This window comes from Phacochoerus africanus, chromosome 7 (assembly GCF_016906955.1).
Source record: "Phacochoerus africanus isolate WHEZ1 chromosome 7, ROS_Pafr_v1, whole genome shotgun sequence".
NCBI classification, from domain to species: domain Eukaryota; kingdom Metazoa; phylum Chordata; class Mammalia; order Artiodactyla; family Suidae; genus Phacochoerus; species Phacochoerus africanus.
The window spans coordinates 42,242,319-42,314,407 of NC_062550.1; the positions used below are offsets into that span (position 1 = coordinate 42,242,319).

The 72,089-nt window shown below is 35.5% G+C and overlaps 2 protein-coding genes across 6 annotated transcripts in view; one reads left to right on the forward strand and one right to left on the reverse strand.

The window, feature by feature from the left end:
- Positions 1–2,227: 2,227 nt before the first annotated feature.
- CAPS2 (calcyphosine 2) lies at positions 2,228–48,803 on the reverse strand. Of its 5 annotated transcripts, none has more exons than XM_047787215.1 (18): positions 48,711–48,803; positions 47,948–48,080; positions 44,441–44,561; positions 41,915–41,960; positions 40,302–40,347; positions 38,460–38,636; positions 34,392–34,514; positions 32,198–32,265; positions 28,735–28,854; positions 22,289–22,363; positions 20,539–20,634; positions 20,357–20,450; positions 17,078–17,196; positions 16,000–16,088; positions 14,274–14,431; positions 7,620–7,739; positions 5,307–5,403; positions 2,228–2,491 (listed from the first exon to the last, which is right to left on the reverse strand). In XM_047787215.1, exons 3-18 carry the CDS (start codon positions 44,466–44,468, stop codon positions 2,316–2,318), a joined length of 1,632 nt encoding a protein of 543 aa, XP_047643171.1. In that variant the 5' UTR covers positions 44,469–44,561; positions 47,948–48,080; positions 48,711–48,803; the 3' UTR covers positions 2,228–2,315. The 5 variants fall into 5 exon arrangements, with proteins under 5 accessions (XP_047643171.1, XP_047643170.1, XP_047643168.1 ...); XM_047787214.1 differs by having other exon boundaries at positions 41,915–41,964; XM_047787212.1 differs by lacking the exon at positions 47,948–48,080 and having other exon boundaries at positions 41,915–41,964.
- A 6,541-nt stretch (positions 48,804–55,344) lies between these two features.
- GLIPR1L1 (GLIPR1 like 1) overlaps positions 55,345–72,089 on the forward strand; it is a 23,889-nt gene continuing 7,144 nt past the window's right edge. Inside the window, exons 1-3 of the mRNA XM_047786197.1 lie at positions 55,345–55,521; positions 66,177–66,422; positions 70,826–70,926. Of these exons, the coding sequence (XP_047642153.1) occupies positions 55,345–55,521; positions 66,177–66,422; positions 70,826–70,926 (524 nt within the window). The remainder of the gene's footprint in view (positions 55,522–66,176; positions 66,423–70,825; positions 70,927–72,089) is intronic.

Here is a 72,089-nt window from a genome sequence, read left to right on the forward strand (position 1 = left end):
TATTAAGAGTAGAATTTCAGAAGTCAATTATTATATTGTGGATATTTGAAAATGTAACTTCTATTAAATACTCTTCTATTATATTGAATACTAAATAATAGATTTTACTATAACCAAGTCAAAGAAGAATGCAGTGAGGTGTGCAGTGAGGTGTACCATGAGACAAAAGCAGAATGATTTATTGTGCCACCATTTATAATTTAACAAAATATGTCAAATAACATTGAATATTTTAGCTTCTAGCTTTACATGGAAACAGAGTTGGAGAGAGAGTAAAATAATAAATTAACTACAAAAAAGTTATATTGCCCAAATAGAGAAAATTCCTACAAATAATCACATATAAATATTTATATTGAGAGTGGAGCTTTATTTAAGAATATGCTATCATATTAAAATGTTAAATCCCAGAAGAATCTCCCCCTCTTTTTTCTACAATGTGATAGCCTATACATTTTCTGATTATATTCACAGGAAAATATGTCATAACAGTACTTAGAATAGATTTGTTAAGAACTAAATAAAGGGAGTTCCCATCGTGGCTCAGCTGAAATGAATCCGACTAGTATCCATGAGGATACAGGTTCTATCCCTGGCCTTGCTCAGTGGGTTAAAGATCCAGCATTGCCCTGAGCTGTGGTGTGGGTTGTAGATGTGGTTTAGATCCCACATTGCTGCGGCTGTGGTGTAGGCCGGCAGCTGTAACTATGATTTGACCCCTAGCCTGGGAACTTCCATATGCCATGGGTGTGGCCCTAAAAAGCAGAAAAGAAAAAAGGAAATATAAAATTATCAATGAAAAATATCACATGCATGTTGAACAACCACAGAATTAGTCATTTCAACATAAAAACAATTTCTAGGGTTTAAGATGATTATAGTTGGATAAATTTTTCCAAAAAATTAATGGACTCAGAAATAGTGTTATAAACCTCTTTCTGTCAAAACATCTTCCAGCATATTGTTTTAATTACAATAACCTAATTGAAAAAAATTTTCTAAAGAATTCAGCTAGTGAAAATAGCACTAAACTGTTTGTACATGCTTTGTTTCTGATATTTCAGTAGAAAGTTTTAGTACCTCCTTGAATCTTGAAAAAATACCACTTTGAATTTATGGGGTTCATTCACATCACATTTCTGACAATGTTGCCAAGGGTATGGGTGGATGAAGTTATAAGCCAAACTTCATATTCTACGGAGTACGTATTTTCATTTTTGAACCACTTCTTATTTTGCTTAATACCATTTTTTCTAATTTATGTTATCTTAATATATAAAATTTAAAATTATGAACTTGAAAAGCAATTCTATAAAGTTTCTTTCTTCTCTTTGTTATTTCTAAGGAGAAGTGAGGAATATTGGAAAATTTAGAAAGAATGATTACGACACATCTAACTGTTCAATAATATCTTTTTAGAAGAAAATGTTTCAGTTGTTTAGTATAAGGAAAAAAGTTATTTAGAATAGCATACATTAATTTTAGAACACTAATTAATTTTTACATTTTGGTTAAGATTTACTAAATTATCAATTAATCCATATAAGTGATAACATACTTTTTGAGACTTTAATATTTTAAGAAAACATTTCCCTTCCCATTCTATATTGTTTCTAGTTAAATAATAATTCTGTGCAGATAATAAGAGTTGTGGTTAAAAACAGAATAAAAGAACAAGTAGACATTGTGCTCTATTGAAAAAACAATAGCATATAATTTAGAAGACAAGAATTCACAAGCCAAGTCAGTGTTTAAATAAGCATTTTAAGGATAAGCTTCCATCATTCTAAATATTTATGTTACAGAAAACATCTATAATCATGCTGCATGGAAGTTTTCTTTTGCATATTCTTTAATTGCTTTGATACTTTCAGATGTTTGAAAAAGTTGAACTATTTCAGTCTCATAGGCTTTGAGCCCACATCTAATTCATCAAGTTGAGAATGGTGGCAATTATTTTGCGGGGAATGGGTAGCAAAAAAAATCAAAGGACAGGAAACTTGGTTACTGTATAGCTGCTCTCATCGTTTGATACAGATATTACTTTTTTTTGAAAGCTGATAAAAAGACTGACCTCTAAATGTATTCAAATAAGCAATATATCAAAAAGACAGATCTTTATAAATAGGCAAGCACTCATACATGTGTATAAATATATGTCCCCTTACATCTATCCTTCTGAATATTTCTCTTTCCAAGCTCAACAAGAATAACAACGAACAACAAGAACTCTAGAATAGTATATTCTAGACTTTACATTCAATTCATCTCTCCTTTACAATGCTTAGTTCTGATGATATACTCATTTTAAAAAACTAAATCCCCCATGGGGTACGTAAGATGTTAACAAAATCTTCATCATCTATTATCCCTATACTTAGACCTTCATAGTAATCTTCAAATTCACCATATGACACTTCATCGGACTTGATGCAGGCATCTTTTAATGTTTCTAGAAAAGATGATTTGATTTCTTCCTCTGTGGAATGTCCTGTAAAACAGTACTGACTATGAAACAATGTACTTAAAAGTCCAATAAAATGGCTGATGATGATAAAGAAATACTTAATTCATCTTATGAAACTTTTTCAGCAATTTGAAATCTTATGTCAAGCTATCCCCCAATTTATTTCAACATTTTCATGCATAAACTAGAATTTACTTGTGAGGATTTTAATAGACATTTGAGGAATCTTTTAAGCCTCTGATAGGGTGTATCTGTATGTATAGGCAAAATAATAGTTACTACCATACATATTCATGCATTTGTTAATGTTTTAGAGACCTTGTTTTCATTCCCATTAGAAATGAGGAAAGAAGAAAACAGGTAAATAATCTCAGTGATTTATAGGCTGTTAACACAGTAGCGCAATGTGTGAAAGGCAGCAGTTACTTTATGAAGCAGTTACTCATTACTGCAGCAAGAAAATATTACTGCAAACACAGGATTCAGAGGCCTATGAAAATCTTCGCTGAAAGAATTTTCACTTGATTAAATTATTCTATTTGAATCTCTGAAATTAAGTAGGCTATTTCTACTGGTGGGTTATTTTAAATATGATTAATTTTAACCTACGGGAAGATGTTGAGAATTACATATGTAAAAGGATTATAATTCCTTAGCTTGTTATTTAAAGAGAACATAAAATATCTGATTCATCCTTTTTAAAATTTGTTTTAACAGGTAACAGTTTTTCCTCTTTTTAGATTGTTTAGATTGCTAGCTTATCTTCCTTAATGTTAATGCAAAAAGTATAGAATATCTTAAACTAACAAAGGCTTATCTGACAACACAAAAGCAAAATACTTACCAAGGACTCAATGACACATAACAAAACTAAAGCTACTGAAGCAACTTAATTAAGATTTTAGAGGGGAGAAGACAAAGAGGAAAAAAAAATTCAGTGTTGAAATCACCTAATATTGAAATAAGTAAACTATCTTGTTCCTACATTTAATGTGACCAATTAAAGGGGAAAAGGCAGAAAAATCACATGGATTTAAAGGGAAAGACATACTAAATACATTTAAATAATATTACAAATTCCCTTATAGCAACCATAATTCATTTAAAATCATTGATAAGGAAGTTAAACTATTTGACCTGAAATAGATGACTGGAAATTGAGAAGCCAGTGATGAGTAGCTTTAATCATCATAATTCTGTTAATTTTTCACTCCACAATTAAAAGTAATAACCATTTATAAGGATCAATTAAAAACCAAAGTGACTATATGTTCTTTTTTCTAAAAAAAAAAATTCTAGAGTAATAGTATTATATAGTATTTAACAATATAAAATCAAATTATGAATTAGAAACTTCACAAAATATAAATTACAAATGGTCAATAAATATACAAAAATATGCTTAACCTCCCTAGTAACCAAGGAAATGCAAATAAAAAAATTTGGGGCCTATCAGATTGGGAAAAATCTAGGGTTTTGGTGAGGTGGTGGTGGGAATTAATCTCCAATTAACAGCAATAAAATCTGGAATAGCCATCTTATAATGAGATTTGGAAGGAGCAATTAAAACATGAAAGGTAGATATTATAGGTCTTAATATAACCCCAAGGAAACAGCAGAAAATGGGATTAAGGAGTCACAAATAAGCATATTCACTGCTTCAATGCTTGCACATCAATAATTAGAAATTAAAAGTCTACCAACAGGAGACTAACTAGGTAAATTGCAGTAATTTTGTTTTTTAAAAGAATAATAGGCAGCAGATAAAAATAAGATGCCTCAATGTTGATTAAGATGGAAAAAAACAGAGTTCCCAACTAGTAACCATGAGGTTGCGGGTTCGATCCCTGGCCTCGCTTGGTGGGTTAAGGATCTGGCATTGCCCTGAGCTGTGGTATAGGTGGCAGACGCAGTTTGGATCCCCATGTTGCTATGGCTCTGGTGTAGGCTGGACTCCAATTGGAGCCCTAGCCTGGGAACCTCCATATGCCGTGGGTGCGGCCCTAGAAAAGACAAAAAGACAAAAAAAGACGGAAAAAACACCAAAACATGTTGTTAAGGGTAAAAAGCATACTACATAGCAATATGGTTAATGTAATTTTCATGTCAAAAAAAAAATCTTCAAAAGATATTATCTATTTATAGGATATACACAGCTATGAAAATTTATACAGTAAAAACTATATATATATATATATATAAAGTAAAATGATAATAATTGTTGCCTCTATAGAGGGAAATGTAATGGAAAGAGAGGAGTTACTATGGCCAAATGGTTTCTTTATAATAATAAAATTTTATTTATATTTACTCATATTTATTTATATTTATTAATTTAATTATGTAAAAATTAAAGTCAGAAGAAGTATAGTAGGTACTGAATCTCTAGAATTACTTGGAGCTATTTTCTATATCCTCAAATTTTGATAGACATATGATTTTCAATATATGCATAGCTATCCCCAGAAAAAGGATATCCCCTTATTCTGCCATAAATCCTCAAGCATAAGCAGATACAGAAAAACTAACTCAGAGAACGTGCATACGTAATTATCTGTTTTCTAAATCTGCTCTGTTCAAACTCAAATTAGTCATTATCTCCTCAGGAAATAAAAGTTAAATCTCAATTATAAACATCAGAGAAAAAATAAGTATAGATAACAGACCTAAGATTTTTAAAAGAAGGTCAAATAGCTCTCACATTCCTGGTTTAAAAAATAATTGTTTCTTTCCTGTCTTAATGGCCTCAAGCTCATGCTAAACATTAATATAATTAAAGATAATACTTTTATTAACTAGCATCTTAGAAATATAATGAATTTTAACTCATAATGATTACCTGAAATTACTTGAGGATGCTCCTTTGCACAATAACATTTTCTTATGTCTGTAATAGACACAGTACCTGTTTTGTTAAAATCCAATTTCATAAAGGCCTAAATAAAGAGAGAAATGTTATTCTTTTCTATGAAATTATTAGAACTTAATTTTCTATTCTGAAGTAAGTTATTTTTGAGCTCAAACAAGACAGTTTAAAGTACTAAACTGGTATAGGAAGGAAACATCATGAACACAGGGAGAAAGGTATTGGAATAAGATATTAGGTAAACTGCACTTAAGTATCAGTTCTACCACTTTTTAGCACCCTGGCCTTGAGAAACCTCTGTTGCTCTGGCTTTTCTCTTCTGTACACTGAGGACTTGGGTAAAAGACCTCTCAGGTAAATATCACCTTTAGGATTCACGTGAAACTGATAAATGGCTAAGGGAAATTGCTGGGATTATTCTGATTTAGAAAGTGAAACTGTAAATAATCCATCATTGAAATCAATGAGATGGAGAAATAATTTTTAAATGGGTTTTGTTACTCTATTTCCTTAAGTTTAACACTATCTTTTGAAATGCAACTTCTTATACTATTCCTCTAATTCAATGCAATTCTGAGTATCATAAAATATATTTTATTGGAAAGAGGAGTGGGTTCATAGAAGCATCCAGCTAACCCAAAGCAACATCCTACATTTGCAGAAAAGTCAAAACTAAAATCATGTTTGTTTATTCACAGTAATACTGCAGATACATGGTACCTGTTATGGGCTGAATTGTGTCCTCCCCCAAATTCACATGTTGAAGCCCTTACCCTCCCCCTAGTACCCCAGAGTGTGACTGTCTTTGGAGATAGAGCCTTTAAAGGGGAAATTAAGTTACGATGAAATCATTAGCATGGGCCCTAATGCAATATGACTAGAGTCCTCATAAGAAGGGATAAGAACACAGACAACAGAGACCGAGATACGACCATGCAAGCACACAGGACCAATTACAAGCCAAGGAGAATAGCCTCAGGAGAAACCAAACCTTCTGACACCTTGATCTTGGACTTTTAGTCTCCAGAATTGTGAGACAATACATTTCTGTTGTGTAAGTCATCCAGTCTGTAGTATTTGTTATGGTAGCCCTAGCAAACTAGGGCAGTACTTTAGAAGTCTGCCTTTGTCCTCTAGTCCCAGTTCCAAGACTTATGAAAGAGACAACCACCCAGTTTCTACTCCTGATACATCTATCAGCAGGACATGTAAAGTACAAATAAGTGCAAATTTATACACATTATGAGGTAAATTGTTTACCACAAGGTTTTTATTTTGTATTTTGGCCAGTGAAAATAAAGATTCTGATATTTTCTATTTTGAGATTTTTACCTGATGTAGTTGTTGATACTAAATACACAATAGCTTCATTTCAATATTAGGTAAATATACATCTCATATGAGATCTATATACAAGAGGGGAAAAAAAACACATTGCTTAAAAGTATGTGCTAAAGATGGCAACCAGAACCTAAATAACATGTTCTTGCTTCTTACAAAAGCAGGGCTCCTGTTTTCAATTACAATTTAACATGATCGTTTTAATCTTCATTTAAACATTTAGCACTCATATTTAAAAGCAGAGAAGCATATTTTAGTTATCCTCCTAATTGAGCCTTGACCTACAACAGCTATAATGCTATTAATTTCACATGTATTACACCATTCAATCCTTAGAGCAGCTCTGTGAGGTAAGAAACTGAGGCTTGGAAATACTTAATAACAGATATAGATGTACAGCTAAATGGAGCCACCAATTTATGGAATTAGTAATTTGTGAACTGACTTTTAATTTGAGATTTTATTTTCCTTTTATAATATTTTCCTAAAATATATGCATAACTTATTGTGCTTTATCTTGGGCTGATCTGTGTTTATGTTTTACTAAACCCAAAACACCTTAGAAGTAAAGGAATTTAAAACATTTTCTTTTTTTTTTTTTGTCTTTTTGCTATTTCTTTGGGCCACCCCCACGGCATATGGAGGTTCCCAAGCTAGGGGTCGAATCGGAGCTGTAGCTGCCGGCCTAACGCCACAGCCACAGCAACGCAGGATCCGAGCCGCGTCTGCAACCTACACCACAGCTCACAGCAACGCCGGATCATTAACCCATTGAGCAAGGGCAGGGACCGAACCAGCAACCTCATGGTTCCTAGTTGGATTCGCTAACCACTGCGCCACGACGGGAACTCCTCCTAAAACATTTTCAATGATAATTCTTTTAGTTCAAAAGAATAAACCCAACAATCTATTAAAAGTAACTATTTAAAAGACTAACAAATTTACCTTTCGAACAAATGATTTCCTGTATTCATTCATTTCACCAACAACAGCACGTTTGAATTCTCCATAATCAACCTTGCCATCACCATTACCATTTAGAATTAGCCACAAACACTCAAAATCCTAGAAAAAATCACACAGAGACCATTGCTACACCTTTAAGTTATGTATGGTCACAAAGATAATCATCATAACAACATTTTGTTACATCTTTTGTAACCCTAGACTAGGTAGTGGACTTAATAAGAAAACTGAAAAAGTTACATAGAAATCCAATCAAAGTCACTAAGAAAGCATATTTAGGGGAACTCTGTGTTGGACAGTTCCATAAAGTTAAGAACCACTTAAGGGTGGCAATAAATCACAAATTTAGCTTTGTTTTTTTAATTTCTTTTATTGTTATTTCCCCAATACAATTTTTTCCTACTGTACAGCATGATGACCCAGTTACACATACATGTACACATTCTTTTTTCTCATATTACATGTTCCATCATAATTGACTAGACAGAGTTCCCAGTGCTACACAGCAGGATCCCATTGCTCATCCATCCCAAAGGCATCAGTCAACATCTATTAACCCCAAGCTCCCGATCCCTCCCACTCCCTCCCCTTCCCCTTGGCAACCACAAGTCTGTTCTCCAAGTCCATGAGTTTCTTTTCTATGGAAAGGTTCCTTTGTGCCATACATTAGATTCCAGATATAAGTGATATTATATGATATTTGTCTTTCTCTTTCTAACTTAACCTCTCTCAGCATGAGAGTCTTTAGTTCCATCCAGGTTTCTGCAAATGGCATTATTTTGTTCTTTTTTATGGCTGAGTAGTATTCCATTGTGTATATATACCACATCTTCCTAATCCAATCATCTGTCAGTGGACATTTGGGTTGTTTCCATGTCTTGGCTATTGTGAAGAGTGCTGCAATAAACATGCAGGTCCTTGAGTCTTTTTAAGGAAAGTTCTGTCTGGATATATGCCCAAGAGTGGGAATGCTGGGCCATATGGTAGTTCTATGTATAGTTTTCTAAGGTATCTCCAAACTGTTCTCCATAGTGGGTGTACCAGCTTACATTCCCACCAACAGTGCAGGAGGGTTCCCTTCTCTCCACACCCCCTCCAGCATTTGTTATTTGTGGACTTCTTAATGATGGCCATTCCGACTGGCGTGAGGTTGTAGTTTTGATTTGCATTTCTCTAATAATCAGAGATGTTGAACATTTTTTTTTCACGTGCTTGTTGGCCATCTGTATATCTTCTTTGGAGAAATGTCTATTCAGGCTTTTTGCCCATTTTTCCATCGGGTTGTTGGCTTTTTTGTTGTTGAGCTGTATAAGTTGTTTATATATTCTAGAGATTAAGCCCTTGTCAGTTGCATCATTTGAAACTATTTTCTCCCATTCTGTAAGGTGTCTTTTTGTTTTCTTTTTGGTTTCCTTTGCTATTCAAAAGCTTGTCAGTTTGATTAGGTCCCACTGGTTTATGTTTGCTTTTATTTCTGTTGCTTTGGGAGACTGACCTCAGAGCACATCTGTAAGGTTGATGTCAGAAAATGTTTTGCCTGTATTCTCTTCTAGGAGTTTGATGGTGTCTTGTCTTATGTTTAAGTCTTTCAGCCATTTTGAGTTTATTTTCATGCATGGTGTGAGGGTGTGTTCTAGTTTCATTGATTTGCATGCAGCTGTCCAGGTTTCCCAGCAATACTTGCTGAAAAGACTGTCTTTTTCCCATTTTCTGTTCTTACCTCCTTTGTCAAAGATTAATTGACCGTAGGTGTCTGGGTTTATTTCTGGGTTCTCTATTTTGTTCCATTGGTCTGTCTGTCTGTTTTGGTACCAGAATCACACTGTCTTGATGACTGTGGCTTTGTAATATCGCCTGAAGTCTGGGAGAGAGATGCCTCCTGCTTGGTTTTTGTTCCTCAGAATTACTTTGGCAGTTCTGGGTCTTTTGTGGTTTCATATAAATTTTTGGATTGTGTGTTCTAGTTCTGTGAAAAATGTCATGGGTAATTTGATAGGGATTGCACTGAATCTGTAGAATGCTTCGGGTAGTATGGCCATTTTTCCAATATTAATTTTTCCAAACCAGGAGCATGGAATAGCTTTCCATTTCTTTACATCTTCTTTAATTTCCTTGATTAATGTTTTATAGTTCTTGGCATCTAAGTATTTTACCTCTTTGGTCAGGTGTATTCCCAGGTATTTGATTTTTGGGGGTGCAATTTTAAAAGGTTTTGTATTTTTGTATTCCTTTTCTAATATTTCATTGTTAGTACAGAGAAATGCAACTGATTTCTGAATGTTAATCTTACATCCTGCTAGTTTTCTGAATTTGTTATGAAATTTAGCTTTTTAAGTTTAATTCTTTTCTATTAAAAACACCTACCATTTACTTGAATTTGACCAGTTAATTATTATTGATGTATTATATCTGTGACAAGTAAGAAGTCATTTAACATACTGGAATGCCTCCAACAGCATTAAGACTACTAACTTTATTTCTGCTTCACATTTGAAATGAGATTTTAATGACTGTAACAAATATTCCATAATTTACACTGAAAACGGTTGTTCCTTATACCAATTTATTATACCAATTTATTCATTTTACCATTGCCATCTTTTTTTGGGGGGGTAAGTACACTACCAAATAGAAATAGAAAAATAGTACAGAATTGAATATTAGAATAGAATAGAATAGAATAGAATAGAATAGAATAGAATATTCACAGCAAGAGCTTTTCTTAAACTCATATAAATGGGAGTTCCCATCATGACACAGTGAAAATGAATCCAACTAGGAACCATGAGGTTGCAGGTTTGATTCCTGCCCTCGCTCAGTTGGTTAAGAATCTGGCATTGCCATGAACTGCAGTGTAGGATGCAGATGCAGCTTGGATATGGCATGGCTGTGGCATAGGCTAGCAGCTGTAGCTCCGATTAGAGCCCTAGCCTGGGAACCTCCATATGCTGTAGGTGTGTCCCTAAAAAAAAAAAAAAAAAAAAAAAAACTCAGATAAATGTATTTTCAATGTTTCAGTCAAGTTGTTACCCTTAAATGAGAATGTAAATTAAAAAAACAGGGAGTTCCCGTCGTGGCGCAGTGGTTAACGAATGCGACTAGGAACCATGAGGTTGTGGGTTCAGTCCCTGCCCTTGCTCAGTGGGTTAAGGATCCGGCGTTGCCGTGAGCTGTGGTGTAGGTTGCAGACACGGCTCGGATCCCGAGTTGCTGTGGCTCTGGCGTGGGCCAGTGGCTACAGCTCCAATTCGACCCCTAGCTTGGGAACTTCCATATGCCGCGGGAGCGGCCCAAAGAAATATCAAAAAAAAAAAAAAAAAACAGCAAATTGACTGACAAATAATGGATACCCCCAAAATATTCTACCCCATTTCCTCCTAATTTTTTCAATTAAATTGTTAATAATTAAAACTTAAGATGTCTTGTCTCCTCGCAGTTTTCAATAACCCATAAATGTTTTTTTTGTCTGTTGTAATGCCCTGTAGATAAACAGATTTTAAGGTTTATTAAATAAACTTTTAAGAGTGCAAATGAGCTTAGCCTTTACAATCATAAGTAACATGGATAGAAGATGAATTTGCTCACCCAACTCATGGAATACTAGAATTAAAAGATACTGCTTGAAGCTTAAAAGAAACTATTTTTAAGAATGAATGATTTACCAAAAGGAGTAACAAATTTAGATAACTCTTTCTAAAATATGGTGCACAATGGAAAATGATAATTCAGTTGAAAAAACATAAGGTAAATTTATTTGATAGTCTCTCTATATAAATTAGGTTATTTAGAGGGCATATCATTTTGTTTAAATTTCAAATCAGTGCAAATACTTTGCCTTCCCCTAAACTAGTACTAGAATTAGACCCAGGTTGGTGACTTTTATGTTCTTATGTTTCTGCTTCTCATTGCCTGGGCAGTCTCAGGTGATATTACAGAGAAGAAAGAAAGAAAGAGAGAGAGAGAGAGAGAGAGAGAGGGAAAGGGAGAAAGGGAGAGAGGGAGAGAAAGTGAGAGAGAGAGAAAGAGAGAAAGAGAAAGAGAGAGAAAGAAAGAAAGACAGACAGAAGAAAGAAAGGAAGAAAGGAAAGAAAGGAAAGAAAGAAAGAAAGAAAGAAAGAAAGAAAGAAGAAAGAAGAAAGAAAGATATAGAGAGAAAGAGAAGAGTAATCAGAGAAATAGAGAGATCAGGAAGAAAGAAACCTACAGAATATGCATAATAAATACAAATCGATCATCGAAGATGCAGAGAGAGAGATAGAAACGGGATAAATGGAAAGCTTTTAGAGAACTTTTACTACCGATGAGAATTAGGGGGCTATGTTCCGTGCATCCTGCAACAATAAGAACAGGAAGTTACACATATCGTTGGTTTGAGAACGGTGGCACATACTGACGAAGCAATATTGCATAAGAATTCAGTATAGTCATTCTGTTATTTTGAAAATGGGAAAATGGGAAAACTTACTCATATTTTCATAATATAGGTTCTCCCTTATGCTAGAAGTCATATAATTACTTTAGTTCTATATTCCTGAATCCAATCATAAAAATTTAGCCAATCAACCAAAAAGAGAAGTATTGTGGCAGCTCAGAAAAAGTACTAGATTGTTCCAGAATATCTGGGTTCTAGTTCTATCTCAGTTATTAATTACCTGTGTTATTGTGGGTAAAGAACCACACCTTTCTAATTTTCTACTGCTTTTATTATTATTATTAATAATATTTATGAAAGGAAGAGATGAAGTTAGATAATCTCCAGAGTGTGTCACTAGGTGGGCCATGGGATTAAATTTTGTAAAAGACACAAAAGACAGGTATGATACAATAATGATAAACAACATCACTTAATAAGGCATATTCCCATGTAATTTTCTCATTTGTGCTTTGAAGCAACTCTGACTATAAGTATTATCTCTGGATTGCCCAGGCAGAGCCTGTTGATCAGAAAGTGAAAAGATCTACTCAAGATCACATAGTTTAAGTGCTAAGGCTAGAACCTGAACCTGCACCTCATAAATTCAATTTCCAGTACTCCTATCACAAAATATATCGTATCTTGTGACAATACCATTAGAAGCCAGAGAGAATAATGCAAGATAATTCCTTATCTGAAACATTTGATATAGGTATATTCCAAATAAATATATGCTTAGAATAAAATCCAAACTTGTTAGCATAGCATGCAAGACTTTAATGTAATAGATCCTGCTAGGCTTATTTCTCTCCATTCTTCTCTTTTCCTTCTTTTCCTTCTTTCCCTCTAGCTATCCATTTCAACTTATATATCATATTTATTCAGTAACTGCCAAATGCCAGGTTCTATTAGAGGTTTTAGAAATAGAGCAGGAAACCAGAAGCACCTTGGCCCCTGCCCTGGTGTGACTTAGGTTCTATGAGCAGGGAGAGCCAGAAAATATACACAGAGTAGCATAAAGAAAACAAACTGAGTAAATGGTATAGAGGAACAGGGATCAGATGGGGTGACAGAGGCATCAGTGAAGTGCTCTCAGTACAGAAAGCCTGAATGACGAAGAAATCAGCCTTGCAAAGGTCTGGTGGAAGATTACTCACAGCAGAGGGAACCTTAGGTGTGAAGGCTCTGGGGCAATTCCTGGAATGGGCTGCACTCTCTGTCCCTGGAAGCTTCCACAGGTGCTCTTCCTTTCCTGAAGTAGCCACCCTCTGATCCATGCTCCTCCTCCCCTCTCATCTGCTGAATTCCTCCTCATCCTTCCAAACTCAGCTCCAATACGTCCCCCTCCAGGAATCCTCTGAACTCCCTTCTCCTTCGCCCATACTGGCTTGGAATTTATCTCACATGTTCTGAAAGTACCCTCTATTTAACACCTGTCCTGTTGTTCTGTAATCACTTATATCTTTCTTTCCTTTGATTATGAAGACTTTAAGACTACAGCGTATGTCTTCTCAGAGTTTAGAACAATGCCTGCTTATTAGGCTTGTAGTCAGCATATGAGGGAGGGGTGAATACTGACATTTAAGAAATCACGAGACTCTGGGTAAAGCATCTTGGGAACTTTGGAAACCAGCAGTTTTAGAATCCATGAATCATTCTACCAATCCTGGACTTGAGCTGCAACAGCTAACCTAGCTCATTTCAGACTGGTCCCCACAATCTTGAATACGTTCTTTCTAATCCTGCTACTGTTGGTCCTGAGCTAGTGGTTTTTGTAAATGGACAAAACTGCTTGGTGTGTCTTGTCTGAGGTCAAAGGGGAATTATGTCAGCAACCAAGGACCTCTGTTCAATCCTGAGCTTTTAGCCTTGCCGGGCTTGTTCTCATAGTTGTGTACAGGGGTACAGTTATACACCCCTTAAATTTCATTAACATGTAATGCTGTTTCACATTACACCCTTAAAACTCTAGAATTTAGCACTGTCAGTGAAAGTTTAAGTGTTAAATTTTAAGTTAAAAGTTTAAGTGTTTAAGTTAAAATAGTATTATACCAAAAAAAAGAAAAAAAAAATCACTAGGACTGGCCTGAGGGCTGAATACTAAATACTGAGACACAGAGAAGGAAATAAATGAACTCCTAAAATTTCAGTAGAAAAGTGAGTAAGACCACTTAAGAGTACTGTGTCATTCACTGCAGAGAATTATCTGTGGTACATACGTTTTCAGACACTTCTAAGTGAAATACTTCCAGAGCTTGCTTAAAATCTGCCTTCTCTAAAAGCCCATTTCTTTTCTTGTCCAATTGTTGAAGGTATTTTCCCAAACCGGTCAAAATACGAACACCTCTTTTCCGTAGCTGTTCTTTTAGCACATCTGCTTAGAAAGAAAGGAAGTGGAAATGAATTGCTCCTATGCACACATGTATCAAATTGCAATTGTCTTTCTGGTAAGAAAATTAAGGTTGATATAACTGATTTAAGGGATGTGAATATGCAACCAGATCATATATACGACTGATAATAGGCTTTGAAAAACAGAGTTTTTAGTAAAAGAGGTTATATATAAAATCACATGTAAATATACCAGAACTATAGCACCACTGTGTGGTGAAAATGTTACTATTTGAAATGTAAGAAAATAATGGTTCATTTTCTCTGTAGCATGAAAATAACCTACATGCTACAAATAAAATCTTCATTTGTATTTTCCAGGCTTTCTCTTCATCTAAAGATCCTACGTCTTTAATATCTTTTCTCTTTCTTTACAATTAACAACTGAAAATTGATGCCAGGCAAGTCACACAAAAATTATCAGCTCAGAATTTCTACAATTTTTTGAAATGTTCAAATTGTAACCTATGTATTAAAAAGTATTAAGACTTTGGTGTGCTATTCAATATTACACATTTAAAGTAGCCCTTTCTTCTAGGAATTAATGAGACGTTATATTCTCAGGTCCCAGCATTCTCTTTGTGGACAGATTTCATTTAATGCAGTTTGTGCCATCTTTACTTAAGAGAATATAGGCAACTTTACTAAAGCAGTTATTAAATATAATACATGAGAAGAAAGGGCAAATGTCCCTAGATACACTAGTGACAAGTGTATTGATCATGACAGAACAGAGAAAATGATTTGCTGAAAATGGCATCAGGAATATTTGAGAGCTCAAATATCAATCCCAGAAAAGTTTTAAGCCTGTTTTTAGTCCTCTTACTCCCTATCATCAGGATTTATCAAAATTCATAAATTATATGTCAATGTCTGAGATTACGTGTTTAATGCCTTCCTCCCTTCTTGACTATGAGATTCAACAAAGGAACTGTCTACATGAGCCTTGTAGACTGTAGTGATTGCAAAAGTGGACTCTAGAAACAAATCTGTAAAACGTTCTGGTGTTCAAAGCCAACATGTATTTCACTTATTACCTAAAACAACTCTGAAAGTAATAAAAGAGGTCGTTAGCCGCATTTTAGACAAAGAGGTGCAGGAGATTTACATAAAGTCATATGTCTACTGAATGGCAGGATCCAAACATGAAATCTGGCTTCCAGTCTAGCATTTTTTTTTTACATTAGGCTGTCAGAAATCTCTTTAAAAGATCATCTAATGCCTAAGATAAGTACTACATGGCAAAAAACCACTTCTATTCATTTCATGAATAAAACCAATACTATCTGGTACTTTCTAAAATTCTTAAATTCATAAATGATAGAATACTAGTTATTCAGTTAGATGGGATCATTAAAATAGGGGAAATCCTAAAAATATTTTTAAACATGTATATATGTATGTGAGTATAAACTTATAAAAAGATGGGAAAGCAAATAAGAAATATAAATCATGTCATAAAATGAAGAAATATCTGCAAAATACTGCTGTACTACTTAACAAAGAAATTGGTTGAAAATTAAAACTACCTGAGAGTATAGTAATGATATATACCTTGAATGGCCTTGAAAACCAGCCTATCATTGGCTTCTTGATTGTTTATATCATCATGTTCCACAGAATCAGTTCTGCAATTGACATGTCTGCAGTGATAAATATACATTGTTTTGCAATCTTGAGTACAGAAACTCTAAGCTCTTCCCTACTCTAGACTGAAAGAAACTCTCAAAGTTGGAAGGGTGCTTAATCAAGTCCACCTTTGCTTGCTGCTTTAATCCCTGGGAGAATTAAATATGCTAAATCAAGAACTGAAATCCTTAAAACCTTCCAAGAATTACCTTTAAACATTACATTGCTTTGTAGTTACTTCAATGTTCTTTTAAAATACTTAATTAAAACCACTGAACTTAAAAGCAGTTTTACCTTTAAACGTATAAGATGTAAAAATGTTATTTTAAAAAGTAAAAAAATACATTAATATTGGCAATACGGTAAATGACAAAGAAATACGGACTTCCTATAAATTATAGCCAATTTATGGGAAATGGTCTCTAAGGCACAGTTAGTATATCAATTGTTATCATCTTGATTATATTTAGCACCAAAAAAACACTTGCAAAAATAGCATATATATTTTTTCTGCGATTGAAAAAAAAAACTCAAATTCATTTAAAAGCTTTCCATTAACAGCATTAATTTTTTCATTTTATATATACATTATCAATCAGTAAATATTATAAGCATGTGAGACCCAAGACTCTTTTTAGTGCTTAAAAAAAGCACCACACCAAAAATGTGGAAAAAGATGTTTCAATATTTTATTGTATCTCTTTTAAAACCTATTGGTTTGGTAGCATTCGATAAAATAAAAGTGTTACAGCACAGGCAAATTAATAAAGTACTTCAACGAACTTAAAATGGTACTTTTTAAATCTTTACTTGATTGCAACTGTTCCCACATATGGCATATATTTGAGTATAAGATGTAACACATAAAATACACATATATAGCTATGCTCTGTTTTTTATAAATACAAATATTCAAAATGCTTCAACATAGAATATCATTTTAGGATAGTAAAAAATAATGTTTTCGCTTACCTCCAAAATGACAAATGGATGTTTGACTTACTTGAGAGAATCTGAAGCTCCCCGATCAATATTCGTGATTCGAAGTGTAAGCACTGTGTTTTCTTTTATGCTTTCTGGAAGCCTGGGATGTTCAGAACTCAAAAATGTCAAGTTAGCACCCTAAAGAAATTAACGAATGGATTATTTAAAGCTAGAAATATGTAAGAAGTAAAATACAACTAATATTCAATTTTGATTATATCTGATGTGGTATACTTTTATGCCAATAAAAAGTATATTAAGAGAATATTTAGAAACTACCCAGGCTTCAGCTAATAATATAGGAAAATAACAGAACTAATTTCCCAATCGATCTCTCAATTAGAACAATCTTAGAATTAACAGGTCATGTGAAAAATACAAGAACTCCAGTTTTTATAAGAATCAGAAGGAGAAAGGACAGGTTATTTCAATAGAAATTATGACACCCTAAATACAGAAATAGAGTTATTGATCCACAGAAAGATGTGCTGCAAATTGATGAACTATGATAGATTTATCACCTTCTTTCACCTGCTCTTTTGATGGCAAATATCACATAAATGTAAAACTAATTTTAACCTAATTAGAACATCAAAGATTTGATGAAAAAAATCCCATAAAAAATTTTTAATCCAAACTTAGAAAATTATTATTTTAATTTCTGAGTTGCTCAAATAAATATGGTCGAATATGGATGAACACAAATTTAAAATAAGTTTAATTCTCTCTCTTGAAAATAAGAGATTTCTCTCTTCTCTTTTTTCCAAGAGCATTTACTTTAGAAAACTTGTAACTATAAGTATTTGCTCCATTCTTTGAAATGTATATAAATTCTCTCAAAATCATGTAGGCAATTAAAGAGACTATGTGTTATGTGTAGCAGGGTTATGCATATAAGCATATGTGCATAACTGTGCATCTATGAGGTCTGTGTCAGTGCATCCGAAGAATATGTATGTGTACAAGTGAAGTGGGTGAAGTTTTATGTGTGTGTGTCTACGGACACAAGGGCATGCTTATATGACTATTATCTTAACAGTTGGAACTAAAATTTATTTTAGTGAGTATTTAGGAAAAGACTTATGGGGCACATAGAAAGGAAAAGATAAGTTCCAGAGCAACATCAGGAAGGCAGAAGAGACCATACTCCCCCCAAAAAAGAGGCATAAGGTTGAATATTTCAGCACAAAGAAACAGAAATTGTGGGTAGGCACAAGAGGTGGCAGGAGTCAGAAAATCAAGAGGTGGGCCTTTATCATGGGATTTATTGAAAGGATGCATTTTTAAGAATGAGAATGTCCAATACAGAGTTCCCGTCGAGCTTAGCAGAAACAAATCTGACTAGCATCCATGAGGATGCAGGTTCAATCCCTGGCCTCACTCAGTGGGTTAAGGATCCTGCATTGCACTGAGCTGTGGTGTAGGCTGCAGACGTGGCTTGGAACTGGCATTGCTGTGGCTGTGGCCTAGGCCAGCAGCTATATCTCCAATTCCACCCTTAGCCTGGGAACCTCTAAATGCCACAGGGGCGGCCCTAAAAAGAAAAAAAAAATGTCTAATAATAATTGTAAGTTGCTTATGCTGCACCTATATAAACTTCCCTCTATATCCCCTTCAAAATGTCTGCCACACACTAAAGGTGTCATATATAAGGTCTGTGTGTAGCTTTCTCTTTTTTTTCTTTCTATTTCTTCATTCTTTCCTTCCTTCCCTCTCTCCTTTCTCTTTCTCTTTCTTAGAAATCATAATAAAACAAGAGTTTCACATCTGGCTCAAATAATAGGGAAGAGGGATATTGAGAATAAATCATAAATTATTGGAGACAGCAGCTCAGACCTAGAGATAACTTTCATCTATCTGAGATAGGCATTCAAATTCTGCAGGTTGTAAAATGTGAGATGAAGCTGATTTTCTCTAGAAGCAGACTTGAGGGATACACACACACACACACACACACACACACACACAAATACATACATAGTATGTATAGTGTACTATGTCCAAGTTTAAGGGGTAAAGTTTTTCTTCACCCCTCAACTCCTCACCCATCTAGTCACTACATCTTAGTGACTCTACTGCCTGAAGAATTTTTTCCTAATTAGCTTCACAGCAATCACTTGCCTAATTCACACTGCTGCAACCCCCCACCTAGATTAAGGTCATTCAATCCAATCTGGTCCTTTGTGCTAATCTTCAGTCCATTCCCCACACTGCAACCAGAGAAATCTTTCTAAATCACAAATCTGATAATGCCACCACCCTTCATTCCACCCATGAATGACTCCCCAAAATATGAGATAACTCTTTAACAAAAGGCTGTTCTTAATAAGCTCTGATTTGTCTCTTGCCAACTCTCACCTTGAAGTAGAATTCAACAAGCCTAAACTACTTTCAGTTCTCAAAAAAAAAGCCATGCTCTTTCATGCTTTGATTCTTTGTACGAACTGTCTCCTCCATTTAGAAGCCTTTCCCTATATCCTCTGCTCTCTACCTCTCCCAGCCTACCTAGGTCAAGGTCAGATGGTACTTTCCTAGGTCAAGGCAATGACACTTTCACCATGAAGCCTCACAAAACTAGGTTGTTGCTCCTCCTATTTGACTCTTTCCCATTAGACTGCAATTCCCACAAAAGCAGGGAATATTTTTAAGTTACGGTTCCATTTCCAATGCCTAGCCTATGAGTATCTACTTGTTACATGAATGACCCCAGTGGATAGCGCTACAATTTGATCATGAGATAACATGAATGTAATAATTTAAAATTTAAGAGCACTATTCAAACTCTAATATTACCTATGATCCACCCACACTAGGGAATCCTTGTAATAATGCCATATGCCAGGAGTGTGCAAGGTAGGGAAATCACAGGGAAGACAAGGTAACTAAGAGCTATTTGACAGCTCCAGAAGCCAAGGCCTTCTCGCTCTGTGTGGAGAAAAATGTGCATCTTCAGGAAATAGGCCTACATTAGGTGGAGAATTATTCATGGTACTAATAAAGTAGCCACTTACCCAGAGGTACAGCCTCACAGGGCCTTTAAAAGTACCAAGACACAAGCTTTCCAGGGCTTATATTGCAGAATTGAGCATTGGCGGAAGGCTACAGGAATAAGTGCTATGCTTAGATTCAGAACCTCATGCGGAAACATCAACCATGAGCCAGTCACACAAAGGTCCCTACTCAGGAAGGAGGAGAGAAAATAAAGTGGAAACTAGAAACTCTGCCCCTCCAGTCCCACAGGAGCCCTCAAAATCCAATACCAGTTAGTATAACATACACACATATACACTCAACTTACAATATAAAAATCACCAAGTTGGTATTGTTTTCCTTTTCTTCGTCCATGCTGATGACAATAAATGCTCTTCTGAATAAAAGGAAGCACATTTGTTCTAGGAGTTAAATAACAAAAATGTGAAGTTATTCAGCTTCTCTGGGAAGTAATCATTTTGAGAATTTTAACAATGTTTGATGGCATACCTATTTTTCCCAAATTGCCGATACTCATAAATTGTAAGGGACTGGTCATGAGTGAAAAAGAACCCAACCAGCTCTCTGCAGGCATCATGTCCATTTCTAGTAAGACAGAAAAATATCAAAGATTTTCAAATAGAACACTTTTAATATTTAATAATAAACAGATTGTTTATGTCAGAGAGGGATTGCATAGAGTTCCCATTGTGGCTCACTGGGTTAAGGACCTGACATTGTCTCTGTGAGGATGTGGTTCAATCCCCGGCTTTGCTCAGTGGGTTAATGACCTGGCACTGCTGCTAGTTGCGGCATAGGTCGCAGGTGAGGCTCAGATCTGGCTTGCCATGCCTGTGGTGTAGGCCTGCAGCTCTGATTCAACCCCTACCTCAGAACTACCATATGCTGTAAGTGCAGCTGTAAAAAGAAAAAAAAGGAATTGTGTGACTCGCTCAAATGTGTGGCATTGGGCAAGAGTTATGGGAAACCACAGGGAAAACATGACAGAGCTTGCTTAAGTGTCAACTTAAGTCATATTTGGATGGAGAAAAGAGCTTTATCTTATACAGATAGGAATATAGAAAAATTACAATGTGGATTACTAATTTGGCATAGATTTTTAAGATAAAGTGAAAGACATTTACAAAAATGTTGAGTCTGCATAAAGCCACCCCAGGATAGATATACATTTATTATCTTGGACATGGAAAATTTGAAATCACTGAACAATATGATAATTTACCTTCAATATGCATAAGGAGCATCAAGTAGCATTATGTATTACTAGAAGTTTTTGTAAGACTGAGATAACAGTTTTAAGAATCATCTTCCTTGTCACTTTACTACATCTACCAATAATATACTATTAATTTAAATTATTAAAATAAAACTAACAAAAGTAGCTTACATAAAGGTTAATTTTTAAATAGTTTAGAATACCTCTAGCAGTAATATATATCCTTAAAAAAATCACTTTTAAATTTCTTTTTGAAAGATATTTTTTTTTCTTTTCGTCTTTTTGCCATTTCTTGGGCTGCTCTCATGGCACATGGAGGTTCCCAGGCTAAAGGTCTAATCGGAGCTGTAGCTGCCGTCCTAAGCCAGAGCCACAGCACCGCGGGATCCGAGCTGCATCTGCAACCTACACCACAGCTCACGGCAAAGCTGGATCCTTAACCCACTGAGCAAGGCCAGGGATCAAACCTGCAACTTCATGATTCCTAGTCGGATTCATTAACCACTGTGCCATGACGGGAATTCCTGAAAGACATTTTAAAATCACATTTTAAATAACTTTTTTTTTTTAAGGCTTTTTAGGGCCATACCCATAGCATATGGAAGTTCCCAGGCTAGGGGTCAAATTTTCAAAAGCTGCTGGCCTATGCCACAGCCACAGCAATGTGGGATCCAAGCCATGTCTGAAACCTACACCAGAGCTCATAGCAATGCCGGATCCCCATCCTGCTGAGAGAGGCCAGGGATAGAACCTACATCTTCATAGATACTAGTCAGATTCATCTCTGCTGCACCACAATGGGAACTCCAATAACTTCTAATTTAAATGCTTTTCTTTTAGATTCACATGTCCCATAATTTTTGTCACAGATTAATATATATTACCTAAAGATGTTTGTGCTAAATTCATATTTTTCACTTAAATGTGACAAATTTAACTAATTCCATTATTGCTATTTCTATTTGAAAGGAAAATACCTTTTAATAATCACAGGATTAAAAAGCTTAATAAAATCACAATTACCTTGATATGATTCTACCATCAAATTGTACTTTATGAGAAAGCATATTTTCAGTTAAGGTAGACTGGGTTCTTATTCTGTGGAGAAATACAAACAGTCAATAATTATTTCTAATTTATCTCTATTGGATGTAAATGATAAAAGCACCTCCAAAAGTTATGTTAATATCTTGAAGTGCACATATTAGATAAGATGAAGATATAAACCTCTTTTTTCCCAGATTGCTAGTTGTAGCACAGAAGAAAAATAATCCTGAGCTATGGGACATAACACATGAATGGCTTTTATGTTAGAACGTATAGTACCAGACTGCTACAAAAGCCAGTACAGAACAGAGACAGCACATTTGTGCCTAGAACTATTGCAGGACTACCCATTTCTAACCCATTTCTCCTTTGCCTCTCCCCCACCACAGAATTTGCTTTCTTTTGTCCTGATGAGACAGTGGCTTGGGAAGAGTTCCTGGCCCTGGACGTGGCAGGGATGTGAAGGTAGGAGCCACTATAGCCAGCAGGCCACAGTGTTGGAGAGGCCAACAAGATCCCAGAGAAGCTTGCCCAGAGCTGCACCTCCCTGGCCACGGAGCTGACGCCAACCACTGCCTACCTCCAAGCAGCTGGTTGAATAAGGAAAATAAATCCTGACTTGTTTAAGCCCCTATCAGTCAGGTTTTCAGTTATGGGTCTCTGAAAGCATTCTTTGCCAAAACAGACTAGAGAGGGAGAGTCCTGGATGAGACTCCAGTTTTGGCCACAGTTCCCACTGTGAGGCCTCCAATCAGTTATTTAATCTTTATGGCCTTTAGATAGCATTGAACCATCTCACAAAGACTGCCAGTCCTGGAGTTCTCTTTAAGAATATGAAGCAGGAGTTCCCGTCCTGGCGCAGTGGTTAACGAATCCGACTAGGAACCATGAGGTTGCGGGTTCGGTCCCTGCCCTTGCTCAGTGGGTTAACGATCCGGCGTTGCCGTGAGCTGTGGGGTAGGTTGCAGACGCGGCTCGGATCCTGCGTTGCTGTGGCTCTGGCGTAGGCCAGTGGCTACAGCTCCGATTCAACCCCTAGCCTGGGAATCTCCATATGCCGCGGGAGCGGCCCAAAAAATAGCAGCAACAACAACAGACAAAAGACAAAAAAAAAGAATATGAAGCAAAATCCAGTGACACACACTTTGACACCCTACTACCAACAAATCTCCTTTTTACTAAGAGATCTGAAGATTCAGTGATAGCTCTTAATTCCCTTTCTAAGTAATTTTATGATATTCCCATAAAACTGCAGATATAATGAAATAGCAATAATGTAAACAGTAAGTGTGTAGCTTACTGAGATCTTGAAAAGTTATATCTCTATAAAATCTAGTTGTCTATGAAAGGTAAGCAGGATACAGCAAACAAGAACCTGTAAACCAATAGAGAGTTTGCAGACACAGAGTGAAGCCATGAAAGCTTGGTCATCTCAACTCAGTTCAATCCATTGGTAGTAATGTGTTTATTGAATGCCCACTATGAGCCTGAAATAATTCTAAGTGCTAAGAAAATAAAAGCAATAATAATAATAAGTACTATTTATTAAGAACTTTGTAGATACTAGTCTGTGTGAAAATCATTTTAATGTGTATTGGTTCATTTAATGGTTTTAGTAACTCTATGAAGGAAGTACTATTATTCCCATTCTATAATTAAATTTTACATTTACACAGCACATGGCAAAACCAAAAAAAAAAATTGCTCAACCATTACATTATGTTGCTTCTCTAAAGTAAATAGAACTCAGGGAGTTCCCCATTGGTCTAGCAGTTAAGAAACCAGTGTTGTCATTGCTATGGCTCAGGTTTAGTTCCCAGCCTGGGAACTTCCACATGCCATGTGCATGGCAAAAAAAAAAAAAAGTAGACAGAATTCAGAATGAAGTAATAGCTTCAAGCAGTCTACAGTCTTCTTGGAAAGATAAAAGAATTAAAGAGGCATTTATATTATAAAATGGAAAGTTCCATGTTGGGGTTTTGGGTATCCAATGAGTAGCACGAATATTTCTCCAAGTTCTCCAGTAGAGGAATAAGGATCAAGCAGATGAAGATCCACACAGGAATATTACTATTGATAGAGCTGCTGAAAGCCATGGCTTAGAAATGCAGCAACCACAAGCTAAGTCCTTAACACTAGAATTAAACAGACTAACCGTCTCGTTCCCACTGGGGAGGTACCCTCTAAAACTTAATGCACTTCTGCAGACAGCTCCCAAGGCAGAGAGAGGGGGAGGGTTGCACGACACATGCCAATTCCTGCTTCTCACCCCTCCTTCTCTGGCAATAGGGAGGAAGGGAAGTGAAGTCCATAAATTCAATCATTCTAATCAATACCCCCTAGGATTTTTCACAGAACTAGACTAGCTAAATCTAAAATTTGTACTGAAGGCGAAAGGGCCAAGAATGCCAAGATGCTATTAAAGCTAAACAAGCTTCAGGTATTTAATACATAACAAGACTAATTAAGACAGGATAATATTGGTGCAGGGATGTATCTCAAGTAGATGAGACTGAAAAAAGCCTAGAAACAAACCATGCCCCAGAATAGCCAAAGACATCCTGAAAAAGAAAAATGGAGCTGGAGGAATCAGGCTCCCAGACTATACTACAAAGCAACAGTCGTCAAAACTGCATGGTACTGGCACAAAGACAGACATATAGATCAGTGGAACAGGATAGAAAGCCCAGAATTAAACCCATGCACTTACAGCCAACTAATCTATGACAAAGGAAGCAAGACTATACAATGGAGAAAGGACAGCTTGTTCAATAAGTGGTGCTGGGAAAACTGGACAGCCATATGGAAAAGAATGAAATTAGAACACTCCCTAACACCATACACAAAAATAAACTCCAAATGGATTAAAGACCTAGATATAAGACCAGACACTTTCAAACTCCTAGAGGAAAACATAGGCCAAACACTCTCTGACATAAACGACAGCAACATCTTCTCAGATCCACCTATCAGAGTATTGACAATTAAAAGAAAAATAAACAAATGGGACCTACTCAAACTCCAAAGTTTCTGCACAGCTAAGGAAACCCTAAACAACATGAAAAGACAACTCACAGAATGGGAGAAAATCTTTGCAAATGAATCGACTGACAAGGGATTAATCTCCAAAATTTATAAACAACTTCTGCAGCTCCATACCAAAAAAACAAACAACCCCATCAAAAAATGGGCAGAAGATCTAAACAGACAGTTCTCCAAAAAAGACATACAGATGACCAAGAAACACATGAAAAGATGTTCAGCATCACTCATTATTAGAGAAATGCAAATCAAAACCATGATGAGGTACCACCTTACACCAGCCAGAATGGCCATCATCCAAAAGTCTACAAACAATAAGTGCTGGAGAGGGTGTGGAGAAAAAGGAACCCTAGTACACTGTTGGTGGGATTGTAAATTGGTGCAACCTCTGTGGAAAGCGGTATGGAGATTCCTTAGAAAACTCAAAATAGAACTCCCATTTGACCCAGCAGTCCCACTCCTGGGCATCTATCCAGAGAAAACCACGACTCGCAAAGACACATGTACTCCAATGTTCATTGCAGCACTATTTACAATAGCCAAGACATGGAAACAACCTAAATGTGCATCGACAGAGGAGTGGATCAAGAAGATGTGGTACATATACACAATGGAATATTACTCAGCCATCAAAAAGAACGAAATACCAGCATTTTTAGCAACATGAATGGACCTAGAAACTATCATGCTAAGTGAAGTCAGCCATACAATGAGACACTAAAATCAAATGCTTTCACTGACACGTGGAATCTGAAAAAAGGACAGACTGAACTTCTTTGCAGAACAGATGCTGACTCATAGACATTAAAAAACTTATGGTCTCCGGAGGAGACAGTTTGGGAGGTGGGGGGATGTGCTTGGGCTGTGGGATGGAAATCCTGTGAAATCAGATTGTTACGATCATTATACAACTACAGATGTGATAAATTCATTTGAGTAATAAAAAAATGCATGTATAACAACTTTATATATGACATTAGTGGTGTTACAAGTCAGAAAGATAATGACTTGGTGGTAGGGAGAGATTTTGTAAAGAAGACACAAAGGACACTAACAATAAATGGAAAGACAGGTAAACTGATCTACAATAAATTTAGGAACTCTTGTTCATCAAAAAACATGATCAAGGGAATGAAAAGGTGGCCACAGGGTAGAAAAAGATATTTCCAGCAAATAAAGCTGAAAAAGGACTCATAACTGGAATATATAAATAAGTTCCACAAATCAAGATGAAAAAGATAACCCAATAGATTTGAAGGGAAATTTCCTATAGGAGGATTTCCAGATGACTGATACACATGTGCAAAAGTCATCAACGTCATTACTCCCCAGTGAAATGTAAGTGAAAATCACCAATACATACCCATGGGAAGAAGTAAAATGAAAAATATAGACAGTTCCCAGCATTGGCAAAGATATGGTGCCACTAGCACCCTCTTGCTGCTACTGGTGTGTGTTTTAATTGCAGCAGCCACTTTGGAAAACTATTTGGCAGTATTTTTCAAAGCTGAACATATGCAAACTAAATGGGCCAGCGATTCCACTCCTAAGTGAGTACTGAGCAGAAATGAATACATATGTTCACCAAAAGGCATGCACAAAAGTTCATGGCAACACTCTTCATAAATTGCCAAATGTCCACCAACAGGTGTGAATAAATAAACTGTGGTATATTTATACAATGAAATGCTGTACAGCAATGAGTATAAAGGACAACTACAAATAGTAACACGGATAAAACTCAAACATAATATTGAGCAAAAGAGCCAGACACAGAGTCCAAATTCTGTGATTTCATATAAGTTTATAACCAGGCAGTTATGACTATAGGACTTCAGGACAGAGAGGGTAGGGGAAGTGGAGAGTGACTGGGAGGCAACACATGGGGCAGGGGAGGGGATGGTTCTGGGGTAACATTCTATTTCTTGGTCTAGGAACTTGGTACACAAATTATTGTTCAGCTTGTGAAAACTCCTATGCTGTACATTTACATGTACACTTCGTGAATGAATGTTTTATTTCAACAAAAGTTTACTTTAAGAAAGAGAAGTTTAGATATATTGTAGCTGAATGATGGACTTCCAAAGAGATTTATATCCTAATCCTCAGAACCTATAATTAGTGAATTCACATAAGAGGGGCTTTGCAAATATGATTAAGTTAAGGGTCTGGAGATGAGGAGAATAACCAGGATTATCCAGGTAGGTTCTATGCAATTGCAAGTGTCTTTATAAGAGGAAAGCAGAAGGATATAGAACTATAGAAGAGGAGCATTCGAGTGATCTAAGAAAGACTTGACCAGCCACTGATAGCCTTAAAAAACCAAGAAGGAGTTTCCATCATGGCACATCAGAAATGAAGCCAACTAGGAACCATGAAATTGTGGATTCAATTCCTGGCCTCGCTCAATGGGTTAAGGATCCAGTGTTGCCATGAGTCATGGTGTAGGTCAAAGATGAAGCTTGGATCCTGTGTTGCTATGGCTGTGGTATAGGCTAGCGGCTATATCTCCAATTCCACCCCTGGCCTGGGAACCTCCATGTGATGCATGAGTGCATGTGGGCTAAAACAAAACAAAACAAAGCCAAGGAATAAAGGCAAAGAAATGAATTCTTCCCTGAGGCCTCCAGAAGGAATGCAGCCCTGGCAACACCTTGATTTAGGCTTCTGACCTCCCTCTAGAACTGTAAGAGAATAAATTTGCCTTGTTTTAAAATAAAACACCTGTTTGTGATCATTTGCAATAGGAAATTATCAATAGGAAATTAATACATGATACCTTCAAATATTTAAAGGTATGAAAAAAAAGGCTTCCAAAAAATAAGAAACAAAAAAAATAGAGTTATAAGAAAGAACTGTCTAACAATTACAGAAGTCTAAAAATATAAAAAACTGCTACAGCAACTGGTGGGTTTTTATTCTATTAAGTCTGAGGCTAGATGTTAACTGTCAGTGAAGTCGCTGAAAAATTTCATTGGACTGTACTAGTGGACTGTAAAAGTCCATATCGAACCAAAGATTTTAGGAGGTTTAAAAGGCAAAAATAAGAACTTTTAAACTATACTAATTTTGAATATATTATGTCAGTGAAATTCAGCCAGTATATATTGTGCACAAATAAATGTCTCAATTACTATATTAGGTATTTTCACATATATTATCACCTAAGATTCTTGTTTTCATTTTTAAATTATAAGTAGAAGATCTGGAGGGCAAAATTTACTCCAGTATCTTAACTGAACTCCAAATATTCCACCTCCATTTATATAGAAAAAAGCAAAAACATGCAGAAAAACTTTTCAGTTAGACTCAAAAGTACATTTAAAAATACATTTATAACATATTACGTCCTCAGTTTAATATAAGTAAAATCTTCTTACTTTGTTTCATGTAGTGTTCTTTTCCTAAATCGAATAGGTGCCATCTTTGAATCTGGAAGGATATGAGCAATTTCTTGTTTCTCAGTGGTTAAATTTTGCTCTGGATCACTGATTACAGCCCTATTAGGAATATACAAAATCTGACAATTAAATGTTATAATGCATTTCTCTAGCATTCATATATTTATAAGCAATTGGAAAACTCAAAGACAAATGCCAATATATGCTACTGGTAGAATTATATATTTTTCAGATATTGAATTAATAAATTTAATAATTAAAAAACACTGGCCAGGAGTTCCCATCGTAGTGCAGTGGTTAACGAATCTGACTGGGAACCATGAGGTTGCGGGTTCGATTCCTGGCCTTGCTCAGTGGGTTAAGGATCCGGCGTTGTCGTGAGCTGTGGTGTGGGTCACAGACGTGGCTCAGATCCCATGTTGCTGTGGCTCTGGCATAGGCCAGTGGCTACAGCTCCAATTCAACCCCTATCCTGGGAACCTCCATGTGCCACGGGAGCGGCCCAAGAAAAGGCAAAAAGACAAAAAAAAAAGAAAAACACTGGCCATAAAAAATTGAATATTCCTGTCTCTTTTTCTACAAGTGTTACCTAAAAATAAACTGAAATTTTTGAGAGAACTCAGACCTTTAAGTCTTCCTCTTACTATTCTTTAAACAAAAAGATACTGTGCTGGTGACCTGTGAATAAAGACAAGAAGCAAAATAAGTAAGCAGTGGTATGGATTTCCAGGGAAAATGCATTCCAAGCAGAGCCGAAAATAAATGCAAAGCACCTGAGACAGAAGTGAACCTGGTATGTTACAGAACAAAGAGGAAGCCAGATGGTGGAGCCCGGTAAACAAGAGGGGAAAAAGTGGAAGAGGCATTCAGGATCTAACAGTGGGCAGATCACCTAGGGCTTGAAGAGACTGTATTCTTGGCTCCAACTTTTCAGCAATTCTGATCCATATCCTTGCCTTAGCCTCCATATAAATATAGTGTATTTTCCTACCCTTGGCTTTAACCTTAGCTGTTTAACTTCCTTTAGCAAGTTATATATAGTTAGATGGCTCTGCTGATCTCAGCTGAACTCTTGCCAAGTGTGGGCTGGTTGGGGATCTGCTCGTCTAGGTTAACCTTGGCTAAGTGTCCCAGCTGCATTTGTAGAAGTACTTTCTTCTTGAGACCAGTGGGTTGACCAATCTATGTTCTTCTTACAAAGATAGCAGAGGCACAAAAAGGCAAATGGAAACACATGATATTTCTTAAGGCTTAAACTCAGAATTAAGCCCATTGCTTTTGCTCATATATAACAAGCCAAAGTAAGCAAAAAGTTAGAACCATTCAGCCAGGCCTCGCCTGGGCAGCTGACCTAAAGATACATGAACTGTAATTAATGATTGCTGTTTTAAGCTACCAGGTTTGTGGTTATATATAATTAATACATAGGTCTTATAGATTTTAAACTGATTGAGATGGGAAATAACTGGAGGGTTTGATCTGGCTTGCCTTTCAGTGGACTCACTCTGGCTGCTGGGTTGAGAAGAGACCAATTAGGGCGAATGCAGATACAATGAGTCCAGTTAAAAAGTGGTTGAAATAATCCAGAAACAGAAGATGAACAGAGATGGTAGCAGCAGAAGGAATAAATTTATTTTGATGGGAAACCTGAGAGTGTTTGCTGACAAAGTGGGTATAGTATTTGAGTGAAGGAGAGGGATTTAAGGCATCACCAAGATTTTAGGCCCCTGAATTATTCGAAGAATGGGGTTGCCCTGCAAGAAAATTAAAGAGGATTTCGTCATGAGGGAAAGGAAGGAAAACAATTTGCAGGAACCCAGTTTGGAACAATTTTACTTTGGGATCTTCAATTAGAGAAGCATCAGCATGTAGACGGTTATTAAAGATGTGGTACCAGAGCAGATCACTTAGGAAGTTAATGTTTACAAGTCCAATAATTGAGCCCTGATGTTTTTCCACCTATAAAGACTGGAGAGACAAAGAGGAAGCAGGACAAGAGGCCGAAAACAGGGATGTAGGAGGAAAAACAAGCCAAGAGTGGGAAGCCAGAAAGCCAAGTGGGAAAAAGAAAAGCATTTCAAAGAGAACAAAGTCTTCAATCCAGACAGATGTTGCTGATGGGTAATGTAATTGAGAGTTAAGAAATCACCATTAGTCCAGCAATACGGATGTCACTCGCTACCTTTTTTTTTTTTTTTTCCTTTTTCTTTTTAGGGCTGTACCCTTAGCATGTGGAGGTTTCCAGGCTAGGGGTCCAATCAGAGCTACAGCTGCCAGCCTACACCACAGCCACAGCAACGCCAGATCCAAGCCACCTCTGCAACTTACAGCACAGCTCATGGCAATTCCAGATCCTTAACCCAATGAGCGAGGCCAGGCATTTGAACCTGCAACCTCATGGTTGTTTTCGCTGCATCATGGCAGGAATTCCTCATTTGTTATCTTATGAAGAAACACTGTAGTGGCATTTGGCAGGTAGAGGAAAACATAGAGTCCATGAGATAAAAGAAGGAAATACATTGAAGACTATAAGGAAAATTAATTGTTTCAAAGAATTAACCAAAAGACATGCATGCAGACTATCATTCTTTCTCTCTGCCACTTAACTAAACAATTTTTTTTAAGTCTTACTTCTTTCTTGAAGACTTTTGAGACTATTCCAGCTTCCTCTGAAATCCAACAATATATACGTATTCACAAAATTGAGCACAGTAGGTATCAAAACTTCATATAGTTTTCTAAGGGTTGTGAAATTTTAGGTTTTAAAATTCTTAACAGTCCCACAGCTCTCAAACCATGCACTAAGTCAAACTGGGGTGTCACAGGGAACTCAAAGGGACACCAGGGATATTTTTAATTTTTGAGGGAAATGGTGACACTTCATGTTTGTTCGCTATCACAGAAAGTACTAGCTCAAGATAATTCACAGTTTCAACAAAATATGCTACACTCCTTCAATGACATTACGTCTTTGCAAAGCTGTCCTTTCTATAATTGCTATGATTAAAAGCAAGTGCCATGTGGAATAGAAAGTGAGGGTGGCAGCATCCTACACATTCTAAGGTTTGAGAGATTGTGCAGCACCCAAGAAGTGCATACATCTCATTAGTAAATAACTACACCTATTTCAGAATGAAATTAAAATATATTTTCTTTCGATTTATGTGTATGATTTTTTCTGATGACCACTAATTTGTTGAGAAGTAAATGTTTACTAAGATGTTTAGACAAAGATAATAAATAGAAATGCTGGCTAGATCTATCAGCCAAGGAGTCTGGTAAAAAAAATTACTAAAACACTGCAAGTGCAGTGAACAGAGAAAGTCTGGAAATCTCTGAGCTCACCACTTGTTGACTGACCAAAGATATGGGTATCATGTATTAAAAAAGAAATTTGATGAATAATTTCTGAATGGATTTCTATTATGATTTATTCTCTTACCTGGATAAGTGGTCTAGCATCACTTGCTCTGCAACAGTCTGTTTCTTCTTCTCTGCAGCCACAACTTCCTGAGAAGAGAAAATAAAATGTCATTGTCCATATAGAAGAACAATGTTATAGTTAATGCAAGAGTCCTAAAACATAAAGTAAACAATTCCAATTTCTTTCTTAAATATAGATTACTGTATCCATAATCAATAAATCTAAAGTCCAACTTTTTAACCTAAAAATACATTTATTTCCTAAAAAGTAATGCACTTAAATTTTGGTAGGAATCATTGGAGATTTCCATATCAGCCAGATGATGGATGTAAAACCCAGAAGCAAGCCAAAGAGGTGAGATTAATGAATATAGAGACCATGCAGAAAGCCCACCTTGGGTGTTGACATTTATGGTGGCTTATACTTTGGAGGAAAGGTTAGAAACACCCTCAAGCACAATGATTTAGTGGCCTGTGTAAACAGAAAGCAGATTAGAAGCAGAAGTCACATAGAGGCAAAGGAGCTAACACTAAAAAAATGACAAAATAGAAGAGATGGACCTAAAAACCATAGGTTCACTTCTTTTGTTCATTTAGTTAAAAACTAACTACATTTCCACCTACATTTTAAAAATACATTGGTACTAATTTCAGATGCATTCAAAGTTTACTCACATAAACTTTTCCTTTCAAAAACTGATAAATGAGTGCTACCACAATGGAGTAAAATGTGCTTTATGGTGAATTCAGATGTGATGCCACTAAGAAAGTAATTGTGGAGTTCCCGTCATGGCACAGTGGTTAACGAATCCGACTAGGAACCATGAGGTTGCGGGTTCGGTCCCTGCCCTTGCTCAGTGGGTTAAGGATCCAGTGTTGCCGTGAGCTGTGGTGTAGGTTGCAGACGTGGCTCGGATCCTGCGTTGCTGTGGCTCTGGTGTAGGCCAGGGGCTACAGCTCCGATTAGACCCCTAGCCTGGGAACCTCCATATGCCGCGGGAGCGGCCCAAAGAAATAGCAAAAAGACAAAAAAAAAAAAAAAAAAAAAAGAAAAAAAGAAAGTAATTGTAAGGAAAAGAAATCCACTAACACCCAGCTGGCTTTGGATTACACCAAGAATAGAACCCAACGGGCCTTGAATATTTGTAACGTCCATTCAAGTAAAACTAAAGAAATATATCCAAATAAGCCTTATCTGGGACAAAACTTTGCCCTATAAAGTAGGGTTTTGTTTTGTTTTGTTTTTTAGGATAATCCTGGTAATACTTCTTATTTTATTAAGCATAAATACCTAAATAATAATAGGCATAGAAAATAATGTGTATATGATTTTAGTAAAAGAACATAATTACCAACTTGGGACAGCCACAGAAAATCAGTCCAACTGGTTCAAAGATTGATCACACATTGCTCTCAATTCAGAATGTACTTATTTTGGATGACTCCAAATAAAATCTATTTTTAATTTCTCCTCAAAGATAGTGATAATGTAACTAGCTAAATCCATATTGATTTATTATTATTTAGGCCAATTAAGGCAGAATTTTTTCAATGTTTGAGCCAATACACACTGATATTCCATCAATTTATGATAGGTGTGCCTAAGATATTAATCACCGGGGGCAGGGTGTCTAGGTAACCAGTAGACTCCAACTCCATGCAGCTTGGTCTACTTGCCCCAGGACACTATAGAAGTGTTATAATCATTTATATATACAAGAACTGATCTAAGCCAATACTTATTAGACAATCTCAATTGATTTTGTAAAAGACTTAAAGTTAATACTGAGAACCTAGAGCTTTGCTTCCCTTTTCCTAAAGAAAAATTACTTTATCCCTACCCTTTTTCTTAGTTGGCCTGAATTTCTCTAGTTCTATATCTAATGACTTTCAAAAAAAAAAAGTCTGGCTACATCTTTGTGGGGGAAGGGGTGATGCCAGAGAAGCCCACAGTCATAAATACTGGCCTTTAACATTTTGAACAACATAAACTTAATTTTTACAAACTCCCAAAGATGCAAAATGATTTTCCCGCATTTAACATACCGAACAAATGTCAATCCATGGTAAGAGCGAGCACTCAATTTGCATATTAATGAATCACCTCAATCCAAATTCAGTTGCAATTATTTATTCAATTTTAAGTCTGTAAAATCTCGAAGGGCAAATTATCTTAACGGCTTATCAAATAAGTAGAAATACCAGTAACATACGGCGTCAGATTTTCTTGTAGTCCGTTGTGCAGTATAAGGGTTGTCTGCATAACCGTGCTGTAGGAGGGCTTTCCTGTCCAGAGTTGTAAGATCATCCACAATGGCTTCTGCATCTTGTATACACTATACATGAAAGCAACAAGTGAACCCTCATACATATACTTAGAATATTTGTTTTTAATAAAATAAAGGATAGGAGTTCCTGTCATGACTCAGCGGAAATGAATCTGACTAGCATCCATGAGGACACAGGTTAGATCCCTGGCCTCGTGCAGTGGGTTAAGGATCTGGCGTTGTGTGAGCTGTGGTGTAGGCCAGCAGCCACAGCTCCGATTTGACCCCTAGCCTGGAAACCTCCATATGCCATGGGTGTGACCCTAAAAAACAAACAAAAAAAGTAAAATGAAATAAAATAAAGGATAAAATTATCACTGTATACGTAAGACTAGGAGCACAAGCTCTGACAATGAGACAGTCTGTTTGAATTTATCTCTCCCACTTTCTAGCTAGATGACCTCTCTATACCTCCATTTACTCATAGATAGAATAGGAATTAATATTAGTATTTACTTCACACACAAAAAATGATTAAATGAGATGATACATGTCCAACACTTATAAAAGTACTGACATACAGTAAGCATTAGATTAAAAGGAACAACTAAGATAACTGTCCATTTGAGAATGTAAAGTTAATAACTGTGGGCTTCTCACTTCTTTATAAAATTAAATTCACATGTACTAATAGAAACAGTGTATCCTTTCAGACTGTTAAAATCAAACACAAAGACCAGTATTGAAAATTCCTTGAGCAGACAATACCAGTTTAGTCATACAAGCAAAGCTTAATTTAGCTTATTTTGCAAGACAAGTGAGCCTAACTTGACTAGGATCACTTCCTGCTTCCTGGAAATCATAAGCAAAACTTAAACTGTTCCCCAAAATTGATATGAGGTAACCACGAGTCAATCCCCTATCATTTAAAAAAAATTCTAATATAACCAATCAATGTGAAGAATAAACAGTCACTGCCTCCTCATTCCATCATCTGCTTTATAAAAATTTATCCCTGAGTCTTATTCCACATTTGATTTGAGTGCTCCGAACTTTACAAACTGTCTTTTTGTTGTGTGCACAACTGACTTTTAGTAATTACTGTTTCAATGATTTACTGGTTTTACTTCTGATATTCCTGAACTTTTAATAAGGATTCTAAAGAGATAAACACTACATTTTTCTCTGACTATAAGATGTGCCTACATGACCTTAACAAAAAATAGGACAGCAACTTGTCAAAAACTTAATAGATTTCAAGAGTTTCCCCCATAGGGCTTGTTTTTGCTCTAGGTCTTCCTTGAAAGGTTACACTCCTTCATACTCTTCTCTTCTGAAGACCTTGGATTGCTACATGAAACTTTATTATACATTTGTTTAGGATTTGTTGCCCACCTCTCCTGCTATAAGTTCTCTGAGGGCAGGAATCTTGTCTGTCTTTTATTGCAGCATGCTTGGTACCAGAACAGAAGCACATATAGTGAGCACTTAATATTTATTCAATGAATGAATAATAAATCTTGTTTCTATACTATTGGGAAATAAATTTATGAGTATATCTTACAATTTTATTTACCCACTAATATCTCTTTTTCCTAAATAGTGATTTATTTTAACAGTCACCAAAAAGATGTTTAGCATTATATACAGTAACTATAAAAGGTTAACACATATGTTTTACTATAAGCCAAGTTCTGCATTATGCGTAGGCTGGAAAAACTTTCCAAAGCACTTTATTTTGTTTCAGCTTGTTTGTAATCTTGTACAAAAGGGAAACAGTGACATTTCCACTTGGTAATTCACATTTCATCTCCCCAAATCAGACTTCACTGTGGTCTTTTCCACTCCAGTTAATGACAAGTCCACCCTTCCAGTTGCTCAGCTCAAAAGCCCTAAGAGTCATTTTTCAGCTTTCCTTTCTCTGAATCCTACAATCAATCCATCACCAAATATTCTTAGCCCTACCTTCAGAATCTATCTAGAAACTGATTTATTATGACCACTTCTTATCCAAGCCTTCTGCAACCACCTGGGTCCAAGCAAGCATCTTCATCTCTTTCCTGCGATACTGTGATAGCCTCCTCAATAAAACATGTGTGTGTGTGTGTGTGTGTGTGTGTGTGTGTGTGTGTGTGTACACACACACAAAGTTTACATTTTAGGTAGTAAAACAATTTGACAATAAGAGATTCACCACCATACTAAATGTAAGGAAAGTTTAACACAAGACATTTGCCTTTAGAATCAAACAGAATGGAACTTTTATTTTACTGTTTGACATTATCAATTGACTGATGAATCAGCCTGATTAGTTAGTAGCTATGGCCTTTAGTTACTATCTTGGATTCTAAATATATCTAACTTTAGCTCTTCTTTTTCAACGAAGAGAATCAGTTTACATGTGGGCTCCCTCCTTTAAAGAGAGGCTTATATTTCTGGGGCCTCTTCTATTTCCAGAGACTACTATTAGTGTTAATTCATGTAATTATAATAGGATTTACTAACAGCACACTTATATAGCGGTTTTGGTTCTAATAATGGGGTGTGTGTATATATATATATCAGATAAATTGCTTAAACCCCTTAAGTACAAGATTATTATATATGGAATATATAGGAACTAGGGCTTTTTTGCAAGACTATCAAAAATTTTTAAACTTTTAACATGTAGGTTAAATGTAGGTTAAAAAATCAAAGAAATAAAATTGGATCTTCTCTAGAAGAAAATATGCAAATATTGGCTTTTATTTATAAAACCCTTAATTCACACTATGCAACTATTTACTAATCATATAGGAAGATTTGCAAACAATACTGTCCTCTCTTAAACCAAAAGTTAAGCAAGTGTCCTCATTTGGACTTGTGTTCAGTTCAAGGTCATCAAATGTTTACTTTAAAACTATTTTTATGTGGCAAATAAAGCATGCACTTATAGAAACCTTTGTTCTTTCTATTTTTCTAACATTATTACAGTGATCTAAATATCACATGATAGATCCTACAAATAATGGCTAGATGCTAAACAGTTTTGAAATTATTCTATATGTTATGACAGACATTAAAATATTATATTTATGTGCATCTATTTGGATCTGGAAAATTTGTTTTAAAATAAAAGACCAAATAATCCCATAATTTTTTTTACTCTTTCAGCTAAACACCATGTGATTTAGTTAGTTCTAGATAATTCCTACATGGATTAGAAAAAAATAGCTGATATGCCCTATCTACTTATAATTTATCCTTTTTTTTTTTAACCTACAGGAAAATGCTAAGCAAATACAACCATAAAATGTCTGTGAAAATAAACTGTTCTCATTAAAAAGTAAGTGATAAAGAATTGTATCAAGAAGTGCTCTTTTCTTGATGGTCAGTAGTATCATAAACTATGTTTTCAAGCTTTCTTTCTAAAATTCAAGATTGACTTTTCCGGTATGCTTGTGGAAAGCCATTCAATGTACTACATTTAATTTGCTCTTATATTTGCTATTGGTGAACCTACACCTAATTAATATAATATTAAATGAAAATATAACAATTTCAGCAATTTGTGATACTAAATTATTATCCAAAATGAGATAGAAGACAATCATAGGATGATGACAGTTTTAGAATAAAACAGAGTCACTTTTAAGTCTGAAACTACTTTTCAACTTTAAAGTTTAGCCTGTGAGACCAACAAAGTTCAAAACAGCTACACCAAAGACAGTTATATAATACTATCTTATTTCCAACCCAAGGCATGTGAAAAATTATTAATAAAGGTGATTAGGTCAGATGACTAGAGTTTTCACATCTGAAAATGGTGATAATAACCAATTAGGGTTGTTATGCAGAATAAACTTGTTAATGTAAGTCAAATACTTAAAATAGCCTTTGGCACACAGAAATAAATATTAAATATTATACTTTATCATGAATAACAGCAAAACATATCAGACATAAAGATGTTTCCATAATATGGGTACTGTTTTCTTTAAATTTCATTACAATTTTATAAAGCCTCTATATTACCTTGCCATCTATTTTGTTTTTTACATTCTGTTGATGTGCGATGTTTGACTTAGTCTTTTCTGCATTTCTCTTACTATACTGCTTATATTCCTCTTTCATTTCAGTTTTATATTGCTGATTTTTTAGTTTATATTTTCCTGTTGGCGCTGGCAAATCCTCAGGTAGTATGTCCTGCTCCTAGAGGTAAAAAGAAAAACTATACTATATGCCAGAAAATATCAAAGTTATATTAATTTTCCTCATTAACATTAACTGGCTTACATTTTATCTTTACATTAATACCTAAGAAACTGACCACTATAATCTCTTTTCTAAAGAGAGGTCATACTTAAAACATTTAGCTGGAACAGCAGCACTGAACAATCAGAGCACACAGGGCTACTCAGAATGGGCCTGGCCTCAGACTCTAAGCCTGTGTCTTATTTCCCAGCTGGAGATCAGTGCTTGTTCTAAATTGCAGAGGAGAAAAAAAAAAAAAATGACTTTTCTTTCTTCTTAGGAGTAGACTTTTTATTCCTGCCTCAGAAAAACTCCATAACCCATCATATTTCCAGAACAGCCATGAGAACTGGAAATCACTCATACTGAGAAGCTCTGTTGCCATTTCAAGAATACTTAAAAATTCTACCTTCTGGTATTATTTGGTTCCCTGCCACATTTCCTTGGGATGAGCAGTAAGAGAACCAGTGAATAAGAGAAACTTAAAAGGAATAGTAGGCAAATATGTATTGTCCCAGAGAGGAACAGCTGCTCCAAAGGGAGTGTAATGCCAGTACAATGCTTAGAAAGTCTACACTCCAAGTCTACACCCAGAGGAGAAGGATGGGGCAAGGCTTCAGGGTGAAAACCATAGCATGATACCAATTAGGGTACTAGTCATATAATTTATCCAAAATAAGACTGAGAAGAACATGAATGGAAAAAGACTAACAAAGACAGAAAAGCAAGCCCTACTCGTAGAATATATAGTTACTTAGTCCCTAGTATCCTAGTAGCCTAAAGTATAAGTCAGTTTCCAAGAGACCAGTTTTATATTGTTAAGCTAGCAAGATCCAATCTAGATTTTCTGCCCTAATTTTCAAACACCAGAACTCTCTATTAGTATAAATCAATATGTTACCGATTTTATAAGACATTTTAAAAATACTATTCTTATGTGAAACAAAAATATAAAACAAAGTAAAATTATTTCATCAATAGTATTGTTTGGGATGTTAATATACATAATACTTCAGTTAACAACGTAGACTAAACATAGTGAAATTTCTGGGTTAAATACAGTGATAGATGCACACTATAATTCTGAAAGTTGGTAAATAAATACAAACCAGGTAATTTATTTATTTATTTATTTATTTATTTATTTATTTTGCTTTTTGCTTTCTGCTTTTTAGGGCTGCACTCATGTCATATGGAAGTTCCTAGGCTAGGGGTCGAATCAGAGCTATAGCGGCCGGCCTATACCACAGCCACAGCAGCAACAGATCCAAGCCGTGTCTGCAACCTACACCACAGCTCATGATAACACCGGATCCTGGACCCACTGAGTGGGGCAGAGATCAAACCCAAATCCTCATGGGGATACTAGTCAGATTCGTTTCCACTGCACCACAATGGGAACTCCAACCAGGTCATTTAGATGATGCTGAGTATATGGTATTTGACATGGTGGGACACAACCAAAAGCAGAAGATGAATTTGGTGGGTTAAAATGAATATGCACTATACTAAGTGGAATATATGAAAAATCATCATGAAAATAAAATTAAGTGACACTGATCACATGCTATCTGTAATATTGTGTTCAAATGTTTATTATATTAAATAACAAGTAAAAATTACCTCTTCATCAGAGTCAACAAGGCTTCCCAAATCAAGTCGTGGAACCCTGAAAGAAATAATCTATGCATCCTATAAATTTTTAAATGAGACTTTAATAGCTGCAAATCATATAAGCTACATCCTATATAAACAGGTACCCTGAAGCTAATAGTATGCTGGCTCCTACAGCTATGATAGGCTTTTGTTAAATGTTCAGTAAGTTTTTGAGCTGGTTATTAACACAGAATTATCAAAAATAAATTGTATAAACTTTTGATGAAATAAATTATATTAAAAACAAAGGTAATAAATACTCAAAAGCCATAATTTCTTAATGGCTTTACTATACTTCACTATTACTTGTGTTCTGGAAATTATTTATAGCTATTCTGAGTGGTAATATTGTGGTGGATCTCTTTCCCACTCTGTTCAGTGACAGCCTGAAATCAGCCACAGTGAGATTACTTAGACAGAAATGGGCAAATGCTATGAATTGGAACTTGATACATTATTCTGTTGATTTATGAAGCTGACACAAGTGGTAGAGAAAACATTAATAATGCATATTAAACTTAAAAGTACATCCTGTCTGTAACTATCAGATGGTAACAAAAAGCTGAGGAAATATTTTTCCAATGGTCAAAACTATTACTTGATTCCACAAATCACTCACTCATGTCACTCTACAGTAAATGAAAATATCAACCATTATTCACGTTGATTGATATTCTCATGTAAAATTTATAATATATTTAATTATATTTAGTTGTATTTAAATATTTGAATATATTTGATTATATTTAAATATATTTGATTATATTTAAATATATTTGATTTTATTATGATTAACAAGTAAAATTTATAATAAATTTATAGTATACTTTTAGAAAAACAGTTGTTATACTTTTTCCAGCACACAACTGATTGTCACCATATACTCAATACCTTGTATATGCACTTGCAACTTGCTCTATTCTTTGGATGAGCATACAAGCATCCATTTTGTGAAACCACATGAAACTGCTGATATTTGCCCATTTTTAATCTGTAAAAATGTCAATTTTCTATAGTTCAACCTAATACATAACTTTTTAATTTCTATTTTTCAAGAAGTCCTACAGTCTTACCTACTTGAAAGAATATGAAAATAATATTCTTCCAGTTTTTTTAAAAAATAAAATATGTAACAATCAACGGATTCTAGACCAAAAATAAAATCATTTAGTAAGATTGAGAAAATTGTCACATTCCTCAAGATAAGATTAAAGTACAGATACACCTCCCATTAAATTCATTTTGACTATCCCATTTATAAAACACAAGATTTTATATATTTCTTTAATAAAAGCTCTTATCTTAATTTTCTAAATAAACTAATATTTTAACTGTCAGAAAATTATAAAAATAATATTAACTAAAATTAAAAAACAAGAGTTAAGTATTACCTTAATTCTACCATCCTATCACAAGAGCTAGTTTAATTCTGACACAGTAATTTTCAGGCCATCCACATGCATATAAACTTTTCTGTGTTTCATAATCATACTCTATATATAATTTTCTTACTTTTTGTGTCAATATGTTATAAATATTTTACCCATTAAACATCTCAAATGTGAAGAAATGTTACTTACACAGGTAGGCAAGGATTCTCCATTGCCCATGATTTGGAGGTCCATCCTTGCTTTAATTAAAAAAAAAATAGAATCAGTATGCATATATCATTTATTTATAGTTTAAAAGGTAATGAGTCAAGGCAACAAGGCTAATTATAATTTTCCTCAGTCAACTTTATGTAAGAAATATTTAGTAAGTCCCTCCTGTGCTTGAGACACAGAAGCAGGATAATAACCTGCATAGGACTGTACCTACCCGGGGAAGACATTCATGCAAACAAACAATGTGGAAAATACGTGCTGAGACAGAGCAGCTGCATACCAACCTAGTCTAGAGAATTGAGGTGGTCTTTTCAGAAATAAAAAAGGAACCTTTAAATGGAGCTCTGAAGGATGAGTAGGAGTTAGCCAGATGGAGAGAGAAGGGAGAAAATTGCTCCAGCCCAGGCAAACAACTTGTGCTGCACAGGCCCACAGGCAAGAGTTGGCAGTAGGAAAGGGCTGAAATCCAGAGTGAGGAGGTGGTGGCCAGAGCTGTAACATTAGAGTACAAGTTAAAGAACTTGGGCCTTATCCTAAGGTAATGGGAAGACAGCATGGGACTTAAGAAAGTGACAGATATATACAGGTGTATGTTGGTAAATGTTCAATCTTCTTGCCAAAAAACTGTGCAAAGACTTGAAAATTACAATAAGCACAGCCACCATGGCATAAGAAATATATATGAGTCTTCAGGAAAGTTCAAGTTAATAAAAGCAGAAAATATTTCACCCATTAGCATTTATAGCTTACTTCTGAAATGTCACCTAATAGGTCATTTTTGTGATACTTAAATTATATTTACAACTAGGCTTCATCACTCTGACCATAAAAGAAAACAAATTCAGCTCAGTATCAATTTTAATATGGCATCATTTTAAGTACTATCTGAATAGTTAAGATGAAGAAATATACAATCACAAGATGATCATGTAAATAGAAATATATTTGATATATAATAAAATAAAAACATATATAATATTAATCATAATTAATTTTAACATAATAAATTTAAAATATAATTGTATATCTCTCTATATAAAACATAGGCTAAATAGCAGCACACTTCCATCACCCATCAAAGATTTTCTTAATTATATTTGGGAAACATTATACTATCCTCTAACTTTAGGAAGAAAATCTAAAGAGAATACAGCTGTAGATTTCATAGTCATCATAAACATCATCATTGTTATTCCCCAGAAAGTGTTTTAATACATTTATTAAAGTTTATTAAATAGGCTATTTAATAATGAAGTCATAGGCATAAATATTTTAAAATAGCAGTTAACCTTTCTTGCCCAATTCCAACAAAACTTGCTAGCCAATCCAGAATAAAGACAAATTATAGTTTCTAAATCCCTAGGCCAGTGGTCAACAAAAGAATGGCCCAGCTCTGTTTTTGTAGATAAAGGCTGTATGGGAATACAGCCATGTTTATTTATTTATAAATTGTCTATGTGTTCTCACTAAAATAGCAAAGCAGAGTGGATGCGACAGAGACAACATGGCCCATGAAACCAAAATATTTATTATTTGGCCCTTTATTTTAAAATGTAGATAATTTTGTATCCTATCTTTTAAAAAAATACACTTTATTTTTTAAAACAGTTTTAGGTTCACAGCAAAACTGAGTGGAAGAAATTTCATACATATATATACTATATATATATTTCCCATATACTCCCTGATCTCACACATGCATTGCCTCCCCTAAGAAAGTCTTCTTTGATTCAAATTATCAAATAATTCAGATTTAACCCACAATATTGTGAACCATAAAAAAACCCAAAACACTAACTCAAGCATAAGGGAGATGGCTGAACACAGAGTAAAGAGCACAGATCCTGAACTAAAGTTCAAAATCCTGGAGAGTCAGTTAACCTCTAGGAAGTCCAGTTCTTCCATGTCTAAAAGCAGGCTATTATTACCTACCTCAAAGGCTTGCTGTAAGAATGAAGTGATATAAATTATCAAAATATTTATCATGTTCACTGGTAAGCAGTATGCATTCAATATCTACAATAGTAAGAACAGAAAGGAAATACATATTTCTAAACTAAATTTTATATTTACCCAATTCCATGGTGGCTTCAGGGACAAAGTAGCTTAAACTTGCATTTCATGATATACACAACAGTGATATCACAAAGGTTGAAAGTCCTACTAAGAGAAGCCCAGATACTTTCTACCTAGCCAACACAAAATGTATATTGATACTTTCTTCCTCTTTCTATTTTTTTTATATTTCCTGCAAACTTACACAGATAGTATTTTAAATACTAATGAGGAAACAATAATAAGCTCAATTTTAGAAAACAAAATTGATTCAAGTAATGATTTTCAAGGTACGGTTATCTTCAGTTTGATGGTTCAATTATTCAAATCTAGGAAATATTGATCCTAAATATTTGGGACTATAAGTAGTCATAAAACACAAAGAAAGGAGTCAGAAAATTATGTAATGAATCATCCTACAAGAGGAAGATTATATAGCATACATACTTGTAGTGGGTTCTTTCTTCCAGAACATGGTTGAGTTTGACTTACAGGAGAAGCAGCAACTCCTTTAACCTCTAAATCCATTCAAGTTCATGTATTTATCATGCAGTATACTTTGAAAAAGCTAAAACAGATATGAAATGATAATTCTTACTCTAGTTTTAAATAAGCCATACAAATTACATGGTAATCGTACATGGAAAAAAATCGATGGTTAATCTCACATTTGTGTCTTTCATCAAAGTCAATGTTTTAGGGGGCAAGTACATTACACAGGGTAACATTTACGGGGTATACACTACTCTGAACAACGGCTCCCCCAGAGATGTCCCTGTCCTAATCACTAGATCCTATGAATATGTTGCCTTAAATGGCAGAAAGGACTTTTCAGATATGATTAAGTTAAGGATTTTAACATGCATTGATTATCCTGGATTATCTGGTGGCCCCAATTAATTACCTCATGAAAGGTCCCTATAAAAAGGAGGCAGGATGATCAGAGTGAGAAAGAGGATGAAAGCACAGGTCATACAGGAGCTAAGATGTCAAGCAGCCAGCTTTGGAAATGGAGGGAGAGGTCACCTGTAGTTTCTAGGAGCTTCAAGAGGCAAGGACCCCATTCTCCCCTGGAGCCTCCAGAAGGAACCAGCCCTGCTGACATCTTGATTTTAGCCCTGTAAGGCTCATCTTTTATTTCTGGCCTCCATAACTATAAAATAATGCGTTTATGTTGCTTTAAACCACCATTTGGTGGTAGGTTTTTACAGGGGTAGTAGAAAACTAATGTGTGTACCACTTATCTACCACTAAGTGATATACGTTTATTTTTTTTACTTTTTTCCTAAACCTTAATGAGTTGATTTTGTCAGAGTAGGTCAATGACAATATTTTTTAGCAAAAAATCTTCATCTATAATACAAAGAATAAAACACAGTGAATAGTTCAATTAGTAATTAAGAGATGATAGGTAAAAATGCTTTCAAGAGAATGCAGAAAATAAACAACTTGCAAATATGTACAAAACAAAAATCAGGTGAATAGTTTGATCATCCAAATTGTGTATATTTCACTATAGACTTCAACCTTATATTACCAAGGACGCATTTTTGTTTAATGATCCATTCATACTTCCTTTTTCTATTATTAGACTTGAATTTATGTTCATGGTAATTTTTTTAAGGAAAGGTGGTATGGCACAGTGCCAGCTTCAGTCAGACAGACTGACAATAAAATCTTCATTTTTTTTGACACCATCCCATAATGTAAACTTAGGAAAGAACTTAATCTTTCCGAGCCAATATTTCTAATACACAATATGAGTTTAATGTTACCACTTTTCTCATCCTACTGTATCATATGGAACACAGTTAACCATCAATACAACACACTTATCCTTATTATTATTCAAATGTAATTTCATTTCATGCCCAATGAAATCCTCTCATCTGAAAGACGGCCCAATTCCTTACTGATTTATCCGTATGGTTCCCTTCACCCCATGATGGAAGAAAATTTCATATGTTGAGGTATGAAAAACTCGTTCTGGCTTATTTGGCCTGAACTTCATGCTAACCAGACCAGCTGGTCTTGTGACTTATCAAACGTTCATTTTTGCTTTTCTTTAATCATTAAAGAAAGAGGTACATTTTTCAGAAGTAAAGAATGTCCATTTTGAAGATAGAGATAAACGCCTCCCTTCCTAGGAAGTCAATGCTAGTACTCCTTTGGTGATAAGACTCCCTTCCCAAGCAACAGTCACTCCAGAGCCCTCTCCCCTAAAAATCCCTTGCCCTAAGCCTGGAATTCTGTAAGAGTAAATTCAGAAAGACTTAGTTACTTCACAAGAGCTGTTATATTTGCCAGGATAATTAGTGGCCAAGGAACCCAAGTTGAGACACAGATGCTAAGCAATCAGCTGAAAGATTTTCTCCAAACATCAGCCTCGCCATTATTTACACCTTAGGAAAGTTAACAGCCATTTCGAATCACTATAGGCCACTTTGTCATGATAACTCCTTTAAAAATAATGAAAACAGGGAGTTCCCGTCTTGGCGCAGTGGTTAACAAATCCGACTAGGAACCATGAGGTGGCGGGTTAGGTCCCTGCCCTTGCTCAGTGGGTTAATGATCCGGCGTTGCCTGAGCTGTGGTGTAGGTTGCAGATGCGGCTCGGATCCTGCGTTGCTGTGGCTCTGGCGTAGGCCGGTGGCTATAGCTCCGATTGGACCCCTAGCCTGGGAACCTCCATATGCCGAGGGAGCGGCCCAAGAAATAGCAAAACGACAAAAAAAATAATGAAAACAATAACATTTATATTCTCAAACGTCCATGTCCTCCTCGTTCCTTACTTCCCCAGGCATGACAGTCATCACTCTTCACTGTAATTACTCTTTTCATCTCCCTAATAAACTGTCAAGACCAGGAAGGTTGGTATCTCATGTCCTTAATATAGCAGATGTTTAATAAATATTTAATCAATAAATAAATTAATGCATAATCAAATACCTGAATACATCTTAAACATATCTTTAGTTTCACTTCTTTGCACTTAGTTACGACATGATCATAAGGCCCATCTATAAAACTGTCTTCAAAGATAAGGTGTTTAAAGCATGAATGGTAGCTATTATTCTTCACCACTATACCATAAAAAAAAAATCTATCTATACTATACTATCCTCAAAAAAGTAAAGATTACTACTGGTTTTCTTCACCCTGTAACTCAGCACTTAGAAGAAAACCTAGAAAATGGTAGGCATTTAAATATTTGTTAAACAAGTGAATTCAGTCAATTCAGATATGAATTATTTCAAAACTACAATCACTAGCATACAAACATTTCATTCAGATATAACAGAAGTATGAAAAGGGCAATGCATCATATATGGAGCACTCCAGGATTTATAGAATTAGGGCAGTCAGGCCAATGACATCCTATTTCAGAGAATCTTCAGATTTGGACAAAACTTCAGAAATTAAACATCTTAACCTTTTGACTTTCAAACTCAGAAAAGTGAATTTTACTTAGCCAAATTACTTGCTAGTTACTGCAAAGTTTGAAGTCATACCGGTTCCAGACCTCTTTCTAGTACTACATCCTTGCTGGTACAGGAAATAGTCAGAAGAAGGGAATTAGCTGCAGAGACTAAAGAACACCAGAAACCTAAAGTTGGTAGGAAAAGCCTCAGAATTTCAAATAAAGGGCTTGTGAGCCAATCTTTGTAATGCAAGGGTTGCCAAGGGTTGTCTTTGGTTGCCAAGGCTTGTCTTTGGTTGCCAAGGCTTGTCTTTGGTTGCCAAGGCTTGTCTTTGTCCAAAAGCACTGAATAGCCAGTTGGGGTATGTTGGGGATGGGGGATAGCAGGAGGTAGGAAGAGGCTTTTGATGGATTCCGTCTCCACCCAAACTGCTGCGGAATCATGGATGTTATTTTTAGCATGTAATAAATATTGTTGGCTAATAAACCCACATCCTGCCATATTATCTTTTCTGCTACCAAAAAGAACTCACCTCCCACTTTTCTCATTTTTTAAAGATGATTATTTCCAACTCCAATCATCATCATTTCTCTCCTGATCAGTGGTATTAGTGGCTATAATGTTGCTTATACCAAATCAGAACACAGTGGAAAGCAAAGAATAAACTGATCAAATCAAGCCATAATCAAATAAAGAGGAAAAGAGGTGTGTAAATACAATTTACTCCATCCACACAGGTGGAGACCAAGTCTACCTTGGAGTCCTGGTGATAAGAGAACCAGGTGTCTGAAGAGAACCTGGGGTCATTACTAAGCAGAGTAATTGCCCCCACATCACTCTGCCCCAAAATGACATTATACTGAAGAGCTTCTGCAATGTACCATAAGGTATGCTCCACCCTCTTCCTACCTGGGATTCATTGACCAGGACAAGCGGCAGCTAACCTGAATTAACCCAACAATCTGAGTAAAAACTAAATCCGGGATGGAAGGGCTGGAAAAGGCATAAATTGACGCAATTCCCCCGAAAGAACCCTCTTTGAGAGAGCTTCAGACAGGACACGCTAAGGAACAGTTCCCCGCTGCGGCTCAAGCCAGCCCAGACCCGCGTCTGCCGGTTGCTAAGCAACCGGCTTCTCCACGCAGGGCCTCTGAGCCCTTTCTCACTTTCAGGGAAAAGAAGGTCTTCACCTGAGTCCCTGGCTCCTTTCACCGCACCTCTCCAACTGCGTCTGCCTTTCCCCCTCCTCCCCCGCCTGCTCACTGCAGGAGCTCCCGCCCAGCGGAGGTACTCACGGAAAGTGCAAGGCATGAACTCTTTTAAGTTCCGGGCCTGCCAAGCGTTTCAGAGGACCAGCTCCGCTGCGCCTCTAAACCTCCGCCGGAGCTGGAGGGGACTCACTTATCTGCGCATGTCCGGTGTTAGGAGGTGGAGCCAAAGCTCGACCCAGATCCAAGGCAGTTAGTGTGCAATTCTCCAATGAAGTGAATTCTATTTAACGTATTTTATGGGGCATATACCAGGTGTTCAGCTCCCAGACTGATGTTTTGAGAAGGAAAGAGATTTAAGCATATGGTCCGCTCTCAAAGAGCTTGCAATTATTTAAACAGACTGCAGTGTATTATTAAAGAGCCAGAGATAAAGATATTAGTTTCGGTATGTGAACATATATATATATATATATGATCACCTATATAATTACATATATGCATATATATAATTACAAATTAAAATATTGATATAAGGGAAAGGGAACAGGCTTGAGAATCAAGAAACCTCTCTTTTATCCTTTGCTCTGCACACAATGTCTTCTGGCATCAACTCCTCATCAGTAAAAGGAAGGGTTTTGTTTGAGATATTTCTAAGGTTCCATGCTACTTTAATATGTTGTAAGTTTCCTGAATTACACATCAAGGTGTCAGATACCCAAGTTAGAGCTAAGATATTTTGAAACCTAATCCAGTTCTCTTCCCACAAAATGAAGTTGTTTTTCTAATCTGCTGTATTTTTTCAAAGCATAAAATGAACCTTCTCAGTGGGTGTAAGGTAATCACTTTAATTTCATTTCTGTACCCTATAATCCATAAAATTCATCCACCCATAACCCCCACATAGAGAGAAAAGAAAAATAAACTGAAGCAAAAATGAACCAGAAAACTTCAACTTTTAAAAAGTAATTAAAAAGCTTAAAAATTCTAGTGCCTTACTAACCTTTCTGGTTCCACAAATAATATTCAAGAAAATAACGTTAACACATATTCTTGTCTTGACATGTAGGCTTAGTACACCTAAATTACTTCAGTATTTCTGTATATAGAAAACATCTAGTATAGAAGCAATAATCTTGGATTATGTGTTGATTATATAAATTGCACTTTTTGCCAATTTTCAAAATAATTTATTACAAAAGCTCTTTTCTTATGACTGCCAATTAATTTGTCTATACATAAAATAAAGCTAAATTAGCCATATGTTAACCTCTACCATTTTTAGATCCAAAATAAATTGCATTTGAAGCCCAACAAACATCCACTGAATACCTACAATCTGCAATTATATCCATTGTTAGAAAAAGTATATAAGCTTATCCAGTATTGCCTTTTAAATTATTGAGTATAAAATACTTAGTAAGCCCCTAGTATATATGTGACAAATAAGATACATAGTTTCTAAATAAGCGTACAATTACAAACGACATTTCTAGAAAATTAAAGACTGCTCATTTCTTCATTAATTCATTCAACAGTTATTTTTTGAGTGTGTAAGCATTCAGTATCTACTCTAGGTGCTATGGATATAACAGTGAAGCAAACAAAGCCACTCTTTTAGTGAAGGTTGCAATCTAATAGAGGTGACAAACCTTAAATAGTAAATGATGTCAGGTAGCAGTTAATACAATGAAGAAAATATTAGAGGTTAATGGGATAGATACTGACAGTAGGAGATGTTGTTATGATCTGGTATGGTTTCACTGAGGGGCATTCTGCAGGCAAAGGGAAAAGCAAGTGGAAAAGGCCTGAGGAGATGGCATCCTTGTCAAGCTGATGGATGTGGCTCAAGCAGAATGAGCCAGAGGAGAATGTCAGATAGGGGCCAGGGATTAGCCATGGTCAAACTAGGTAGTGCCTTGTGAGCCTTGTCTAGGACTTTGAATTTTATAAGTGCGACAGGAAGTCATTAGGGGGTTTTTGAAAAGATGGTGGCTTAGGTTTTAAAAGGAACAATCTGGCTTTTCTATGGAAAATAAATTGTAATGAAGCAAGAATGGGTACAGGGAAACCCAGTAGAAGGATACCTCTGCCTCTATTCCAATAAGAGGAGATGTTGACTCTAACCAGGGTGTTGGCTGTCCACAGAATGGGAAGAAATGTTGGATTCAAGATTGTTTTAAAAGTAGAGCTAACAAGATTTGTAAATTGACTGAATGAAGTAAATGAGGGAGAAAGAAGAATAAAGTCATAAGATAGACAGATACAGTGTTTGGAAGAGTAAGAGGGTACCATGGTTAATTTTATGTGTCAGTTTAGCTAGATAGTGACAACCAGTTGTTTGATCAAACACCAGTCTAGATGTTTCATGAGGATGGTTTTTAGATGTGATTAACACTTGAATCAATAGACTTTGACTACAGCAGGTTATTCACTCATAGTGTGGGTGGGCCTCATCCAGTCAGCTGAAGGCCTTAAAAGTGCAGAAGACGGAACTCTGCCTCTGGAGTCCAATACAGAAATTCTGCTTGAGTTTCTCGCCTGCAGACTGAAAACTGTAACATCAACTCTTATCTGAATCTTCAGCCTGTTGGCTTGCCCTATAGATTTGGAGCTTGCTAGCCCCCATAACTGTGTAAGCCATTAAAAAAAAAAAAAAACTCTGTGTGTGTGTGTGTGTTTGTGTGTGTGTAAAGAGCAGGTCAGGATATATATTCTATTGGTTGTTTCTCTAGACAACCCTAATACAGAGGAAAAGAGAAATAAAGTAATAAGATATAGGAAGTTGAAGTCCTTTAATGAGAGGACATTCCCGTTAATTAGAGAATTTCATAAAGGAACTAACATAATTGGGGTCTTAAAGGGTTCATTTATTAATTTGTTCATCAAATATTGAACTCCTCTGTTGAATGCTGGGAATACAGTAGTAAAAAATATTAATAATAAGCAATCCCTGCCTCATGGGGCTTACATTAAATCGAAAGGAAGTGTGATAGCAATATAAATAAGTAAATTACATCAAAAAATATGAGGGTAAGAGTTATAAAGAAATATAAAGCAGAAAAAGCAATAGGAAGTGATAAGTATAGAATGGGTAATATAAAATACCACTGTCAGTTACTTTGAAAAGATATAATTTGAGCAAATACTTAATAGAAGTTATAAATGAGCCATGTATCTTTCTGGGGAAAATAATTTAGGCAAATGAAACAAGAACAAATGTCCTCAGGCAAGAGCCCCATAGCTTTTTCCAGGAGCTAGAGTTTCTTAAAGAGAGAATAGGAAGGGGAGAGAAGTAGGAGATGAGATCAGAGATGGGCTGTATTGTTTAGGGCTTTGAAGGCTAATGTGAAGATTTAGTTTTGCTTTGGGAAGCCATCAATTGGAAGGTTTTGAGCAGTGAAGTGTCATGACCTGATTTGCATTTAACAGAATCACTCTGGGAGTTCCCGTTGTGGCTCAGTGGTTAATGAATCCAACTAGGAACCATGAGGTTGCAGGTTTGATCCATAGCCTTGCTCAGTGTGTTAAGGATCCAGCATTGCCTTGAGCTGTGGTGTAGGTTGAAGACGTGGCTTGGATCCTGTGTTGCTGTGCTGTGGTGCAGGCTGGTGGCTATAGCTCCAATTAGACCCCTAGCCTGGGTACCTCCATATGCCATGAGTGAGGCCCTACAAAAGACAAAAACAAACAAACAAACAAACAAACAAAAAAACCAGACTCACTCTGGATTATGTAAATATTTGAATATGAAGGTAAATATACATAGAAGCAATAGTATGAGGTCCAAGAGATACTCAGAAATACTCTATTTTCCTGTAGAGGCTTTTTTCACATTTAATTCTTAATCTGGAATTTAATTTTGTGTAATGAAGAGATTAAATCTACATTTTTCCATAGGGATAAGTAATTATATGAGAATATCTTTTAAAAAGTCTTACCACCTAACTCACCAGAAATAGCATCTCTGTTATACACAAGTTCTGGGATGTATATGTGGATACTACTTGAGTCTTTATTCTCTTCATCTGAGTTCAAACAAAAAAGGCTTTATAGCACATAGTTCATATTCTCCAACCACAAATTAATTAAATTTAATTTAACCTAAAAGGCAGGAGCTGAAAAAAAAAAAATCTGGAATTTTTTTTTTTTGCTCTTTAGGGCCACACCCATGGCATATGGAAGTTCCCAGGATAGGGGTCTAATCAGAGGTATAGCTGCCAGCCTACGCCACAACCACAGCAACTTACACCACAGCTCTCCACAATGCCAGATCCTTAACCCATTGAGTGGAGGCCAGGCATCGAACCTTCATCATCGTGGATTCTAGTTGGGTTTGTTAACAGCTGAGCCGTGAACGGAACCCCCCATCCATAAAGTTTTTAAAAAAGCAATTAATAGGTCAAAGAATAAGTCATAGTAGAAATTATGAACTATTTGTAATTGAATAGCAATAAAAGCAGTACACTCTCAAACCTTATGAGTTGCATCTAAATTGTAATTCAAAGAACATGAATAAGCTTAAATACAGACACGAAGAAAGGAAAAAGTAAAAATTCCTTCTGATTTCTTGACTTCTCTTGGGTTGACTAAATATTCATCTTCTGTCATTTTTCCTCTGCTGGTTTGGTATTCTTTTTTCTTTCAATTTTTATTCCTAAATTTTTATCCTGTGCGTCACTTAACGTAAAAAGTTACTCATTATCTCTGCTCTTCTCCCACATTACAATCCATTTAAAATGGTTCAACTATAATCGCTAAGCTCTCTCACCTTCCACATGATTTTTGCCTATATTATAATTCCACCTCAACTTAAACTTCTTCTTTGAACACACTTCCTCCAGTATTCACATGCTTCCCTCTTGCATCCTCTTCAAGTATTTTCTCAAAGAGCACCTTCTCAAAGACATCCACACTGTCAATTTCACTCTAATTAAAATCACAATGTGCCATTGTTATGTCCACACTTACCCCAGTGTTCTCAAACTCCTAATTTATTTTTTCCATGAACAGTATCACCATTTTATTATACTACAGAACTTTATTATGTTTACCATTTATTGTCTGTCTCCCTTCACTAGAATTCCAGGAAGGCAGATCGCTTTGTTTTATTTTTTACAGTTATAACATCAAGCACCAAGACAAATGCCTGGACATTTGTAGACACTCAAAATACATAAATATACTAAAGACCATCTAAGATCACTCTGACTGCTATCTTGGGAAAAGACTCTAAGAGATTAAGAGTGAGAGTAGGAAGATCCACTAGGAAGTCATTGTAATTATCCATGAAGTCAAAGAGGTCCCATTCCTAATGGTGATCAGTGGTCAAGTTCTGAAAATATAAAGACAAACCAATAGAATTTACCAGAGGACCAAATGCCTCCAAACTTTGGGGACTGAGCAGTCCAAAAAATGGAGGTGCCATTAACTGAAATAGGGAAGATTGTAGGAGAATCAAAATTGAGGTGAGGGCTATCAGAAACTCAATTTTGACTATGAAAATAATTCTCAAGTCACACATATTGCAATTCCCTATTGACAGATAGTAGACCGGAAATATTTTTTTCTACTGCTCAGTAGAATGTCCATTAGGATCCTTGTATTTTCCCCCATTTTATAATTTAATTTTCTGCTTTCTATTTAAAAAAAAAATGACAGGGGGGGGGTAGGAGGAAAAAGTCACTAGTAGCAAAGATTTTTTTTTCTTTTAGTGGCAAGTTTAACTGAGTACTAGAATTGATTAGAATATCAGTAAATGAAAATACGTGTTCACTTAAACAGAATTGTAAACAACCTCAAATAATCAAATAAAGACATTTATTTGCAACACAGAAATACTGAAAAATATCATTTAATGTCACAGGAAAAAATGCTGGTTTATTATTGAATAACAATGTAACATAATGGATTTAAAACATTAAGCCAAATGAAGTTGATTCATATCTCAATGTAGGTAAAATACGCAATCAAATGCACTCTGCTCTAGTCTTTAATGTCCCAGCTGTCCTTTATCTGAAGTTAACTAGTCACTAAAAGGAAGATCTGTTCCAAATTTAAGTATCCAGAAGGAAAGATTTTGTCCACTTGTCCACATGTCTATATCTTTCCAGGCATTCAGTCTCTTCAACTGAGAAAAACAGAAGCAGAATATTAAATAATTAAATGTTAAGTAATTAAAGGTATTAAGAATCTCTACATCATGGAGTATACAGAATGCCTATTCTTGCTTTATTACCAGCCTCTGAGGAAACACACAATATGAGGCTGCAATTTATTTAAAGCAATTTTTTTTAAAAAAGCCATACAAGGAAGCTGAGTCTGTTAAACAGCTGCTCTATAGGGCTTTGCACAGGCCCGGCCCCATTATCACTATCTAATACGTGTTGCTCTTTTACATACTTGTGCTCCCTGAATGCTGCAACCCGGAATACAATCCAGATTCCCTCTGCAGTAATTTCAGATTGGATCCACTGAAAGCACCTTGGACAGTTAAGAGACTCAAGACTTTCTCCTGCAACCCAGGGCTGTGCGCTGGGCTAATTCCGCACCCTGTCAGCCTGGCTGCTTGGAGCCCAACCTCCCACGCATCCCCCGTGCTGGGCTCGAGCAGGTGCAGGAAACTGGAGCCAGTGGAACAGCGTGGTCCGCAGGAGCTCGGAAAGCTTGATTGACCTGGCCGTTACTGGTCCGTACATTCAGGGCATTCTCGCGTCCCGCCATGATTCTGAAGAAGAAATTGAGTTGTTTTTGGACATTAGGTCTCTGCCTGGTAGCCAGTAAGTCGTCTCCCAAAGTCCCCTCCATCACAGATCCGACATTTATAGACCAGGCCGTCAAAGCTCACAATGAAATGCGTGGTAAAGTCTGGCCCACCGCAGCCAACATGAAACACATGGTGAGGAGGAACTCGGGCTAGGACCTTATTTCTCTGATTCATTCTAAGGTATCTGAGCGATAAGTTTCGTGGCTTCATTCATGTGAATTCAGTCGGGTGCTTTTCAGCATGCGGCTAAAAATCACATCTGGCTGAGCTGTCTCTTCCAAGGTCGTGAAGGAGTGGATGGATGCGAATGGATAACTGGAAGCTATTCCTTGCCTGGACTTAGCTCCCTTTTGTGCAGGTTTGAGGGCACAAAGGAAGGGGTGGTCGTCATGGATACTCTTGGTTTAGTGACTGTCTGTCCTCCATATAAACAATAGGCAATGGTAGCACAGAGACAAAACAGCTATAAAAAAATACTTACATTCAGAAAGTGGAAGAATGGGAACCACACAGCAATCACTGGTTCAGAGCAATTCTGAAATCTTTACAAGAATCTTTTGTTTTATAATGAAGACTCTGTGTGTGTGTGTGTGTGTGTAATAAGTGGTTTCTTATAAAGATGGGACCCAGAACAGGGATGCTTCCTACTTAGGTCTCAGTGGTATGAGTTTAGATTTTTATTATGGCTGCACCTCACTTCCAGTAATGTTTTATAAGAGGCTTCCCTTGGCTCTGGTGTGAAACAAACCCTGAAATCTAAGTGGCTTAACAAAACAAATTTTAAGTTCATACTTACATAGGTTGTAGAGAAAAATGAGTTAGGATTCAGCCTTTCTGGCTGTGACAAAGGGATGTCCCCAACCTCAGCTAGCTCATTGACAGGCAACAAGAACTCCCAAAATCATTCATTGGATAATTGCTTTATTTATTTACTTATTTATTTATTTATTTTAGGACCGCACTGGTGGCATGGAAGTTCCCAGGCTAGGGGTCGAATTGGAGCTGTAGCTGCCAGCCTACACCACAGCCAAGGCAAGGCAGGATTCAAGCCGGGTCTGCGACCTATACCACAGCTCATGGGAACACAGGATCCTTAACCCACTGAGCAGAGCCAGATATAGAACCCACATCCTCATGGGTAGTAGTTGAGTTCATTAACCACTGAGCCACAATGGGAACTCCAATAATTGTTTTAGTAATGTGAAGAATAAGAGGGTGTCTACTCATCCTCTTGCTATTCTAAAGTAGGAGGCTTCATATTCTTTTGCTGTCTTCTTAGTCCCATTTTTTGTTGATGTAATGACTTTTATATTCAGAGTTCTCTTCTTAATTGCAAATGTTTGTTATGCTGGAAGTAACTATAGTAACTTTTTGGGTAACTTTTGGTGAGGTTGTGGAGAAATTGGAATAACGGTACACTGTTAGTAGAAATGTAAAACTGTGCTGAAGCTATGGAAAACAGTAGGAAGGTTCTCAAGAAATTAAAGCCTAGAACTACCATATGATCCAGAAATCCTGCTTCTTGGTATCTATCCAAAAAAAAAAAAACTGAAAAATCAGGCTCTTGGAAGAGATATCTGCTGCACTTCCATGTTTGTTGCAGCACTATTCACAATATCCAAGATAAAAAAACAACTCAGGAGTCCATCTACAGATGATTGGATACATACAATGGAATATTATTCACCCTTAAAAAATAAGGAAATCTTGCCATTTGTGACAACATGGAAGAATTGCAGAACATTATGCTAACTGAAATGTGGCAGTCACCGAAGGACAAATACTGCATGATTCTACTTATTAGAGGTTTCTAAAATAGTCAAACTCATGGAAGTAGAGAATGTTAATAGTGGTTGCCAGGGGCTGGGAGGTGGAAAAATTGGGGAACTGTTATTCAAAGGGTATAAAATTTCAGTTATTTTAGATGAATAATTCTAGAGATCTACCATATAGCATGGTTAGTGACTACTGTAAACAATACAGTATGGTGCACTTCAAAATGTGTGAAGAAGGTGTATCTTATTTGTTAAGTGTTCTTACCATAAAAACAAAGAAAGCACAAAGGGATAGAAGGAACCACTGGGAGGTGTTGATTATGTCTGTTAGGTTGATTGTGGTCATGGTATTATGAGTGTTTGAATGTGCCCCAACTCATCAAATTGTACACATCTAACATGTGGTTTTTCTATATCAATTATATCTAAACAAATCCATTTTTAAAGTACTATTTTTGTTATTTGCATCATTTCGTATAGTCCTTTGAGGAATTTTTGAATAGCAACTACTATACTAAATTTTATTGCTGAACATCATTCTTTTTATCTTTTCTGTGTATAGCATAAATTCTTTGGTAGCTTACTGACACATCCCAACATCCTCCTACCCTCAGCTCTATGCACAATATAATATTTCTTTCCACAGCACAGGCAGAATCATCTTGATTATTGGATCATAGCCTTAAAAAACAGTGTGGGAATTCTCTATCAGATAAAACTATTATAAATATCTTTGTGTTTATATTTTGAAGAATTCCTTAGTAGGCTTTTTTTTCTTCCTCCTTGCCCTGAGGAGCTTGTTAATATAGATGTGATTCATAATATGAAGACTTATGATTAGAAGAGCTTCTAGACTGTACTGGAATTATTAGTTACTAGGCATAAGACAGGTGATTGGGCTTTTTAAAAAGATTCATTTAAAAAAAATTTTAAAGGTCGAATTCTTCCATTTACAGGTTAGAGCAGAATATTGCTTAATAAAAATATTCACTTAGGGCCAGAGACTTAATAGCAATTGTTTTAGGTGAAAGCACTGCCAAATCTAAGAGGTCATTAAATTATTTTCTAGAAAAAATTTTTAATTACATTGTCCAATCAAAACAAATGATCTATAATTATAGAGTCCTTGAGAATTCTAAAATGCAAATATATGTTTTTATATATATGTCTAGGGAATTATAATTTGTACATATTATGCATGTTTGAACTGGCTTGAAATACATGCTTTGAATAAATATAATTCCTAGCCATCAGATGTTAATTCTTACTCTTTCAAAGCCATAGTGTCTTCCATTTGGATAGTAAGACTATGTCTTAATTAGAATGAAAGAATAATTTTATTTTGTACCATACTTTGGATAGGTGATGACATGGTACAAGCTACTCTATTTTAGAACTACACTTAATTAATATTTTTTCTTTTAAAATATATACTAGGAGTTCCCACTGTGGCTCATGAAACAAATCTGACTAGCATCCATGAGGATGTGGGTTCGATCCCTGGCTTCCCTCAGTGGGTTGCTGTGAGCTGTGGTGTAACTCTGATCTGGCATTGCTGTGGCTGTAGTGTAAGCCAGCAGCTACAACTCTGATTCAACCCCTAGCCTGGGAACCTCCATATGCTGCAGATGCGGCCCTAAAAAGACATATAAACAAATTAATTAATTAAATAAAATATATTCTAGATTTAAGATAATAATTTTTCCTTTTAAAGCAGAGAAATCTCCCAATGATATAGGCAAAAGACTAGGATTCTCCTAGACTTACAGGGAGGTAAAGTTTTCTAGAGTCTATAGATAAGCAGAGATATCTTGAAAAAGAAATGAATTGCATAAAAGCTATAGCTAATATTATATGAAGTGAAAAAAAGTGGCTTGAAAATTTTTTTTACTATTGTTGATTTCTTGGTTTAGTTCTGGAATTATATCTGTCTTACAGTAACTGTGAGAAAAAAATTGGAAATTTTGTCTTTGTGGTATTTTACCTGTTTCAGGCTCATATAATTTTTGGTGGAGGGTGGTATACGAAAACTCATCACTCAGTCTCTTCATTTTTCAAAAGGGTAAATTATGAACGATTCTCTGGAAACTGCTGAAGTCGCTCTTGGATACTGAAAACAAAATTTTTGATACAAAAATGTTTGCAGTTTGAAGGAAAATTAGTGGTTAAAATGTGAAAAAAATACAGGAAATTAACCAATGACATTAATGGTATGGATTTAAATCTACATCCTAAAATAGAAATGTAATGACATGTATTTATTTCCATTAAATCAACATCATTGTAATTTTTAGTCCTTACATTAACAAGGGAGTTAAAAATGTTACTTTAACATTTTAGGACTCATCTTCCTCCATTATTACACATACACACACACACATACACACACACAAAAAAATGCAAAAAACAAAAAAACCTGGAGTCTTTACTCCAAAAGATAAAGAAAACATCTTTAGGAATCAAGTCAATAATCATAATTATCCTTTCAAACTAGTCACCAGTGAGATGCCACTGACATTTGCCTTCCAGGTCTGAAAACATTTGGTCTCCATGGTAGTCCTATGCCACAGAAATTTTGATGAAGCCTGGGAGAACCATATTAGATATCCGACCTTCCTAGTCCAATGGCCTACCATTCCCCTGAGAGCTTTCTGTAGGCTCAAGGCTATAATTGTGGTAGCAGAATTTATTATGGTAGCAGCTTTTATTTTTATTTAAGTTTCTGCCAAATTTCTTGAGTCAAGGAACTAAGGGAGGCTATGTACCTATTGGGAATGCCTTCTTTTGGAGTCATAAAGATAGGAATGGGAAATATAATGAGAAAACAACTTTTTAAAAAATCACTTTCCGGGGGAGTTCCGTCGTGGCGCAGTGGTTAACGAATCCGACTAGGAACCATGAGGTCGCGGGTTCGGTCCCTGCCCTTGCTCAGTGGGTTAACGATCCGGCGTTGCCACGAGCTGTGGTGTAGGTTGCAGACGCAGCTCGGATCCCACGTTGCTGTGGCTCTGGCGTAGGCTGGTGGCTACAGCTCCGATTCGACCCCTAGCCTGGGAACCTCCATATGCCGCGGGAGCGGCCCAAGAAATAACAACAACAACAATAACAACAAAAAGACAAAAAGACAAAAAAAAAATCACTTTCCCAATAAGATGAAGCAGATTCATTTGCCTTATTCCTCCCATTAAGTATAGCTATAAACCTTGGATATTCTATATAAAACAAATATAAGAAGACTTAAAGTTGGAGAAAAGAAAGCAGACAGTTCCACTAAAGACTCCAAAATTCAAAGAATGACACAAGGTGAGTTCCCTGGATTTTCTTTTTAACTCATGTATTTCCTGGACTAGGAACTAAAGAAGTCTAAAATCCAGAAATGCCAATGGATGAAGAAAACAAAAGCCTCAAGAAAAATCTGCAGTCTTGTCAGAGAACACGGAAAGGGGCAGCCTTCTAGGGCAATTTTTTTGTTGTTGTTGTTGTTGTTGTTGTTGGTTTTTTTCAACAATAACCATCCTACTCTGGACAAACAAGGGGAAAAAAACGACAACCCTCTTATGTTTTTCAGCAAAGGCCAAGTGGAAGGCTTAGACTATGAATGATAGTAACTTGACACTTGACCCTTCCTACCTCCTCTCCACCAGTGTTGTGTCAGAAGACGCTGAACGGGGAGAGTTCCAGCCCCACCAGACAGTAATGAGTTTGCCACCCCCTTCCAGCCAGGGTAATGTCAGAGAAGGCCAAGCATGGAGCCTAGACTTTCAGTACCACCCAGCAGTAATGAGGGGGCCCTCACAACAACCCCTCAGTGGTACCAGTGGAGGCCATGTGGGGAATCAGGACTTCCAGCTTCATCCCAAGGCAATAGATACCCTTTCCTCTACTGAGGTGTCAGCAGAGATCAAGTAGGGAGTTTAGACTTTCATTCCCACCTAGTGATAACAAGGTACCTCATTTTCTCCACGTGGGATGCCATCAGCAGAAGCAAAGGGGAAGCCTGGATGTCTATCTCCTTCTAGTGATAACAAGATAACCCTCCCCACAGCAGGGTTAATAAGAATGAGTGGGAAGCCCTGACTTTTGCCCACCAACTCGTGATGTATAGAACTTCCTCATTGGAGTAGTGTCAGTGAGGACCTGCTAAAATAAGAGGATTGACTAGGATATAGACTCTCATACTATAAAATTCAAAATGTCAAGGATACAATAAACAAACCCACATACACTAAGAACCAGGAACATTTCAGTGTGAATGAGAGAAGACAATAGATGCCAACACCCAAATGACACAGACGTTAGGATCATCTGATAAGGATTTTAAATTAAAGTAGTCACAAAAATGCTGCAAGGATTGATTACAAAAAATGCTTAAAATAAGTGAAAAAAATTCTCAGGAAGGAAATGGAAGTTATAGATTCAAATGGAAATTTTACAAATGAAAAATAGAATGACCAAAACTAAAAACTAAGTGGATGTGCTGAGTAGCCAAATGAATTTGGCAAAGGAAAAAAATAGTGAATTTAAAAAGAGAACAGTAGGAATTACCCAATCTGCACAACAGAGAGAAAATGGACTGGGGAAAAAAAATGAACATAACATCAAGGATCTAAGAGACAGTAATAAAATATCTAATATTCATGTCATTAAAGTCCCAGTAGGATGGAGAAAGATGGAGAGGAGTAGAAAAAATATTCTAAGAAATAGTGGCTGAGAACTTCCAAAATTTGGGTAAAAACATAATAATTCTGAGTAAAGGCTAAATATGATAAGCCCAAAGAAATTCATGCCACAATACATCATAATCAACCAGAGACCCTAGAACAAAGAAAAAGCTTAGAAGCATTTGGAAAGAAACATTATATTACCAATAGGAGAATTTCAATTTGTCAAATTTCTCATCCAAATATATGGATACCAAGGAAGTGGCACAACATTTCCTGTTTTTTTTGTTTGTTTGTTTGTTTTGCTTTTTAGGGCTGCACCTGTGGCATATGGAAATTCCAAGACTAGGGGTAGAATCAAAGCTGCAGCTGCCAGCCTATGCCACAGCTCATGGCAATGCCAGATCCTTAACTCAGTGAGTGAGGCCAGGGATTGAACCCACATCCTCATGGATACTAGTCAGGTTTATAACCTGCTGAGCCACAGTGGGAATTCTGCAACTTTTTCAAATTCAGTTTCAATGTCAAAAAAAAAAAAAAAAAGTCAATAATACCACACAGAGAAAATATACTTTAGGAATGAAGATAAAATTAGAACATCCTCAAATTCAAGAAAGCTAAGATGATTTGTCATAATCAGACCTATTCTAAAAGAGTAGCTAAAGAAACATCTTCAAATAGTAAGACAATGGTAAAACAAGGACTCCTGCAAATCAAGAGTGAAGAAAACACAAGACAAAGAGTAAAACCATGAGTAAATATAACAGATTGTTCTTATGTTTTCTAAATTATATTTGACAATTAAAGCAAAACTTATAACATTGCCTGATATGGTTCTTAATATAGAAGAAATATTTAAGTCAATGATATTAGTGGTGGAATGAGTGAAAGGACCTAAATGGAAGTAATAGTTCTACACTTCATTCAATCAGGTAAAGCCTAACACCAGTAGTTTGTGATAAGTTGTATATATTATATACAACTATAGCAACAACTAAAACATCTATTTAAAGATACCTACTTAAACACACTATAGATAAAATGGAGTTCTAAATAATGCTCAAGTAATTCACAGGAAGTCAGGAAAAGTAAAACAGAAATGAAAGGTGGATCAAATAAAAAATAAACAATAAAATGATAGATTTATGCTTGAACTCTCAATAAGGATATTAATTATAAATAGTCTAAAATCATAAATTAAAAAACAGATGGGTTGAGTGGATTGAAAACAAACAAACATGAACTAATAATGTGCTATAACCAAGAAATTCACTTCAAATATGATACAGGAATGTTGAAAATAAAAGGGTGGAGAAAGACATGTCGTGAAAACATTAATCAAAAGAAAGTAGAAGTGGCCTTATTAATTCAGATAAAGTAGATTTCAGAGCAAAGAAATTACTGGAGACAGAAAATGACCTTAAATAATGATAAAATGATCAATCCCTCACAAATAAATTGTTATAAAAATGTGTATGTTTCAAACAACAGACTTTTAACATACAGGAAGGAAAGCTGAACTAACTGAAAAAGGAAATACAAAAGTCCTCAATTACATTTGGAGATTTCAACACTCTCTTTCAACAATCAGACAAAATCAGCAAGGACAAAGAAGAACAATACCATTAATGAACTAGAATTTAATCGACATTTAGAGAACACTCCACTCAACAACTAGAGAATACACATTCTTATCAAGTGCTTATGAAACATTAACAAAGATTGACCATATTATCCTGAACCATAATTAAAAACTCAACAAATTCAGAAGAATTGAAATTATATGCAGTATATTCTCAGAACACGCAATGAAATCAATCCAGAAATATATAGCACGAGGATAATAAAAAAAATTTGTAAACATTTAGAGATTAAACACACTTCTAAATAAGCCAAGAGTCAAAGAAGAAGTCTCAAGAAAATTTAAATACAGACAAATATATCTATATATATATATAAATACTAATATATATATTTCATATATATATATATATACACATATACATACACACATACACGCCAATGCAATGTGGCTAAGGCAGTGCTGAGAAGAAATGTACAGCACTAAATGGTCACATTAGAAAAAAGGAAAACTCTTAAATGGATAATCTAAGTTTCACCTAAAGAACAAGAAAAGAAAATAAAAAAAACATACAGAAGGAAGAAAACAATGAGGAGGAGAAATTAATGAAGGTGCAAAGCAGCAGCGATGACAGATCCGAGCCTCTTCTGTGACCTAAACCACAGCTCACAGCAACAGCAGATCCTTAACACACTGAGGGAGGCTATGGATTGAACCCACATACTCATGGATACTCGTCAGGTTCGTTACTGTTGAGCCACAGTGGGAACTCCTAAAGAGGAAAATTTATTGTTACACAAAAACCTGCTCACACATGTTCATAGCAGCTTTACTTGTGATAGTCCAAATGTCTACATTTCCATCAAAAGGTGAAGATTAAATGAATTGTGGTTCCTCATGCCATGGAATACTACTTAGTAATAAAGAAGAATAAATGACTGACACATGAAACAATGTGGATGGATCTCAAGGGAATTATGCTGAGTGAAAAAAGCCAACCTCAAAATGGTTACATACTGCAGGGTTCTATTTTATAACATTTTTGAGATGACAAAATTATAGAGATGGAAAACATACTAGTGATTGCCAGGAATTAGGAATAGGGTGGAGGAATATTAAAGGGTTAACATGAGGGATCATTAAGCAATGGAAGAGTTATGTATCTTAATTGTGGGGGTGTTACTTTAATTTAATATGGTAAAATTGCATGAAACTACATACATACACACACATACATATAAATGAATGCATGCAAAACTATTGAAATCTTAAAGTCTGTTGATTGTACCAATGTCAATTTCTTGATTTTGGCACTGTGCTATATTTACATAAAACATTACCAATAGAGAAACTGTAAGGTATTTACACAGGACCTCTGGGTACTATTTTGGTAACCTCTTATGAATCTACAATTAGTTTAAAATGAAAATACTTTTTAAATCACCTTGCCAATAATACCTCATATGAAGATATTGTCACTTTTGTCAAAAGTTGCTTCTGGACGCTGTTTTGTTCCATCAGGCTATTTGTCTATCCTCCTTCCAATAGTGCAATATCTTACTGTAGCTTTATGGTACCTTAATATATGGTTGAATAGATCTGTTTAACTTTTATAAAGTTTGTCTTAGCTAGTGTTGGTTCTTTGACTTTCCATATAAAGTTTATAATCAATTTTCACCCCCCTGAAAAACCTATGTAGATTTTCATTAGAAATGTATTAAAATCAAGACCAATTTTTTTTTACAAAATGGAATTTTCCAGGCTATGAACATTTAATACCTCATTATTTATTTGTCTTCTAAAATTTCTCTTAGTGATGTTTTGTAGTTTTCAGTATAGAGATAGTTTTTATATCATTTATTAGATTTAATGATATATATTTGATATTTTTGAAGCCATTGGTTTCTAGAGTGTATATGGAAATAGTTTTTTATCTATTCCTGGAATCAAGACAACTTTGGTAATTTCACCTATTTCTTATAGTTTTGTTTGGGTATTCATTTGAATTTTTTATGAACTCAGTAATGTCAGTGAATAAGGAGAGATTCCAATCAAGACAACTTGGATAATTTCACCTATTTCTTATAGTTTTGTTTGGGTATCCATTTGAATTTTCTGTGAACCCAGTAATGTCAGTGAATAATGAGAGATTCCAATCATTATACATATTATATATTCTATCTTATATATTTATACCTCACATCTTATTATACTATCTAACCTCCAAAACAATTTTAAGCAGAATTAATGAGACATTTTGTTTCTATTCTCAATCTTAGGGGGAAGCTTTCACTATTTTACCATTATCTATTAATGTTTATTGTAAGGCTTTGGTTTTCTTTTGTAGATGCTCTTAATCGAATTAACAAAATTCTATTCTTAGTGTGCTAAGAAGCTTTTTCCCTTTTTAATTATAAACAGGTTCTTATCCTTCACTAATCATATATTTGCATAACCTTCTGAATTAATAGACTGTGGACTCTGACATATATAAATCACATTCCAATGTATTTGTTGAGTATCTCTACAGTACCAGTCCATCTGCTAGGTACTAAAAATATAAAAATGAACTGCTGCATAGTGAGTACTAAGTAACTGCTTCTGAAGCTGAACTAAAAAGAAATAACTATGCACATAATAAATACCACATAAAAGCTATATATTATTAAAATAATTGATTTAAATAAAATTTAATTGATTACAATCCTTAGAATAACTTCAATCTGGACAAGTATGCACAATTCAACTTAAATTATTTTTATCTTTCAGAGTTGGGATGAAGCTTTAGCGAAGACTGCTAAAGCATGGGCGAACAAGTGCTTATTTGGACACAACCCCTGTTTACCAAAGTCACTTCAATGCCATCCAACTTTTCAGTACATTGGAGAAAATACCTGGTTAGGGCCATTACGCATCTTTACACCAAGATGTGCAGTTGAAGCCTGGTATAACGAAAGTCAATTTTATGATTTTAATAGTCTATCATGTTCCAAAGTTTGTGGCCATTATACACAGGTAAATATTTGATATTTTACTGATTAGTTCTTATTTCAATTATAAGACAATTTTTTAGCATTCTCTTTAGAATTTCTTTTGAGTATCTGGAAAACTTACCTTCATTTGGAAAATGTTTTGACCAAGAATAGAACTCCGTGTATTGAGGAGGTTTTTTTTGACTTTAAAAATCTTACTTCATTCTCATTTTGCTTGCACAATAGTGCAACAACAAGAAATCTAATGCAATCCTTTAATTTATTCTTCTATATGTAATGAGTCTTTTTTCTCTGACTGCCTTTAAATTTTTTCCTGTATTGCAGGTCTTGAGCAATTTCATAACAATGTACTGCAGTTTATTCATGTTTTTTGTGCTGCAGTTCACTGAGCTTCTGGAACTGTAGGTCTATAGCTTAAGTCAGTTTTGGAAAAATGGGTGTCCCCATTGTGCCTCAGTGGATTAAGAACCCAACATAGTGTCCATGAGGATTCAGTTTGATACCTGGCCTCACTCAGTGGGTTAAGGATCTAGTGTTGCTGTGGCTGTGGCATAGGCCTCTGGCAGCTACAGCTTCCATTCAACCCCTAGCCCAGGAACTTCCATATGCCAACAGGTGCAGCTGTAAATAAAATTAAAAAGAAAAAAAAAATAAAGAAGAGGAAAGTAAAGGAAAAGAAAAAGAAAAGAAATTTGGAAAAATAGTTAGCCATTGTTTCTTGAAAATATTTGTCTCTCTCTTTCCAGAGCCCAGTTACCCATGCAGAAGTCCACTTGAAGTTTTCCCACAGTGATTTAATTTTCTTTTTCATTATTGGTTAAATTTTCCTTCTTCCAATCATATTGGGTAAATTTTATTATATTCCCAACTTTGTAAATCCTTGCCCTGCTGGATACTGGATTTCTTTATATACCTATAAATATTCTTAACTGCCTTCTGGGATATGGTTATCTGGAATTCGTTTGACCATTTTGGTTCCTGCTTTTAAAATATGTTAGATGGAATTAAAGCAGTGTTTAGTCTAGGGCTAATTCTCTCACCAGTATGTTATATTCTTCTGCACAGTCTACCCAATGCCCCAGAAATTATTAAATTTTCCAGTCTGGCTAGTGGGAACAGGCCTACTGTTCCTATTCCTGGCCCTGTGTATTCTTTCCTCTAGGTTTTATAGGTGTTTCTTTCCGAGGCCTTGGGTAGTTTTTTTGCATGCATGCTCTGATTAGTGCTCTGCTGCACTGATAATGAGGAGCTTCTACAGACCTCCACAGTTGCATCACTATGAGATTTTCACCTCTCCAGTATTATGCTTTATAAACTTCTGTCTCCTTGCTTTCCCCGGACTCTCTGCTCTGTCTCTCAACTCTGCGAATTCAAGCTTCTCCTGGTTTCTGTGCCATCCCATACCTAACCACAGCCTGGAAACTCTCAGTACAAAAAGCTGAGACAATTGCATAGCTAGCACCTTTTCTCTCCAACTCTCAGGGGGCATGATCCATTGTTGTCTGATGTCCAGTATCTTGAAAAACACTATTTCCTATCATTTTTTCCAATTCTACTTGTTGTTTGGGGTAGGAGGTTTGGTGAAATGTGGAAGTCACTTTTTCACTAAACTAATCCTAGACATGGCACTGAGCTCTTAGGGAAGTTCATTTAAGCAACAGAAAGAGCTGACTTTATTCTCTAAACTTATTCATCTGCACAAGCTGAATTAACATGTAATGTCCTAAAGCAAATCGTTTTTTATCAGAGGTGTACTGAACAAAGAAATTAACATTTTCCATGCTCCCCTTCTAATCATTCTTTGTCCATTAACAGAATGCTGTAAGTTTGCAGATAATTTTCAGAATAGACATTTGGTTTGGTCTCTGCTGGCAAAATTGACAGAATAGAATCAAATGTCAAGCATCTGATAATAAGCAGAATTCAGTACAGTAGTCCCCCCTATATACAAGGGATATAGTGAATGCCTAAAACTTCAGATAGTAGCAAACCCTATATATACTATTTTTTTTCCTATACATATATACCTATGATGAAGCTTAATTTATAAATTAGGCACAGTAAAAATTAATAGCAGTACCTATTAATAAAATAGAAAAAATATTTAAAGTTTAATAAACATTACCTGAATATAGTCTTCCCCCTCACCCTGTCTCAAAATATCTTATTATACGGAACTCGTCTTTCTTCTTCTTGTGATGATGTGAAATGATAAAATGCCTATCATGTAGGGAGGCGAATAAACATAGGCCCTGTGATGTAGCAGTTAGGCGACCACTGAAGGAGGATCACTGCCTCAGGTGATTCTGGATCAATGAGCCATGACTATGTCAGTGGCTGGATGGCAGGAGCAGATGATATCAGTGGCTGGGGATCCTAGGTGGGATGGAGTGGCACACTGTGAGATTTCATAATACCACTCAGAAAGGCACACAATTTAAAACATAAATTGTTTACTTCTGGGATTTTCCATTTAATATTTTTGGATTTCAGTTGACTGTAGCTAACTGAAACCTCAGAAAAGGAACTGGCAAATAAGGAGTGAACTACTATATCCCTAATATGGTGTCGAGGCTGAGTCGCAGCCTTTATATAATCTTTGTCTCCTCTTTTGTTGCAAGGAAGCAGGAACCTGTTCCAAAACACCCCTTCTCCCTTAGTATGCCACATCAGAAGCAAGAGCTCACTCCTCGTCTAATTTATACATACGCTTAGGTAATTAAGGTGCATTCTTTCTTTTGGTTTAACAACTTTATCTTGCTTAAGTTTCTAAACAAAATGACCTAAAAAGTTCTTGCATTTACTGTTTGCAGATAGTCATGTAGAAGTTACAGGCAATGTTCATATTAATGTTACATCTAGTCCCTTTAATGAAAGCAGTACATTCAAACCTAAACATAGTATTTATTTTTACCATTCTCAAAGCCAAAAAAGAATCACAATTTAAATATATTAAGCAAATAAAATTTCATGGTGTAATCAATTATTTATAAATCAAAATTTTAAACATGATTGAGAATATATGTACTTGAGAATACATATGCTTACAATATAGTACTTGTAACTACTAATAAATTAATAGTTTATAAATTCTAAAACATTCAAAGGAAAAGAAGCTTTCAAGGATTTAGTTTAATCTCATTTTATTAGGTGGGAATCTAGCCAGAATTGATCTGTCACTCTCCAAAGCCACATACGTGGTTAGAAGCAAAACTCATCTATTCTTGATTCACTGTGCTTTTTATTGTATTTTGTTGCCTCTCAGGCAACCAAAGAGCCATTAAAATATATTTTGCATAACTGTTGATTCCAGCCACACCCAGCCCTGGGAAATAATGACAAATACATTGGTTTATAAAATATGTTGGTATGTTTTCTTAATTGAATTGCAAAATACACAAGTTCAGAAAATTCATTTGTTGTTAAAATCAATTTTCTTTGGATTATTTTGTTTTTCAAATGGAGTAAATCAGTATTTTTCCCTTTGTTCATTGGGAAATAGAGAAAAATTCCAGTCTATCACTGTTACAAAGGAATAGTTCTGTTCTTAACTTCTTCATCTCTCTCCCAATTGCTAATTTTCCATAAGAGTCTGCTTCCTTTTGAATAACTTTACTATTTTTTGCAAGTAAACAAAAATAAAGATAAACAATCCCTATGGTAAGCATTTTTTTTTTTATTTGCAATAAACTCAGTATGTTCCTCATTTCCATCCCTATCTATCTCTTGGGATTTGACAAAGGTAAGAATATAGTTAAGATCACAAAATTTAAAATGTTAGCATAAATTTAGGAGAATTTTTCTGCGAAAAATAAATAAAAGTTAATTATTGTTTTCATTTATAATCTGTTTTTGTTTTGTTTTGTTTTTTCTCTTTTTATGACCACACCCATGGCATATGGAATACCCAGGCTAGGAGTCAAATCCGAGCTTCAGATGCAGGCCTATGCCACAGCCACAACAGCCCAAGATCTGAGCTGCAGCTTGTGGATCCTTAACCCACTGAGTGAGGCCAGGGAAAGAACCAGCATCCTCATGGGTACTAGTTGGGTTCTTAACCTGCTGAGCCATAAAGGGAACTCCTACAACCTGGTTTTAGTGCTCCTGTATGACATACCCATGGAGAAAATAAAAATATATCTCATAAATCATCTAGAAGAAATTATGATTTTGGCTACATATTAGAGTCTCCTTTTGATTTATGAGAATGATCAGTGAGGAAAAACTATTTAGGTAGTCCTCATGAATGTAGCCTTAACAAAATAATGTTTTAAACTAAATATTAGAAATTAAGAAAAAATAATCAATAAATATTTAGGTTTATTCTTTTTTTATAGCATGATAAAAATTATACCTGTTCCTATAATGCATTTTTTTGTATAGGGTTGTTTTGCATATTTCATTTTAAAATTCCTTTCCTTATAGGTAGTTTGGGCCAATTCATATAAAATTGGTTGTGCAGTTGCAATCTGTCCTAACCTTGGGGGACCTGACACTGCAATATTTGTATGTGACTATGGGCCTGCGTAAGTTATTTTGCTATTAAAAATATTTTAAATTGAAATATGTATGTTAAGGATTGTTTCCAAAAATAAAATCTTATACATTAGAGACAAGCATATTTTTGATAAATGGATATGTATAATGCTAATCAAAATAAATAGATGAGGAGTTCCCGTTATGGCACAGTAGAAACAAATCCGACTAGGAACCATGAGGTTTCGGGTTTGATCCCTGGCCTCACTCAGTGGGTTAAGGATCCGGCCATTCTCATGAGCTGTAGTGAAGGTTGCAGACACAGCTCAGATCCTGCATTTCTGTGGCTGTGAGGTAGGCCAGCAGCTGTAGCTCCGATTTGACCCCTAGCCTGGGAACCTACATATGCTGTGGGTGTGGCACTACAAAGCCAAAAAGAAAAAAAAAGAAATATATGAAATAAAAGTGGTAGGAGAATGTGTGAAAAATTATGCCTGTCATTTAAGATTGAGAATGATGGAGATCATTTGTTAAGTAAAAAATAGATAATATAAGATAAATTGCCATAGAAATATCTAAATACTGGAACACAAAACAGGTTGGCAGATGCTTCTATAATATAATATAATATAATATAATAAAGCTGGAATGAATAAATGATTGAGATGATGGTGAAAGCACATTCTTCTAAGAAAAAATACCATAAGTGTTTGACTGCCCTGCTGGCAATTACATATCTAATTGGTATATAACAAAAGCCTAATGAGAGTCTCTAAAAGTGAAATTCTGGAATTCTAATCCCAATAGATCTGTACAAAGGAAGAGATTAAATCAGTTAATAATCCCACTCGTTAACAAACAAGAATTTAAAAATGCAGAAAATTAAAAAACATAGCCAAAGAATAAATATACAGTTCTGTCAACAGAGTAATTTTTAAAAAAATTTTTTTAGACTTTATGAAAATTAAAGTTTTTATTTTTAAAGAATGACATCTAGGAAGTAAAAAGACAATCTACAAAATGGGAGAAAATATTTGAATATCATATATCTGATAAGGGTATTGTATTCAATATATGAACCTCTCAAAACTCAATAATAAAATGGTAAATAATCTATTTAAAAATTTGTCAAAATGTTTAAATAAATAGTTTTTCTAAAAGAGATGTAGAAATGTCCAATAAGTGCATAAAAATGCTTGGGAATTCCTTTGTA

What these genes read in the sequence shown, in the direction of transcription:
- CAPS2 (XM_047787212.1), bottom strand. Translation starts at nt 44,521, where the DNA reads ATGGATTTAGAGGTTAAAGGAGTTGCTGCTTCTCCTGTAAGTCAAACT. An exon ending in AGAACACTACATGAAACAAA is followed by an intron (nt 22,364 to 28,734) that starts GTAAGAAGATTT and finishes ATTTCTCCACAG; the next exon opens with AATAAGAACCCAGTCTACCT. An exon ending in GATGGTAGAATCATATCAAG is followed by an intron (nt 20,635 to 22,288) that starts GTAATTGTGATT and finishes CTGTCTTACTAG; the next exon opens with AAATGGACATGATGCCTGCA.